Source organism: Peromyscus eremicus, chromosome 17 (genome assembly GCF_949786415.1).
Source record: "Peromyscus eremicus chromosome 17, PerEre_H2_v1, whole genome shotgun sequence".
Classification (NCBI taxonomy): Eukaryota; Metazoa; Chordata; class Mammalia; order Rodentia; family Cricetidae; genus Peromyscus; species Peromyscus eremicus.
In genome coordinates this window covers 42,967,246-43,039,334 of record NC_081433.1, presented here as the reverse complement: position 1 = coordinate 43,039,334, position 72,089 = coordinate 42,967,246, and the positions used below count along the sequence as shown (strand labels likewise).

At 36.1% G+C, this 72,089-nt stretch overlaps 1 long non-coding RNA gene across 1 annotated transcript; it reads right to left on the bottom strand.

Moving 5' to 3' along the window:
* Positions 1 to 13,943: 13,943 nt before the first annotated feature.
* Positions 13,944 to 43,157, bottom strand: LOC131894413 (uncharacterized). The gene is made up of 5 exons (XR_009374911.1): positions 42,672 to 43,157; positions 40,880 to 41,085; positions 36,142 to 36,315; positions 16,944 to 17,085; positions 13,944 to 14,328 (listed from the first exon to the last, which is right to left on the bottom strand). It is a non-coding gene; the product is annotated as an uncharacterized LOC131894413 (long non-coding RNA).
* Between the last annotated feature and the right edge of the window lie 28,932 nt (positions 43,158 to 72,089).

Sequence of the window (72,089 nt, the reverse complement as noted above, 5' to 3'; positions counted from 1 at the left end):
TTATAACTTAGCCTATGATTTCATCCAATAGCTCATCAAAATTAGTAGATACTTCCATTCATTAAATATAATTTGAAAATTGAGACTGACTTTTCAAACCCTTTTTGTTCAATTTGTTTACTTTTAGTAACTTAATTATATAAATATTATTCAAAATCAAATACAATGAATTATTAAATTATGTACTTTGAGAAAATAACAAAATTTGAATTAATTTTTAGTAATCATAGCATTTGACAATTTCAACAGCAAAACTCACCTCACCCCAATTTCATTATGTAGCCTTTGGACTTTAAAATATCGAGGGGTGGGGCTCTGTGAGCCTTAGTGTTTGTTTGTCGCCAAAGCACTGTAACTTAAAGTGTCTACTCTGTAATTCCATTATGATTACCATACTTAAAGGAAGCCTGATATCTACTTCAATAACACAATTCAGACTTTAACCTAGTCTACTATGTTTCTTTCCAGTAAATAAGAATACATTAAGATGAAAATCTTCATTTAGGGGACACCTGAAGAGGCTAGAAGGGACATTAAGTTCTTGCACCAACTGCAAGAAAATGCAAAAATCAAGATGGAATGCACATTTCATTATGTTAATTTCTTTAATCAGCAAAATATGAGAAGCTATGCATCTGTTGAATCAAAACATGTTTGCCAAGCTCTTTATATCCTTCAAATTTGGTGTGCTTGAAGAAAAATAAAAATCTGTGTTTGCTATCCTTACTTTTAGATTCTAACAGAATTGAACACGTTTGCACAAGTTCATTGTGCTATTTTGCTCAGTCTCCTTTTTATGAGCTTCCGATTTTAAAATTTGGATTCCAGAGAGTGACAATAAAACTTGATGCTAATCATGTAGATTGTGTCTTTTTTTTTTCATTTTTTTAAATAAATCATGTTTGATGAAAACTTGCAGTTGTCGTGTTAAGGACTGAATGAAATCTGCCAGATTTTGAAGATGTCATGATCTCTTCCTCCAAGCTGTTCATAGTCCAATTTCAATAATAACGAAATAATAAAAGCCTTGACAAATACAAAGGGAACATTAATGAGTAAGGGGTTCTACCTCTGTGATGATGTGGAAGAGAAGAATGTCTATTACTAGAGTAATTCTGTGTACCTGTAGATTTCTGGTTTAGGGTTCCATCTGCTTAGCTAACCATGACTGTTTTCTCCTAATTGTAAGAAAGTACAAGCAAATGCAAATAAATCTATGATGAATTTAATATGATGGAAATTAATGGGTGAATGGATTGATATGGGGTGGCATCCTAATTAGTGTGGTAGTGAATGCTGCTACAGTCTTACTGTAGGACAGACACTCTCCTGCATACATTATCAAAGTTTCACTTCTTACAATAACTCAGTGAAATGGTAATTTTCCCCATTTTACAAGTGAATAATTTGAGCTGTTTGAACTAGGTCTTGATTCTAGGGTCTACATTCACCCTGTTGCCATTCAGAGGGATGAATATAATGTAATTAAATTGCAAAAAGATATGGAATGTGTTCTGGATAATAGTCCCACTCCCCTGTAGGTTTTTCTCAAACATGTAGAAGTAAAATTTAGTCTTTTTTTAAAGTCTTAGTATTGGCTTAATGAAGTTAATTTCACATGGTAAAATATATTTTCACCTAATAATTATTAATATATGTTCCAATAAAGTTTCTTCCTGTCACTATATTTTAAAGAAATTTGTGGTATCAGTTCCATACACAGTGATACACTATAACAACATACAAAATCAATTTTTTTTCAGTATGTTTTTGTGGGTATTGTACTCTATGTCAAAGCAACATAGAAGGAATTAATACTTCAAAGGATATGCAGGGTAGTCCAACTCCTTAGCATAAATATGGCACAATGAAGTAAAATAGAACAACGCAAATTTGCCATCCTAAATAATGATAACATTTTGAAGTTTTTAATTGGAACAGAAAACATAAAACTCCATATTAATGGGATGGCACACAGTGTTTCAGTCCATTGTTCATATATATATTGTACTGTGTAAAGATTAAGTCACATTAAATATATCCTTTTCCTCAAACATTCATTATTTATGATTAAACTTTTAAAATCCTTTCTTTTAGCTTCTATATTAAACCTACTGTGTCACTGTACACTAGAAATCCCTGTTCTTAATATAAAACAGTATAAGTTTATCTAACTTTCCCCATCTCTCCCACACTCTACTCTTCTTAGTCACAGGTAACCACTACTCCACTTTAATCTTGAATGAGTTTTTTTTTTTTTTTTTAGATTCTGCCAGATTCTATTTATTCTTTTCTATTATACTATATTCTCTTCTATTGTAATGTATTGTATTGTATTCTGTTCTGTTCTGTTCTATTCTATTCTGATCTAGATTTACTTAACACAATGGTGTCCAGTTCATTTTAAGTTGTTGAAAATGACAGCATTTCTACAAATGATATTCTGTGACATATCTGAACATGTCTGGCCAGTTTCCCATTGTTATGGATGGCCACGGGAAACTATAAATAATATTGTAGAGTTTAAAAGCATCTATGGAATTAAAGCTGACAATGCTTTTCAGATTCACACATTTGTTTGAACAATACCCAGACTATTCTTCAAATAATTTATGAATATGAAAAAGGAAACTGTATCACAATCAATATTCAGTGTAAAAATAAAATTATCCAAACCAAATGTTAGACAGTCTTTTGTGTATCATTAAGTTTTAAAGAAATGAAATAATACCTAGAAAAATTAAGGAATGAAAATATTCAGCTATATTTTTTATTTGCAAGCATCTATTTAGTAAGGGGGCAGAAAATATTCATTATTATAATTTATTTTTAATTTGTCCCTTCCCTTAGCTTCCTCCAATCTCTTCAACATACACCTACTTCTTGTTTTCTACCAAATTATGGTCTCCTTTTCCTGAATAATTGATGTAAGTGAAAGAACTCAGAAAATATGTTTATTAAACAAATACACATTGAAAAGAATTGATCAGAGACAAAGTATCCCCATTTTTCAATTTAAAGTGTACTGAGTAATATGTGAGCCTAATAATGAATGCTAAATAAGATTTGTAAAGCATTTTAGTAAAATTTAAATTATGTTGTATATCTTAGAATGAATGAAAAGTTAACGTGAACCAAGCATACTATGTTGAGATAATACACAAGCAAAATTACTTATAAAATGTTGATAGGTAGAGATTAGAGAATAATTCATTACGTAATCAAATAAAGCTTGATTGGTAATAGTTCTTTCAGGTAAAATTGAGTTCCTGGCAAAGCATCTGAATGAATGCTTAAAAGTATCTCATATGACTATGTTTGTGGCAAGTTCTTAGTGAAGAGAAGTGGTTATAAATTTTAAAACATAAAATGGAATCACAGTAAAGAGAAGGGGCATACTGGCTTTTTAACTCAAAAAGGGTCAATTAAAATATAGAAAAATGTAATATTTGCTTAACTGCAGCAAACCCTGGAGTTACTCCTTTTTGATAGAGTAACCAATATTAATGAAAACTAAGATTGCTATTGCCATGTAACTGTGCTTTCTCGCTCCCATTTTTTCTTAGTAACAGAATCCTGATAACTCAAGTATTTCCTTTTCTGTTAAGAAGTTGGCCTAGTTCATTCCATGCCTCATCCTGTACTACAGCTAGTGAGAAGATCCAAGTAGATTCTCGCTAGTGAGAGGAACAGAGGGAAATTTGCTGCCTGTTTCCTTAAAGGTGGAGTTCTAGGAGGAGTCCTCAAATATCTGACCTGGGCAGACCTCTCTTACTTCCCCCTTCCGTCTTTCAAATATCTGGATCAGATATGGGTCGCTAGAAATTAGTACATATCCTCAAAACTGGAAGGTATTCTTGAGGATATATTAATATGACAGCCAAGGGTTAGTGTACCAGGAAGAGTGGGAAAGAGAGCTGAGTTGCTGACACCATAGGAATGCCTCTTTGGACCTGGTGTAGTCATTTGTAAAGTTGTTTTATTTGAGAAGGAAGAAAAAAGCCCTTATCCTACTCAATTCTTCATCATTTCTAATTTTGTTTACCATCATAACACATCATTTCTAACCCAAACATATAAAAAGTGTTCAATCATAAACTTGTTAAATTTTCATTTGTCTGAAGTTAAACTGTAATTATATCATGTACCTTTTCCTCCCACCAATCTCACCTACATAACCAGACCTGCTCTCCCTTATTCTATGCCAAAGAAACTGAACTCTTCCTTCAAATAATCATATAAAATTTCTTTTAGAAGACTCCAAATTGATGTGCAAATAAATATATTGTTCTTAAGTTTCTAAGGAGTGAAAAATTAATAGAGTGCCGCTCTGAAGATTATCTAGAGAATAATATACATACTTAACCAAGATTTCAAAATCACAACTGTTTAATGAAAAGAATAGAAAAGTGAAAAACAACATATCAATCATTGAGAAGCACAAAAGAGGGGTTAATACTTGCATTAAAGGTCATTCATTGATTCCGTTGGTTTTCTTGTGGTGTTCTTGGCCTGTGTGGTTCCTGCAATCCTTCCGCCCCACCTCTGCAGGATTCCCTGAGGTCCACCTAATGTTTGGCTGTGAGGTTCTGCATCTGTTTCCATCAGTTGTTGGGTGAAGTCTCTCTGATGAAAATTGGACTAGGCAACCATCTATGGGTATAGCCGAATACCACTGGGAATCATTTCATTGACTTTTATTTTTTGTTTGCCAGTCATGTTTGGTTCTATCCTAGGTCTCTGGGCTGTACAGCCTCTGGATCCTGGCCCACCAGGCAATGTCAGAGGTGGGCTGTCTCTCACGGCATGGGTCTCAAGCTGCACCAGTCATTGGTTGATCACTCCCATAATTTCTGCACCACTTTTACCCCAGCACATCTTGTAGGCAGGGAAAATATTACGTCAAAGGTTATGTGATTGGGGATCCCAATCCCTCCATTAGAAGTCTTTCGTGGTTATAGGAGATAGTCGGTTTAGACTCCAAAATTCCCATTGCTGTGGGATGGTCTGTATGTCAAATGTGTTGTTGATGGTCAATAAATAAATCACTGATTGGTCAGTGGCCAGGCAGGAAGTATAGGCGGGACTAACAGAGAGGAGAATTGAGAGAACAGGAAGCTGGGTGAGAGAGACACTGCCAGCCACCACCATGACAAGCCGCATGTGAAGATCCCGGTAAGCCACGAGCCATGTGGCAAGTTATAGATTTATGGAAATGGATTAATTTAAGCTGTAAGAACAGTTAGCAAGAAGCCTGCCACGGCCATACAGTTTGTAACCAATATAAGTTTCTGTGTTTACTTGGTCGGGTCTAAGCGGCTGTGGGACTGGCAGGTGAGAGAGATTTGCCCTGACTGTGGGCCAGGCAGGAAAACTCTAGCTACATCCCATTGCTAGAAATCTTAGCTGGTGGTCACCCTCATGGATTTCTGGGAGTTTCCATTGTGCTAGGTTTCTGGCTCATCTCAGAGATTCCATTGATTCTAGTGGTATCAATAGCGTGTGTTTTTTTATCCTTTCGATTTTGTGGAATACAGGTTTTTGAAGTATGACCTAATGATTCTTTGGATTTTCTCAAAGTCTGTTGCTATATCCCCCTTTTCCTTTCTGTATTGTATTTCTTGAGACTTGCTTTGTGACCAAGCATGTGGACAATTTTGGTGCATGTTCCACTGAGGTGCTGAGAAGACTTTTACAGTCTCAATTGAGAAGTCAGGTGCAATTCTAATAGGTGTATCTTTCTATGTTATTTGGCCTTTTTTTTTTAATTGCAGCTTTTAACATTTTTTGTTCTTTATGTTTAGTGGTTTGATTATTATGTGGCAAGGTGACTTTTTTTTTCTGGTCCAGTCTATTTGGTGTTCTGTAAGCTTTCTACCTTTAAAAGTATGTTCTTCCTTAGGTTGGGGAAATCTTCTTCTGTAATTTTGTTGAATATATTTTCTGGGCCTTTGAGCTGGGATTCTTCTCCTTCTTTTATTCCTATTATTTTTAAGTTTGGTCTTTTCCTAGTGTCCCAGATTTCCTGGATGTTTTGTGTTAGAAGTTTTTTCAATTTAACATTTTCTTTAACCAAATTAATTTATTTCTTCTATTGTATCATCAACACCTGATATTCTCTCTTCTGTCTCTTGTATTCTATTGGTGATGCATTTGTAGTTCCTGTGTGCTTACAATTTCCAGAATTCCATCAGTATGTGTTTCCTTATTGCTTCTATTTCCTTTGTCAGGTCTTGAACAGTTTCCTTCACCTGCCCCTTCCCCCGGCTTTCTTTAAGAGATTTATTGATTTCCTCCATTTTTTTTTGTCTTTTTTATTCTCCATTTTTTTTTTTGAGACAGGATTTCTCTGTATAGTTTTGGAGCCTCTCCTGGAACTCACTCTGTAGCCCAGGCTGGCCTCGAACTTACAGAGATTCTCACGCCTCTGCCTCTCGAGTGCTGGGATTAAAGGGTGGGCCACTACTGCCCGACCTTCCTCCATTTCTTTAAGGGAGTTTTTTGTTTCCTCTTTAAGGACTTCTATCATCTTCATAAACTTGGTTTTAAGATCATTTTCATGTGCTTCATCTGCATTGACATATTCAGATCTTGCTGTCATAGGGTAGCTGGGCTCTGGCAGTACCATATCGCCCTTTCTGTTGTTGAATGTGTTCTTACACTGATGTTAAGCATCTGGGTTTGGAATGATTATAGAGGTAGGTGTTTATTCTTGAGTTTGTTTTAGGATGGGTGTTTTGTTCCTTGGTTTTCTGTTTCCTCTCTGGTATTCTAGCCTAAGTAGGGTTTTGGTGACTAGTGAGTATTCAGGTCCAGCAGGGTGTCTCCACTGTTTTTGTTTTTGTTTTGTTGTTGTTGTTGTTTTGTTTTTCTTGCTGTGGGTTGGGATGCCATCATTGCCTCTGTGGTTCCATTTACCTGTGTAGCTTCTGGCATTCTGGTTACCTGCTGGGTCTCTGGGATTCCTAGTGTAGTGTGTCCTCTAGTAGAGCAGAGCTTTTCTGCTGAGGTTGTGGGCTAGAATACGGTCCTCAGGGGAAAGGGTGTAGCTGGTGGCTGTTTGACAAGCTTTAGGGAGCCCTAGCTGGCTGTGGGCAGTGTCTTACGTTGGGCCCCTAGAATAGGCCTGGCCTCAGGTGGGCCAGAATATGGAGCCAAAGGGGTAGGTACTCTCTGAAGTTATTTACCTCTGCCCTCCCACCTATTCACATATGCCTTCCATGGAAAATACTTTCTAGCATAACACTAAATGTTCTAAATTAGTTTAGTACCAACTCCAAATTTCAGAATCCAAAATTCACCTACATATCATGTCCATTACATATAAGTGGGATACAAGATTCAAATGCTTCATTCAAACAACTATCAAATTCAAGAGATACATGCTCATCCATATTCATTGTTGCTCTACTTATAATAGTTATGCAATGTAATCAACTTAAATGACCACCAACAGAAGAACAGATAATGAGAATTCACAATGGAATTTTATTAATTTGTAAAGATGAAATTATCAAATTTGCAGGTAAGTGGATAGAACTTGAAAAAACTATATTGCATGAGCTAACTCAGACCCAGAAAAAAAAATGCCAAATGTCTCTCTCACATGTAGATCCTATCCTGGATTTGGAGAGCTGTGTGTTTAACTTGGTGCATCTCTAAATCCAGGAAACTAGGAAGAGGGTATGGGATGGTTGCCTCAAGTGAGACTTACAGGAAGGGTAGTAGAACATAGGCAATGTGAAAGTAAAAGTGAGGAACATGGGGTACACATACACAAATAGGAATGGCCGTGGAGATAATGGGTTAATTAAATAAAGCATGTGTGGAAAAGAAAGAAGGAAACTTACCATGTGGTTAGATGTGGGAGCCCACAACTGACTCAGTTTCCCAGTTTGAATGTGAAGTCTATTCTGAGTCAATAGAGTTCAAGCTTGTTTGTTCCAAGGCTATGATAAAGTCCCGATTAGCTTGCAGAGTCTCCTTGAAGGGCTGTGAGAAAGTCCTTATTAGCCCACAAGAAGGAACACACTATCTAGCTAGATGCAGGCTGCTGATGCCAGCCAGAGGTACATTGAGATAGAAAATGAAACTGCCTGCCCCTTGATGCAAGGCAGGATAGATAGTGGTTGAATGCCTGTGCTGTGCATTGTTCTACCTCAGTCCTTCAAAACTATATTTAATATAGTTGTGAAATAAACTTGGGTCTGTCTGGCATTGACTGGCAGACCTCTCCGCTCTTTTCTGTCTTCTTCATTGTCTCTTCAACCTGCACCCCTCTACCCAGCTACTCAGCTGACTGTCAGCAGGCTCCGACAGTTAGACAATTAAAAAATACAATTTGCAAGTGAGGTATCTTATTTGGCTGGATAATGATATTTCTGGAACCCATGGATTATTAAACAAAAGTCTAAGCACTACATATAGGATATCTCTTTATGAATTACTGGTTATGGGAGATCCAGAGACTCCCAAAACAATATAGGATCTTAATATCATTCTGGTTGCCCAGCAAGATCTTATTGCTGAAGACACCACACACCTTGGTTGCAAGCTCAAAAGAAACCAACCTGGAACTAAACCTTAATCTTCCTACTTGCTTGCTAGCTTCACTGGAAGCTGTTGTGAAGTCCACAAAGGAACAAAGGCATCAGCAGTCTACTCTAGATCTGAGCTCTACAAACTATGATACCAACCTGCCTGGCAAGGTGTTCTTACTGTTGGCATGATAGACTGGATGGCAACCAATCACATTCTGCTTAGATTCAAGACCCAATCTCAACGAAAGATTTCAAGCCTGGTACTATAAAACTAACTAGTTTAAAACCTATGCATTGTGAGGTCACAAGCTGTGAGGGGAACCCACTGTTACTGTTATCTAAAAACTGCCGTTGATTATCTGCTTTCTAAACACTGATGTTTAAAGTCATGGACAAAACATGCATTCAGCCTTAAACAGAGAAATCTCTCTTTATAATGAACAGCAAATAATAGCAGAGACTCTTGGCAGCTCAAGGTGCTGAGAAAAAGAGATAGCTGAGTGCTCATCTCTAAACAGGGCATACTGAGAAAGGGGAAGAAAGAAGGAAAATAGCCAGAAGAGAGGGAGAATACGATAGAAATGTTATTTTCCAGGTATGACACGAAAATTGTAGTCATAAGCACATAGCAGCTGTGGCTGCTTTCACTGGGCTTGTATAAAACTAAAATTATTGATAGTCTGTCATGGATTTGGGAGTCCCTATGATTCCCTTTTGAACTATTGGCCACTGAGAGATTCTGAAGGATGAGCAGGCATTACCTACAGATGTGAGTACCACTAAGGAGCCCAGTCATTTTCACTGGCTAATTGTATATATATATATATATATATATATATATATATATATATATATATATGGTAACACAGTGTGCAACTCTGTGTGTAACAAAACAAAACAAAACAAAAATGCACGTGGAAGAGGGACCTGTAGGGAGGTTGTGAGTGATGCGAGGGAGAAAGAATGGGTGAGAGAGTATGTATGTATGTATGTATGTACATATAAAATTGTCATAGGAAAACAAAAAAAAAAAACAATAAAAACCAACCAACTAAACAGAACGCAGACACATATGGACAGAAATAATGTTGATACGTTTCATATGAAAGTCTTGAAAGAATTAAAAATTACATTTCATAACTTGTAACAGAACATTATATAATTGAACAAGATGCAAGGAAAACAGAGAAGTGAAATAAAATCTGAAACTATTTCAATTCCCCCAAATTTTCAAATTAAGAAATTATCAATATTTCTTGTAAAATGTGCCTTACTTGTGCTTTCAAATTTACTCTAACTTTTTGACATATAATTTCATACTTATATAGTCCAAAGTTAAATTATTTCATATTATTTATAGACTGATATTTATCTGAGTAGACATTATACAATGGTTTTTAACAAAGAATAAAGTTTTAATAAATTTGTGATTGAATAATTAATCTAGTTATTTGGATGACATAAAGACAAACAAAAGAAATAATCAGTCACTCACTGTACAGTTGTGACTCTTAGTAATACTTAGAATCTGACAGATTTCACCCAGTTGCATCATGTTTCTCTAAGTCTTTTGGGGCAACAAACTAAACACACGATTCAAGTTTTCCCTCATTTCTCTCTCTCTAATTTATTTAAATAATAGCTGTTTTTTTTAGTGGAAGTATTGTAATACAGAGTACACAGAAGAAAAGTACAAAATAACACTCAACAGCAAGACCACTAATTATTAAGATAATAGCTAAGGATATATTTTTGCTATTTACTTTTGGTTAGAACATGTGTCAAATCCATTAATCGGAACTTGGGGTATATATACACACACACACACACACACACACACATATATATATATATACACACACATACACACACACACATATATATATATATATATATATATATATATAGTGCCCAATAACCTTAAGAGAAAATACTTTTCATAATAAATATCATAGCTCAAACACAGGAATGTTATCTGCTGACTTTTATTATGACTTAATGGAAAAAGAACACCCAGCTAGGGAGGAAAAACTCAAAATGTGTTTCTCCAACTTTGCACCGACCACAGGCTATTTATTCTGTCAAGATTCAGAGGTAGAAAATGTCATTCACAGTTTTAATGCCTCTTTTGGGGACACTGATTCCATTCACGCGGCACCTACCCCATGACCTAATCACCTCTGAAAGATACTACCTCCCAGTAGTATCATCTTGGGGGGTAGGATATAAGTATAGAATTTGGGGGATGCAAGACTTAGAATATAGTAAATTTAAGTACATGTATAATATTTATACAATTTAAATAAGCATGACATTTTATACATTTTAATCAAATTTATTTTTTTAAAGAAGACAAAATTATCATTGTGTTTTGCAAGAGAAAAATAAATATTTTGCATTTATATAATTTTTTATGTTTTTTTTAGTTTCTCTGTATATTCTTTCAAGACAATAGACACTTCTAGAGATATAATTACATATTTTAAAAATAAAACTACACGGCACTTAAACATGTTTGATAAAAATGTTACAGAAATCTGAATTTGTAATATTTTTAGGAAATTTAATTTTTTGAGGTTACTTTCTTTAATCCTATGGTATTAAATGTGTGTTTTCAGACTCAGTGAAGGATTATTTTCTTTTTTGTTGTTGTAGATGTGTTCAGAGGGAGCAAACTGTGGTTTTGTATATACTTGCTCTTGAGCTGAGATGTAAGGCTTAAAATTTCACTTTCCTATACACAGAAGATTTGTGTGATCAAGAGCAATTTATCAATGTCTTGTTATAGACAAAAGGAGCCAGATGCAAGAAAACAATCTAAGTCAAAAGATGAGTGGATTTGGTTTCTTCCTGCCTAATTCCAACCCAGTCTTCTATAAGAGTGCAATGTGAATGATATATCTTATTTCTTAGATATTTCTATAAAATGTCATGGAAATTATTCCAATATGGAAAAGTTCCATAGAAATAATGCAATTGAGTAGTCTTGATATCTCAGAAAATTTATTTTGGGCAGGGTAGCTTTGTATTCCTTAATAGCCTACTTACAAATCCTGAAGTTATAGACTGTTCTCCTGTTTGCCAATTCCTAAAGACCAAACTCCTTGGCAATTTTTGGTTGCATCCATTAAACAATTGTCCTCATGAGAGATTGGATAAAGATATTATGATTCATAGGAGAGTGTATTCAAAGAGAATTTCTTGAATATGTATGACTCAATATTTATGAGGTATTTTATCAAATGTGTTTACATATATTCTAATGGTTTCTATATATTTAATATCATCCAAAGTATTCTTACTCTTCTTTTAAAATGAAAAAAAAAACATACACAGAAAGATCAAAAAAAGGAGGAAAATTATTAGTAGCAATAGAAAGAAAAACTACAGTAAAATTGTTTCTATCAGCACACATTGAAATATTATCAGTACTAGCTAATACATTTTCTCTCATATTTTCTGTTACGTAAGCATTTCTCCTATTTTGGGTTTTAGCATATAAGCATCTTTTTTGTCAAAAGAATTTTGTCATAGCAGAACCCTAAAAAAACAGTGAGATCAAAATTTGAGATTTTAAATTTTGAAAAGGAAAAAAGAGAGATTAGCAGAAGTTCACAATGAAACATTTCTCCTCATGAAAAGAAAAGAAAGTGAAACTGTAGAAGATTATGGGTCAGAAAGAGAATTGGGTGGGATTTAAATGTATGGCTCACTTGTAGGTTTGAGTGTGTCTAGAATAAAATACTTGGGCTTTGAGAGCTGGAATTATCTGTTATTTATGTTTTCTACTATTGGTAGAGAGCATCAGATCCTACTCTGTGCTAAAAAGGCAAAGGAAGGTGGGCTAGGGAAGAATGCCTGATATTTTGATTGAATGGGGACCCAGAACAGCCTCAGAGCATTTCTTTAATGCCATGAAAATGCATCTAAGAAACTCATATCGTGCTAAAGAAGCCCAGTCCTGCCTGGTACATACAGGACTTAGAAAGGTCACATGGTTGGAACTAACAACAATGTCTGTGTGACAATAGAGATGACATCGAAGTCTACACAGGACAATGTAAAGCTCAAGGAATACTTCTGTAGTCCAATTGTACCCATCAGAAAAACTGCACAGACTGCTGAATTTCAAGATCACCTTCAATTAAACAGGAGGGATATAATTCATAGGCATCCCTTTGGTGACTGCTCAACATTTATCACCTATAGCTAACTGCAAGACATAAGTCACCAATGTTCGGGTAAGTGGTGCTTTGAGGAAGCCATAATTCTGACATTTCTGATCATCCTCCATTATTTTCTGTGTTTAGGTATCTCAATAATACGTAAGTGTAAGGACAGACTCATGAAACATTGAAAATATTCTAGGGAAACCAAACGTTAAAAATGTGACATATTGTATGAAATTTTAAAGAAAAAATACAATTTTATATGAAAGCAAGCAAAATAGTTTTATAGCATAAAACATTTCAAAACAATAGAAGCGTTCAATACATATTTCAAAGCAATATTGCAGTATATTTTTGAATATATATGTGAATACAATGAGCAACATGAATTTCATTCTAAAAGTAAAACCAATAGAAGCTCATGATCCTTATTTTCAGTTGATAGTTTATACAGGTAGAAGGATTTCTCTTGCATTATAATCATTCATTATCAAATCTTCTTCATTAAACTTCCTCAGTGTTTCTCCACAGCTATCTACTTTGTCATCCCTTCTGCAACTATAAACATTGTTGAAGCTTCTGTTGTGAACAGACATTGTGCTAAGTGGAAAAGTAACCACTAATTATTTAGACACTGATGTCCAACATATGAAATATTTTATATAGAATTATGTAACAGAGTAGTCTGTCTGACACTGTATTTCTAGTTAAAAAAAAAAAAACAAAGGGAAAAATAACATATAAAAAGTTAAGGCTAAGAGGGTTTACTGGGAAAAGCCTTATGGGTTGAGATTGGAAATGTGATAAGATTATTAATATAGGAATTATATGTGTGTAGAATCTAAGAGTAAGAATAGGGACTGTCTAAAATTGGTGGCACCAAGGGGGTGAGACCGTCACATTACATATAGCTGGACTGGGAGAAAGGGTACAGCATTAAAATTGTTAAGTATATCACCAAATCAAAGGAAATCAATAGTTTCAATCATGATATTGACACAGTCTGCATTTAACAAAAAAAAAAAAAGTCTACTTGTGAAAAGCGTGGAGTGGAGAAGTCTGCCAAGAAGTCACAGCAACACAGGCTTGGTATGAAAAAGTCAATGAAGTAACAAGTGAGTGATGTCAGTGACCTCAGCTTAGAAAGCTTCCCACGTGTACACAAATACACAGGATAATGAATATAGGTGCACAGGTGTTTATTCTCAAGTGCTCATTAGCAATAAATGACCATACATTAAGTAGCATTCTTCAGACAACCTAGGCCAGAAATGCCTACAGAAGTATCATATCTTTTGGAAGCTTCTCTTTCATGATGCTTTTTAGGTTTCTATATCAGAGCTATGATGAAATTCATTCTATTTCAAACTGTCCTCGGTGTTTCTTGAAATGTCAGCAAGGTGTCACCTGTTTTGCTAATTGAAATGGCAGGACATTTCCTTCAAGCAACAGAAACCACTATGTAAGTACGTGGCATGCAGAATCCTTAGTGATGTGAAAGAGTGTGTCACAGTGTCAAGATCTTCAGGGTCACTGTAGAAGCACACACATCATGAATTCATAGGCGGAAGAATTTTCATATTATCTGCCTCAATACTCAGTGGTTATGGGCGACCAACCTGCAGAATGAATATGTAGGATGAATGCGGGGTCATTGTGTAGGTGAGATGAATTTAAGTAATTATCTTTTGAAATGAACATAGATTAAATGAAGAGATATAAAGTTGAACACATTGTTGAAAAACTGGTATGTCTCTAGTTAGGCCAGCAATTAGTAAGAGAAAATATTCATGAAAAGCTTGAATGTCTTTTTTGTTGCTATAGAAATGCATCATAACCATTATAGTCTGGAATGAATTGTGAATATGTACCAATGTGTTGATAACTACATTAAAGTGAGTAGAAATAATGTTAGGATTACAATAACATATATTTCCTATGCAGGACTGCCGGAGGAAAAAATTATGGCAATCCCTATTTTGGCAATAAATGCTTAGCTTTTTAAGACAATAAAGAAGACTACTGTCATCAACTTATATGTATAAAGTATTCATAGACATATGAAGCCTCGGGGACATCGTTGTATTGACCTCTTCTATCAGAAAAGACCTTGGCAACCATATACCATTTGATATCTTTACCATAAAAAAATGTAGATTTATGCCTGATGAATCAGCTCAGCCAGTAGAATGATTGTCTTGTGGGTACAAAGATCTCTGTTCAACCTTAAGAAAACATGTGAAAAAGTCAAGTATGGCAGCACATGCTTGAAATCCCAGCACTGGAAATGTGGAGACAGGAAGATACATGGGGCTCACAAGCCAGGAATCCTAGCTTACTTGGCAAGCTTCTGGCCAGTGAGAGGCATTGTCTCAAGAAAGAAAGTGGACGTCTTCTGTGCCTTGATATCTGAGGTCATCACCTGGCACACACACACACACACACACACACACACACCTAGTAACATATGCATTTAAGATTTTTTTCTGGACTCATTAAAACATATATTCATAATAAATACATAATCCTTTCTGTCAATTATACAACTTTCCCTAAATATGACCAAACTATTTTAAAAGAGTGTAATTTGAAAATAGTTTTATGAATGGAATATACAGGTATGCTTCAAACTTTTGCATTGAGTTCCTGTCTTGACTGCTCTCAATGATGGTCTGTAACCTATATGTTAAAGTAAACCCATTACTCCCCAAGTTGCTTTTGGTCATGGTATTTATCACAGCTACAGAAAGCAAATTGGAACCATGACCTAGAACCAATTCTGACTTCAGGTTATATTTTAAGGAACTTGATTTTATTGATTTCCAGCATTTCAATAGTAAGTATTGTTGTTTTGAACATATACAGTAGAATTTGATTCCTGGAAACAGTAATGTCCTCATAGATTAAATCACATCTGATCTTACTCCCAAAATATTGGCACATATGTGGTAATGCTTTAGGGTCTTCAAGATATGGGCCTTCTCCTACAGAGGTGCTGAATCTACCAATTGATAATCTTATCTTCACTGTTTACCTTCTTTAAGATTTATTTATTTGTATTTTCTGTTTATGGGTGTCTTGCCTGCATGTTTGTATGGTTCTGTGTGAATGCCTGGTGTTCCTGGACTCTAGAAGAAGGCATTGGAACCCAGGAACCAAAATTACTAATGGCTGTGAGCTGACATGCAGGTGCTAGGAATTAAACTCAGGTCCTCTATAAAAGCAAAACATGCTTTTAACTACTGAGCTAACTCTTCTTAACTTTATAAATGTGAATATTACAAAACATATCTATTTCATACTACTTTCATATGAAATCTTTCATTTGCTGTGATTGAAAAAAAAATCTGTGAGAAATAGTTGATGCATCAACCTAGAATCCTAGGGGACCTAGGGACCACATGCTTCAACTAGTTTTATTATACTATGGTTGTTCCAACATCTACCTGAATCCAAGGTTCTTGAAGTATTTTATTGTTTAAAATTTATTCTTTCATACTTTCACACCTCCATATATAATGTTCTTTAATCAAAGCCTCACTCCCAATTATCTTGTATCATTCTTTTCCCTGTCTCATCAAATTTCTTCTTCCTAAGTTTCACCCTCTGTGGGAACACAGTTCAAGAATGGAGCCTGTGAGGAGATTTCTGAGTGTTTGAGAGAAAACTCCAAGAAACCAAGACAATAGTCTTGTGACCTCAGTTTCTTAAAACACATGGAATTGTTCTTGGATTACGCTCTCACACCCTTCCCAGGGGTGCTCTCACGCCCCTCCCAGGGGTAGCAGGCATGAATGAGTTGACTTCTAATTATTCATTACATCTGGGGGTTGTTATTTGTTTATATGCCTCTGTAGAAAACCAGGTCTTTTTGCCATGTACATCTTGTCCTTGATATTGTACTTATTACTCATGTGACTCCTCTAAGCCTTGGAATATAAACTGTTTCATACTCTGAATAAAGTTGGCTATTGTACGAAACATAAGTTGGATTCATTTTCATCTCCATTATACCAGGTTTCACTGCCTCTAGATAGCCCTCATATTTTCACAACTTTCCTGTGTGCGTGTGCATGTGCATATGCGTGTGTGTGTGTGTGTGTGTGTGTGTATGTGTGTGTGTGTGTGTGTGTGTGCCCTGCTGTATTTAATTAAGATTGCTTGCATGAACATGGGTGAGTTAATATTTACTTGAATAAAAGCAGTGTGGCTACACCATTGAAAACTGACTCACCTCCTGTTACTTTTAATTTCTTCTCTGCAGGGAGAAGTGTTAGACCAATAAGTCCCTTCCCCATGTATGGGAGGATGTTGGTGGGCCTGGTCTTGTGTAGATCTTTTTCAAGAGCTGCTATCCTGTGAGTTGAAAGATGCACCTGCCACATCATGTCCAGGAGAAACATTTGGGCAACACTCCTTCCCATTCCCCAGGCCTTATATTTTTTCTTCACAGTCTTTCACAGTGTTACCTAAGTCTTGGGGGAGTGATACAGTGTCAGATTTAGATTTTTGCAGTTAACAGTCAGTTTATTTCGATACACTGGTCAATTATGAATCTTTGCATTAACCATCTCCATTGCAGACAGAATCGTCTCGGACCAAGGCTTCAGGTCCTGTTTGGCTTGTGTTACATTTGGGGCTGTTGTTGCAAAGTTCATAAAAATGGAAATTTTACTTTTTGTATAGATTTTATGAATGTTAAGGAAAAAAACATGAATGAATAAAGGATTAACAGGTGGGCTTATTCCAGGAGAAGTGTGGTGATATATTGTGTACCCTAATAAACTTATCTGGGGATCAGAGGACAGAGCCAGCCACTAGATTAGACATAGAGGCCAGGCAGTGGTGACACACACCTTTAATCCTAGCATTTGAGATCTCATGTCTTTGCTTGGGAAGCACACACGTCTTTAATTCCAGGAAGTGACATGGCTGGGTGGAGAATGATATATAAGGCGTGAGGAGACAGGAACTGAGCAGCAGTTCAACTGAGATGCTCAGGGGTGAGGACTCAGAGACTTTCAGTCTGAGGATCCATAGAAACAAGAACTTGCTATCTTTCAGCGGAGGATTTTGTAGAGGTAAGAAGTAGTGGTTTGCTCCCTGCCTCTCTGATCTTTCAGCTTTCACCCCAATATTTGGCTCTGGATTTTTTTATTATTAATAAGACCTTTTAAGATTCATGTTACAGAAAAGGATAACTACTAAAAAAATTGACTTCAGAAAAATAGGATAGTATGTTTAGAGTCTATTAAGTATTTCCAACTTGCCATTAGATTCTCTGTATCTACCTATTCTCATTTTCCTGGTTATATTAATTAGAAAAAACTTTGTAAGAGTACATTTCTTTCTTAATTTGAGTTCCCTGTGAGATAATGTATTTTTACCACTTTGTTCTTCATATTATCTAATTTAGTATCTTGTATAAAAATGAATATGCAGTAAAATTTTCTAAAGTATCTGTGTTCTAAGCCATGAGAGCTATAGAGAAACAGTGTATCTACTTTATTTTCTGTGAATGTTTGCTTTTTAAAATTTAAAATATCCGGTTCACACATCTCCTCCCTGAAAACATGTCTGTTCCATCCTGAGAAAGGCACATAAGGACTTCCATGTGTCTTGTGTAAACAAAGTGATTTCAAATTATATTTTTCCAGACACATTTGAACTTGTGAGTAATTATAAACATGTGTTAAAAATATCTTTGGATAAAGTCCTTGTAAGTACTTTACAACATCAACAGATCTCTGTGCCACACAGAAATACACACATTAGTAAGACATTGCAAGTTAGAACTCATTAAGATTTGTTTAAAGCAGAAGAGTTCACACAGCTCTGTGTGTAAATACACACATTAAATATGCAGCACAGGATGCCACTGTTAAACACTACTTACACATTAACAGAGCTTACTCTGAAAACGCAGGGGAGAATATCATATCAAAAAGACATTCACCAAAGGCATTCACTTAACCACAAAGAACATTGCAGTTTAGAGCAACAGCGACAACATTTTAGAGTCCATTGGTGTCTTGAGTGGTCACAGTCTTCTTTTCAGCTCAACTAGGTATCATCTGACCTCAAATGAGAACTTAGAAATTATCTCTACAAATTTTCATAACCTTGGAATGTGTTCTCTAATTGTCTCCCAAATCTATATTTATCATAACCTATCATATTTATATGACTTTAAAGTACTATTTAGTGTAGGAAAAATACTGTAGGAAAAAGTCTCTCTTCCCTCTAATCCTCTCCTACAGAATGGGGTAGCATATGCAGAGAGCACTCCTTCAGTTTAGAGTGCCAAAGACTTCATAATGATTCTGTTTATTTAACACATTCTCAAGTTGTTTTTTTTTTTAAAAAAAAGGAACTGAAACTTATTCAATCTTCAATCTATTATAAATAGAATTTTAAACCTCAAGATATGCTAAAAGAGGATTGGCACTGGATAGCCTTTGAGGGCTTGGTAACTAGCTGTGAAATTCCAAGGGCATCTGCAAGGTGACCAGTATTGCTCTTGGTGAGTAGGTGGCCAAAGGCATGTGATGAGCTCTCAGCTGTTCAGTTGATGGCTTCTAGCCAAGAGTCATTCACACTTCAATTCCAATTTCATTTACTTGGTGTTTCTTATAATTAGTATGGTATTCTTCTTTTATTTGCTTTATAACTCTAATACTTAAAATGTTAGAATGACATTTTTTTTAAAAATTGAGGATTTTTTTCTTTAAAACTTGAAGGTAATCTATAATATATTATAATAACGTAAGCTCTCTTTATGGAAGGAGGAGGTAATGAGGATTGGAAAATATGTATAGAGTGTTGAAATTGGAGTTTGGAGAGCACTGGAAATATTTTAAGAACACCAGATCAGTTGGAAAACATGTAAGTTATTGCAAGGAAAAGAACAATTTAGGAAAGACTAAGCAGGATAACAGGAAAATGCTGAGTTAGGATGGTGTGTATCACTATCTTTTATTGAGCTCCCTGATAGGAGCCAGAGAATACATATAACACGGAAACCATACTAGAATAATGGCCATGCTAACATTGTAGAATCGTTTCTTCTAATCATGATGTAACTAATATGTCTATAAACCTGTAGATGAATTAGGTCACTTTCTATCTACCTGAAAACGCCAGATTGAAAATAGGAAGCTCAATGTCAGGAGTTTCAGATGGCTTTCTCTTTGACTACAGAAAAACTTAAAACTCCACTTCAACTCTTGTCCTCCATGGGGCTCAAAAAGTGTTACAGGGCAGACATGGCATGTTTAGCTCCTCATCTCATTCTATGTTTACTTTGTCCTACAAAATGCCTTCTGCTTCATCCTACTTAGCATTCAGAATACAATTAATTTTCTTTTCTTTTTTTTTTTTTTTTTTTTTTTTTTTTTGGTTTTTTGAGACAGGGTTTCTCTGTGTAGCTTTACGCCTCTCCTGGAACTCACTTGGTAGCCCAGGCTGGCCTTGAACTCACAGAGATCCACCTGGCTCTGCCTCCCGAGTGCTGGGATTAAAGGCGTGCGCCACCACCGCCCGGCTCTTTTCTTTTTATATAGGAAAAAGTTTATTTGAACTTCTGATTTCAGAAGGAATATCCATAATATTGGGTGAGGCTTGGCAGCAGGCTGCCTGAGCAGGAAGTTGAGAGATTACATCATCAACTTGAAATGTGAAGCAGAGAGAGCAAACAGGAAGCGTGGAAAAGCTGTACAATCTGAAAGCCAATGCCCCAGTGATGTACTTCAGCTAGGCTTCACTTTCTAATGATTCTATAACCTCCCCAAATAGTGCCACCAAAAGGGGACCAAGGACTCAAATACACGTCTATGGAGGGCATTTCTCATTCAAAGCAACAGCTTTGTGCAATTGTATATAATGAAGTCAATGCTTTAGCCAGACCAAGCATATTACAACTATATTTACCTCAAACCAAACAACTAAGTAGCTATCTTTTTTTTTTTTAATTTTAATTTTTATTTTGCAATACAATTCAGTTCTACATATCAGCCACGGATTCCCTTGTTCTCCCCTCTCCGGCCCCCCTCACCATCCCCCCAGCCCACCCCCCATTTCCACCTCCTCCAGGGCAAAGCCTCCCCCGCAGACTGAGATCAACCTGGTAGACTCAGTCCAGGTAGGTCCAGTCCCCTCCTCCTAGGCCGAGCCAAGCGATCCTGCATAGGCCCCAGGTTTCAAACAGCCAACTCATGCAATGAGCACAGGACCCGGTCCCACTGCCTGGATGCCTCCCAAACAGATCAAGCCAATCAACTGTCTCACCCATTCAGAGGGCCTGATCCAGTTGGTGACCCCTCAGCCATTGGTTCATAGTTCATGTGTTTCCATCCTAAAAGAAATGGATAACTTTCTGGATAGGTACCACATACCTAAGTTAAATCAAGACCAAATAAAGTATTTAAATAGTCCAATAACCCCTAACAAAATAGAAACAGTCATTAAAAGTCTCCCAACCAAAAAAAGCCCAGAACCAGATGGTTTCAGCACAGAATTCTACCAGATCTTCAAAGAAGAGTTAATACCAATACTCTCTAAATTGTTCCACACAATAGAAACACAAGGAACATTACCAAACTCCTTCTATGAGGCTACAATTACCCTGATTCCTAAACCAAACAATGATACAGCAAAGAAAGAGAACTACAGACCGATCTCCCTCATGAACATTGATGCAAAAATACTCAATAAAATACTGGCAAACAGACTCCAAGAACACATCAAAACAATTATCCACCATGATCAAGTAGGATTCATTCGAGGGATGCAAGGGTGGTTCAACATATGAAAGTCTGTCAATGTAATACACCATATAAACAAACTCAAAGAAAAAAACCACATGATCATCTCACTAGATGCAGAAAAGGCATTTGACAAAATCCAACACCCCTTCATGATAAAGGTCAGGAATACAGGGAACATACCTAAACATAATATAGGCAATTTACAGCAAGCTAAGTATCTATCTTAAGAACTAGTTATTGGTGTATGAACAGCGGGAGAACTGAGATATATTAGGGCAGTGTACAGTACAACATGAACACAAATACATTATGAACTTTGTGCAAGTTAATCAACAGTGTACCACCCTGTATGTTATCATTAATATATGAGACATGAATATACACATATGGAACCAAAATATATGGAAACTTTTAATAACATTCTCTCATTTTTGTGTGATCTTAAAACTGCCATGAAATTGGTGAATTTTTAATGAAAAAATGATAAAATCCATTCACTGCTCAGGACTTTGGCAACACCAGCATTAACTTTGTTGTCGCAAATATACAATTGACATGTGTTGAATGAACTCTACTGAGTATTTTTCATATATTATCTCATTTAATATATACTAAATAGTCCATAGGTAATTATCATGATTCCTGGTGTTTTTCAAATAAAATTAATCAGAAAGGTACTAGGTAAATTGTCCTGAAAATGTAGGCCAGACTTCATGTGTAAGTCACACAACATTTTCCAGAATTGTACCTTCCTCTGGAAAGTAGTAAAGAAATTGGAGTAATCTAAAATGTATTTAGGGGTAGGAGATAAATTGCAAGTGTCAAACTGGCAGGAATGTTGGGTGATAGAGTACTTCCTCCCTTATTTTCTTTACTCATTGATACTTGGCTAGGCAACTGAAACACCAGAAACTATTCTTTTTTTTTTTCCTTAAGATTTATTTATTTATTGTGTATACAGTGTTCTGCCTGCATGTACACCTGGATGCCAGAAGAGCAAACCAGATCTCATTATAGATGATTGTAAACCACCATGTGGATGCTGGGCATTGAACTCAGGACCTCTGGAAGAATAGCCACTGCTCTTAACCTCCAAACCATTTCTCTAGCCTTGGAAACTATTCTTAAATAATCAGTGAGATGTCATATTCAAATGTCATAGTTTTCCTTTCAGGTATCTGAGAACCATTTGCTTGCTCCCTTCTCCATACTTCAGAAAGTCCCTATCTCTTATTGCTGTACAATATGTGACTATTGAGTAAATTAATGAAGGGAACAACCTACAAATTATCAGACCATGCTAGAGAAGTAATCATGTTACAAACTGAAGACAACCTTTTCCTTTGTTAAATTCCAGATGTAGTGAAAATATCCCTCCTTTCCTTTATCTTTAGTGCATTTAGAAGAATGTCCTTCATGTGCATACACTTAATTGAATAGATATATAGAGAGTAGACAGCCTTGTCTTCTTCCTGATTTTGGTGAGATTGCTTGAAGTTTCTCTCCATTTAACTTGATGCCTTTATTATGTTTAAGTATGTTCCTTGTATCCCTATTCCCTCCAACACTTTTATCATGAAGGGGTGGTGGATTACTACTGACATATGTGTGTAAAGTCAAAAAACATCAGAAAACGTAGAATGGTTATATAATAAAATGTCTACCTCTCATTTGGACTTTCTGTTAAAGATTGCATTTTGTTGGGTGTGGTATTTTCAGTTCTAATTCTGTTTTTAAAATCTCCTTGCAATTTTACACTGTGAGTTTTAAATAATGACATGAAAAATTACAACAATGACTAGATTTTATTAGAAATCATTGAAGACCAACTTATTAAAAAGCTTGATGACCTTGGGGGTTTTTGTATAATATGTAATTTAGAGTTCTGTGTGTCAAAGCCTTTGTAATTTCATAACTGGCTGCCATTTAAACAGGCATTGTTATCAATACTGCTTTCAGCATATGTAGTTAAACTATATTCTCTGTGAATCCTAGTTTGGGAGGTTTTCTTTCTGTGAGAAAGATAATTAGATTTATTGTTTAATTTAGACTTATTTAAGGTTCATCTGAAAGTCTAGACTATCTTTTATAATGTCAAAGATACATATTTTTTGACAAATAACTATTTGTTTAATTGTTCTCATAGCAAGACTCTTCTTGCTAATGTACATAACTTGTTTCAATATGGACACATAATGCTTTGTTCTTCTCTGTTTGATGAATTTGCAGTGATCATAGATAGTAATTTTGTTAGGATTTCACAAAACCTCTGTAAACACAGAAGAAGAAGAACCATGCATAATAGCATTAGCCCAACAGAAGAATGGCAAGCCAAGGAACTGAATGGGGAAAATCTGGTTTGAAGATTAGTAAATCTCATTAATGAACTCAACAAATGAATACTGGGGTCCTAGTTCTAAAACATGGGTTCATGAGTTGTGTGAATATAGAACAAAATGAATGGCTGCAATAATTGTTTTTGCCCTTAAGAATTTTTGTTTACAACTGGGAAGGGAACTAGATGTCTGGACATAAGTAAGTCATAAGATACATTCTGGAGTCTTATACCTTGGGCCACATCAGTGGCATTCATGCATTTCCTGTGAAGCCAGATTCCTTTGGTTTTACCGTAAGATATTCAGGATCTTCCATTATATTTTTATAGAATATATCTGTCTACCATTTGTCTTAGTTATTTTTCTATTCCTGTGAAGATGCACAGTGACCAAGGCAAGTTATAAAATAAAGCATTTTATTTGGGGTCACAGTTTCAGAGTCCATGACCATTATGGTGGGAAGCAGGTGGCATTCAGGCATCACACTGGAACAGTAACTGAAATCTAGCCTTTGGTCCACAAGCTGGAGGCAGAGAGAGAGGAGGGGAGGGAGGGGGAAAGAGGGAGGGAGGAAGGGAGAGAACTGGGTATGGGACTGACTGAGTTTTTGGAACTTCAAAGCTCATCCTCAACGACACATTTTCTCCAACAAAGCCACACCTCTCAGTCCTTCCCAAACAGTTCCCAAAACTTGGAACCAATTATTCACACATATGAGCCTAAGGGGGCTACAGTGGTTTGAATAAGAATAGCCCCCATAGGTTCATATAGTTGAATGTTTAATCACCAGGGAGTAGAACTCTATGATAGAATTAGGACGTTGGGCCTTGTTGGAAGAAATGTGTCACTGGGGTTAGGCTTTGAGGTTTCAAAAGCCTATGCCAGGCCCAGTCTCTCTGTCCACAAATCTGTAAGACTCTTAGCTACTTCTCCAGCACCATGTCTACCTGTGTGCTTCCATTCTCCCAGCCACGATGACAATGGACTTACCTCTGAAATAAATTATTTTATGTTAGAAGAGTTATAAAGCCCCCAATTAATGGATTTCTTTCCATAAGAGTAGCCTTTGTTATGGTGTCTCTTCACAGCAATAGAATAGTGAGGAAGACGGGGTCCACTCTCATTCAAACCACCACAGTATTCATTTGGTATTTCACCCCAACTCCCATTTCATTCAAGATTCTATATTCCTTAGTGACTGGTTACTGCTTCACTTCCAAGCAATGTTTGATTTCAACTTTCAGTTTTGATTTCTTTCATCTATGACATGCTTTATCTTGTAAGAATTTCTATGTGAATTCTCCTCTCATTTCATTTAGGGGAAGAGGTGTATTGTATATATAATTAACCAAAAAAAAGTCACCAAAATATTCTATTCTTATATGCTATAGTGATGAAAAATTTTAAAAAAGAAAGAAAGAAGAAAGCAGAAAGAAAATAAAATATAAGTACAAATTTCCAAACTTTAATTAATGATCAGCCCATATCTGCTTGGAGTCTGACTATAATAACATCTGATGTTCTATCGATATCCAGAATCTAATGATAACCAATCTCCAGAAAGAGACTTGGGCTATCCAATTTACTAATTAACACATGGTGAGATGTCCACTTAGTGTCAAGATATGGAAACCACACAAATGTTACATTGTATCAGACCATCACCTGTTATAAAAGAACTCTTACTTTTTCCCATACTGGGGGGGAGGGTCATCTCTCTCTCTCTCTCTCTCTCTCTCTCTCTCTCTCTCTCTCTGTCTCTCTCTGTCTCTCTCTCTCTCTGTCTCTCTGTCTCTGTCTCTCTCTCTTTCTCCTGCCTCTCTGACTTTTCTTCTTTTGTATTTTCTGTAATAAGTCTTCGGTCCAGTCTGGTATGGAAAACACTTTACCCCTGTACTTGTAGCCTGTCCCTGTCATTCCTAGCAGGATGTATGCAACAAGCAAAATCTTTCTTATTTTTATTCTAACCTACGCTTCTAAATATTTATTTTTTAGCTCCCTAAGGAAGCATGAAATAATTTAATCATTTAAAAAGATAATCTCCCATATCTACAAAAGTCAGTTGCAGTTGTTTCTGGTATTTATATCCTATAACATTGTGGTTGACAAAGCATCTGTGAATACTGAGAATTGTTTCCTAGGGGAAAAATAGGGTTGTGTTACTGTGAGCCTCTAGAGGGTCACAGCCTTCTGTTGATCAATCAATATATACCTTGTTTTATGAGTGTTTTGACTTGAAGATACCATATTTAATATGTAGTTGAGTCTGACCTTGAGTCATAAGTAAAAACACTGGAATATAAACTTTAATGATGTTTAACAATATATTTTCTCTGTAAGGAACATCACAACCTTCTTGTTCTTAGAAACACTAGCCAACAAATCAATCTGTGCTTAGGGGGCACAGAAACCACAGAACTCCTAGGAAAAATCATGCATGAAATACTCGTAGTGTTTAAAGCATGTCACTTGACAAAGGATGTGCATTTAAAGTGTGAGCTAAAATAGGTGACAGTTTGTCTCCTTTTTGACCTCAGCTGAAAATGTACCTGTCAAAAAAGTCAAATATCTCACCACTCTGCATTTGTGTGAAAGAATGTGAAAGTTCAGCTGATTTGGCTGTCACAAATAAATATTAACAAGTGATTGAATTTGTAAATACAGAATCCACAAGTAACAAGCAGTCTCCGCTCTCTTCTAGGTTAAATATAAGCAAACTCTTACACATGGGTTTAAAAACTTCTTTTTATTTTGCCTAAGAATGCAGTGTTCATATTGGAGTGTTCACATGCACATTTTGACTTCTGAAATAGTGATCATAACTAATTCTATATTGAATTCTCATGTATCTGCTCATGTGGCAAGTACTTCATGTTAACTTCATGTAATTCTAATGAGGTCACATGGATCGTGGAAGGAAAGTTATAGGAAAGAACTCCTTAAGTGGAAGCAAAGCTCAGGATAATGTCTTCCTGTGACAGATGATAGAGTAAGTACTTGTCAGGAATGATCCCAGTGCAGTTACAAGCAATGTGTATTAGGAGTTGACAGTTATAAATGACCCAGTAAAGCCACACATGGTTATTCACTTTTAAACCCAGGAATTCTGACTATAATGCTCAACCAAATGTGGATAGTGTATATTCTTTGGAAAAATGGGAAAAAAAAAACTAAGAACTTTCAAAAACAGAATTGTCTCTAAAATGTCTTTATAATATACTAGCTCAACTTCCAAGAAAATCCAAGCCTATCTCCTGGAAGCAGCACTTTTAAAAGCCCCCGTTTGCGTATTCCTTTTCCATGTTCTCAGTATATCCATACTGCATGATGTTGTTCGCACTGTGGGGGAAGGAGTGAAAGTGAAGCGTTCATTGGTCTGGGAGAAAAATGAGTGAAAACTTTCAACTGTATCTTGGCTAGAATTTTCCTACGAAATGGTAAGTGCAGTCCTGGCTTTAGGTTCCTTCACAATCCTGGGACGTTCAATAGTTAAAGGCATCATTGATGCTTTTAAAGCCTGGCCTTTGAAAGGATCACTCAAAGAAGAACATTTTACATAGATCAACAAGATTTAGTCAAATAGTTAAGAACATCCCACTCTGAAAAAAAATCACTTTTTTGAAAACAAAACAAAGCAAAAGAAAAAAAACCAGAATATTGTAGGCTAACTTTCTCTGACCTCCATGGTGTCATCATCCCTGGTCTCAGCACACCCACTCAGCTCTTGTCTCATTATGCACTGCCAATTTCATCTGCACACCATTACTACTTCCTTTAAAGAGAGTCATTATACTAGACACTATGCTATCAGGTGGACTATTGGAAACCATCTACGTCCATTAACAAATCTATGAAAAGAGGGTGAGAAGGGCAGTTAACGTAATTAACAAGTTGCTTTTCCACCACAAAATAAAAGTAATAATCACCACATGGTGTTACTACCTTGAAAGCCACTTTAAAGCAGAAGCTTTAAGTGGGCTGTGTCTAAAGTGCTTAGAGGCAGAGAGAAAAAAATGAAACATTGAGAGGATAAGATGTGAATATCCTCCTCAAAAGAATGCCCTCTATGCACCTCTTAGCTTGTAGTGGATTTCTTCCAGATTGCTAAAATGTTGGATTCAACACAATAAACAGAGATAAGGTCTCAAAGCGGAGAATGGAAAAGAAAAGTAAATATTTGAAACCCATAGAAAAAAGTTAAAACTCATACAAGATATTTTCTTGCTCTTCATATTGGCAAATACTCTAACTCATCCCTATGTTGGTACCAGTTTCATTATTTGCCATTCTTGTCCTCCCCACATGTGTTATGGGTCATTCCCTTTGACATTCTAATCACAGTTTTCAAACAGAAATCTTAGAAGTTGAAGTTAATAGTGTTTATGCTTTCCAATGCCTAATATTCTCTCTTTTCTTCATTCCACTTTTTATTAAGATGATATTCTGATGGCAGGATTTTTGTTCATTGTCAATATTTTCCCCTTGGAAAAAAATCCATCTATTAGCTTACAAAATTGGCCGGTCTCAGGGAACAACTGCATTTGGATTGAAGATTCTTCAGTGTATTTACCAGTAGACATTAAAGGAAAGCCCAATATGAAGTCTATAAAGTTCTCGTCAGTAACCAAGCAGGTACAGGATCCTCCTGATAGCGCCTATCTGGGAGACTAAATTAGCATGATAACCACACAAGTGAAATATAACTACAAACCAAGTCATGTGCTCGGTCATGTGCTCGGTCATGTGCAATGGAGCAAGGCACACAAGTGTATGAGCACCAAGGCTTCATTGGAAAACCCTGGGGTTTACAGTGGATTTTTCTGAGGAAGTTCACATGGAGTTGGAATTGAAGCACAGGAAGAGCAGGAATACATGGCATGTCCCAAAAGATGCTACAGAAAGGCCCTGTGGAAGAGAGGAAGGAGGAAGTTGGAGGAGACCAGATGTGAGAACAGTGCTTAATGAAGCATGGAGGCAGCAGAAACATGCAAAATCAAAACTGTGAGGGCCTCAGGACTCCTATGGGTCGTGTTTCTTATCCTGTATCCTGAAGCAATTCCAAAACAAAGAATTATAAGCTAGGAATTCTTGTGCGATATTTGTACACTTTGTGAAGATGTATCGCTGTGATTGGTGTGATAAAAAGCTAAACAGCCAATAGCTAGGCAGGAGGTATAAGTGGGACTTCCCAGCAGAGAGAGAACTGTGGGAGGAAGAAAAGCAGAGTCACCAACCAGACAGAGAGGAGACAGGAAGTGTAGGATGGAAGAGAGGTAATGCCATGTGGCAGAAGTAGATTAACATAATTAGATGAATTTAAGTTATAAGAGCTAGTTGAGACAAGCCTAGGCTAAAGGCCAAACTCATAATTGATAATAAATCTCTGTGTCATTATTTGTGGGTTGGTGGCCCAGATGAAAAAGTATACCACAAGGAATGGATGAAAGGAGTGGATGCTTTGAATAGTCTGTACTCTCCAATTCAATTAACTTTTAAACCAGAAAAATAAAAAAAAAAATTCCAAATTTCAGTCTAAGGGGATAATTTTGCCCTGTTTTGGATATCATAATTAACACACTGAATGAATCATTTAATGTTTATTTTGTCCCTAAACGAAACATTGTTCTGTCATGCATTCTTCAACATACTGTATTTCATGTATATAGGTAAATTACATAATTAATCAGATATCTCCTCTCTATATGCGATAAAGAATGCTTTATTTATATAGTTGAGATATTATATGACTTTGACGAAGCAGAATTTTATGATAATTTGATGTCTAAAGAGTATTTTCTTACAACAATGTAACAATGAGTTGTTAGATGTCATACAATAATAAATTTCCAAAAGTGCTTGTGAGCTGCAGAGTTGTAGGTATCTTTGTTTTCATTTATACGGTAGTTCCTGTCACTTTCACGAGTAAAAAGGAACCATGCAATTTGCTTGGATTTCTGTTTTCTTAGGTCAGCTGACCTACTGTGCTGCCTTGGTCATTCCTTCTATGATACATATTTGAGGAGTTTTCCTAGTATCATTAATTCTGAATACTTAAATAAATACCTACTCTATCTTGAAACTCTCCTTGAACAGCTATATTTCATTTTCAAACAACTTGTCCTTTGGAGTGGATTCAAAATTAGGTTCCCAACTATGAGCCATAGTGTGGCATATACAAAATTTGTAAAAATAACATCAGTAGGAAATAATATCTTAATAGCAAAATAAGACCTATGGTATCTTCTTTATAATTTTATATTTCTTTCAGTAGCAGGGGTTTTTTTTTGGTAAGATCCCATTGCTGAAGATCCTGCACACTTTAGTAACATTATAAAAAATCTCAAGCTGATACTGACATGGAAGCTTCCTTTTTGATGGCTTTTAAAGTTCTGGAAGGTACCTTGCAGGATTTTGGAGAAGAAAAGTTATTAACAGTATAACCCAGCTGTGAACACTGTTAGTTACAGTGATATTCTACAAGAAAAATAATCCCATTGGTGCAAAGTGGCTTTCTGATTGGATTCAAGGCCAATCTATAGGCGAGAACTCTTGTCTGGTACTGTAAACCTGACAAAGAATCTTTGCAGATGTTATAGGTGCTAGAAGAGAACATACTATTATTGGCTTCCTACATGGGGATAATATTACACTGCATTCCATACACTTAATAACTACTGATGAGTGAATTCCCCATCACTCATTAGAAAAATCTGTTTTTGCATTGGGCAGTAGTTAACAAAGAGAACTATTCAAAGTGCATTACGCAACTGTGGAGAGCTCAGCCCTATATTGGAAATTATGCCCCAAAGGCTTGGAGAACATCACAAAAGAAGGGTGGGAAAGATTCTGTGTGCCAGAGACTAGGGGGGAGAGCTGGAAACAGTGTCTTCCAGACGCCACAGGACTGAGGGTGTCACAAACTCACTGCAGCTGTGGTTCCTGCACAAGATTGAGGACTTCAAATCTTGCTCATGGAAAGGGAAAGGCTCATTGAAGGTCCACCCTTTTCATAGGAAGTATTGACAGTTAAAAGGAGCTGAAGGAAGATATATTACTTTCTTTAGTTCATCAGTAACCACTGACAAACTGTCCATACTACAGTGAAAAACCTTCTACTCACTCTCATACAGGCTGCCCATTGAAGCTTAGTGGGTCATACACAAAAAGACATGGAGAAAAGAATGAGGCTTATAAGGAAGAAAGGTTTCAGGGAAAGGAGGAAGCAGAACAAGACAGATAATAAGGCTTGAAAAAGTCTAAAAATGCATTATATTCATGCCCGAAACTGTCAAAAAGAAACTACGGTCTGTAAGTGTTTCCTCAAACACCACGAGTTAGCCTTTCATTCTCTTGATACTTTCTCTTGATGTATAAATGTATGTAATTTTTGAAGTTCAATTTATTGTGAGTTTGTGTGTGTGTGTGTGTGTGTGTGTGTGTGTGTGTGTGTTTTCGTACTTTTGGTGCTAAAAATCATGAAACCATTTTTCACATAAAATATCTATGTTGATTTTTATTGAATTTATTTACTTTTTAGAATCAGATTTAAAATAAATTTCTTTTCCTTCAGTTTTGCAAGGTTGACATTAAAACTAAAGTCTTGACCTGGGATTTATAATGTATCCTTTGATTCCCATGGTTATCTTTATGTGTATATTTGAATCAGAAACCTAATATAATATTCCATTTATTATTTATTCCATTAATTATTTATTCATTGGTTAATGATAAAATCACAATTAGCATTGGGTCAAGTGCTATAGTTACAAAAGAGAAAAGGTAAAGTTTCTAGTTTTGTGGACCTCCGTAACAAGCAAGGAAGAAGAGCATTCCCAGGGTAACCACTAGAATGTGACCCCACATTAAGATTAGGTTCAAAATATTACTCGAGTATGGACTGCAAACTATTTGGCAGACTGTGATTAAACAGTTTTAGTTTTGTAGCTCAGAAAGAGAATTAGCTATCTTTACAAATTTCTATAAATAGTATAACAGTGACCTAATCAAGTTTTATAAAACAGTGGTCTTTGCTTTCTCTTGGATAACAGCAGTTAATTTTAATTTCCATTACACCCACTGTGCTTTACGCTTCTTTTCATTTCAGAATGAATCCCAATTTCCTGAAAATATCCCAAGGACTGGCCTAAATCCTCTATGATGAATCATCTCTGTAGACACAATATTTGGTACCTGATCATCGGGGTATATTATACTCAATAGTGACATAAAATGACATGCGAAAATTTTTTTAAACTATGTCATATCACTTAAAAGTATTTCAATATCCTTGTTAAAAATATGTACTGTTGAAACAGCTGTGATCTACTTTTGTTTTTTTCCAATTCTAGCAAGTATTTTATTTGCAATAAAGAAATTGAAGGGCTATGAAAGTTGTGTGGAGCCATCTGCTTCTGAAATTACTCTCACACAGAGGTTTACTCCTCAGCGGTTTTCAGCTACTTATGATTGTAGAAATGAATTGTACTTTCATGTCTTCAGTTAACTAGGAGGCCCTAATTCTACTCTATCATCCTATAACAAGTGCACTGGCACCCTATTTTAAATGGAGAAGGCATAGCAAGTACCGAGGACTTGCACTTGATAATGAAGGCCATCACAGAGCTGTATCTGTCTAAACAACTATTAACAACTCTATATACCTGATAAGAAGCATATGGAGAAACGTGACATATGATCCCATTTATAAAAACACAACTTAAAAATTTAATGTAGTTAAGAGCAGGTGGGATTTTTATAAATAATGAGGAAGACTGGCTTTCATCAACATTCCAGCTAGGATTGAGCCTTGTGCTGCCATCCCTTAATTTTCCTCAGCCTCCTAGAAAGAAGATCACCCAACAACAGCCTTTACTTTCTGTATGTATTCCCACAATCATTTCTGACCCATTTTCATTAACATAAGTAGTTGATACGCAAAGCTGAATATTTCTATCAGGCTAATTACGGAAGCATAATTGTTTTAACAGGAAAAACGTCTGGTTAAAATACAACTACTTCTATTTGGTACTGGATAACCAATTAGTGTCCTCTTCTCTAGGAAAAACTGTTTCTCCCCATATTCTCAAAAACAAAAATAAAGTCAAAAACTACAGCTCTTTCTGAATCAATGCCTACTTTTATTTGCATCTACAAGATAATTTCCTACAAAATTTACCGTCAGTCTTTTAGGTGGTCATTAAATTATCAGCCTGAACCTGGTCTGTTTCTAGGGTTCTATGTGCTGTGTTTCTGGGCTGCTTCTAAAGCTCTGACACAGCTCAATATGCTGTTTCACGTGGGGACCAGAGTTTCAGGCTCAATAACAGACTTGTGTTAAGACTGAGTCTACACAGAACACTGTGAGATATCAATCTTCATTCCTTAGTAATGAAAATCTGGGTTAGACGTAAGTACAATGACATATCGGTTCTTATAGAAAATATAAAAATTGGCACTATAGGAGAAAAACAAAGTATATGACACTGGTTCTAAAGGAAATATTTGTGATATCTGTAATACTCTGGATGGTTTTAGAAATCTTTGGCAAATGTGGTTCATTTGTCAACTGAATGTTTCTAAAACAGAGAGTTTAAATTTATAAATATGTACATTTCTGTGTTCTGGGAGATTTATCTGTTTAATTCAAACACTGTACATTCAATTGGTATTTATATGATCCATGAAGAAATTAGTAATAATAAATCAGTGTCCTTTAAAAGATAATGAAATGCTCTTAAAGCACTGGTAAATGTGTATTTGATATAGCTTGATAATATTTATTATATCACAATGCATTTGACTGTATCAAATAATTCACAACTTGTCCTATGGACCATATGTTAAAATTAAAATACTATAAATAATCATTATTTCATTCATTCAATTAATTCAGACAATATTGATTCATAGAGATGCATTTAACAGAATATTATGACCAAATCCAATGTTCCTTCTATGTCAGGTAGATTCATTTAAACTTCACAGCAAAAAGGCAATAAATAAATTAACAAACAACAAATGCATAAGCCTGAATAATTTATAGAAACAGCTATGAAAGAAATAAATTAATTATTGTCCAAATGAAAGTAATAGAGTCCACAAGACTAAGTAAAACAGTTTTAGGATAGATAATAATGGATCTATATTCTTGTGTTTAGGGTCTTGGGTTTTCACAATTTTGACAGAAGAAAAAAAACATCCTTTCCTATGGGACATGGCAGTGATTTAGAGCATAAATAAAATGGTCCTTACAGAGGAACACTATAATGAAAACTTTGAAATTAATAAACCTTTTTGATTAGTGAGAAAATTATTATATCTTATGGTGTAAGCAATGTCCACTTACAATACCTTAACATCATTTAAAATTTGTTATGATGTGATTTTGTGCTACAAAATAGTTATTATATCTGTTGTATTAATTCTCTGTATTCCTTCAAATAATTTTATACATGAAATAAACCAATGTTCCACACAGTTGGAAACTAAATGAATGTTGGAAGCCAATGATACGAAAATATAATTCAACTATTATATAAAGCATATACTTAAGTTTATAGATTACATGTTATATTAAGAAATACCTGCTTTTAGTTTCTTTAGTTGTTATTTTATTCAGAAAAAATATAATACACACGAAGGTAATAAATAACATCATTAGCATTTGAATATATTTTCAAAATAATATATGAATAGATGGTAAATAGATATGACTGGTAAACACATCCTTTATCACGATGGTTTAATAGAAGTGACTAGTGAACACAGTAACTAGGAGCTGTGACAGTTAGTGCTGCTTGTCATCTTCAGGGAATCTGAATTAAACTAAGTGACACATCTGCATTTGTCTGTAAGGGAATTTCCTGGGAACTTTGACTGAGGAGCCAGAGCCTCATGCAAACCGGACAATACCTTCCTTAGGTGGCCCAGATGCAAGGAGGTCCACTGCAAAAGCTGTTACTTTTTTTGCCTGCTTGCTTCTATTCATTGCTGGTGATTATGTCTGTCCTATGGCTGCTACTGCTGCAGCCATCCTTTCCTGACATCTCAAGGTTCTTTGGCTTTTAAACGTAGATGAAGACTCGTAGCTCTCCAGGAATCTCCCTAGGTCTTCATTGCAAGCTTGAGGTTCCAGAGGCCTCTGGCCTCATGGACTGAAATGAATAACACCCAGGATCATGACTCTCCAGTGTCCAGACAGCCAGTGTTAGAATCTTCTCTTGAATTGTCTAAGACTAATCTAATTAATGCTTTCTAGAACATATACTCATTCTACTAGTTCTGTTCCTCTAGCAAATTCTGACTAATGCCAGGGCTTTATGTACTGCATTTTAAGTTCTACTATATCTTATGTTACAACACTTGTGTGGTTGGAAGAAGAGCCAAATGACAAGGCAGTTGCCTAGTGCACCTGAAGCCCTGGGCTTTGGTCTCACGCATTTGCTGAGTTTTATCTGAAATAATTGCAATAGCAGATAGTATATGAAAATATATTGGGTTTTTATTTTTGTGTTTATTTTATGTAAATTTCATTTATGGTACACGAATTTTATTTTTGTCCTTTATTACTCTAATGAAATTAATAGTAATATATAACAAAAAAAGACATTGTACAGATGAGCTTGATGAAATAAAATTACAGTATACACTGAGACATAATTCCATATGAATGGGTTAGAAGACATTTTGGACATCCATTTTATTCAAATTAATCTATAGTTTTTATATAATCTTGGCCAAAATCCCAATTGAATTTTAAGTAGCAACAGAAAAATGATTCAAAAGCTCACGGGGAATTCCAAAACAATAAATCCATCAGATCTCCCAGAAGAATGATATAGATGAATCACAGTTCCTGATTCTAAAATACATTAACACCTATAATTAGTTAATCTAGCATAAACCAAGAAACGGAGCAAACCACCGTGCGTCAAAGCCATTGACAAAGACTCCTCCCAAACAAAACAGCCTACAAGTACCATGTGACTCAGCAGCTTAATTATACTAAACTTGTAAGGGTGCAGGGAGCTAGTGGAGTTCTGAGTGAATGAATGTGCATTACTTGACATAGGTACAGCTATGTCAAAAACCAATACCTAGGACATATGGCAGTGGCACGTCCCTTCTCAGTTGAGGTTCAGAGGTATAACAAAGCCTTCCTTGGGACTGAGTGTGAACGTTGACAGCGTGAGCAGAGGGAGTCCACCATAGCCTTCTTCCACAGAATGTTTTATGGCCTGAAGACTAGCCTTATAGAGATTGTTCCTACTGAGATTACTCAAGCTCCTGCTTCCTTGTTTTAGCTCTACACTAACCCCACCTCCTCGCTTACCTGTGTGTAATAACCTTGGTCCTTGTTTACCTTTATATAATAAACACTCAAGCTTCTGGGGAGTTATGGATTCTTCTTCTGAGACCCTAGACCCTCACATTCCAGCTCTTCTGTGCCCCATGTGTTTTCCATTTCTTCATTCACTCAACACTCCAGTTAGGTAATGTCCTTGATCTGAACAGAACATGGCACAGGGGAAAAATGAAAGCACCACTTATCAAACACTTCCTATAAGCAGAGCTAGAGAGAACAGTAGAATACATTGTACAAGGTGTACATCACCTTGTTAACTAAGGCAAATGCCCATAAGTTAACAAAACTACCGTCTAGTATCTATGATGAATTTTGATACAAAATCCTGAGTGAAACACTTACAATTTGAATTTTAAAACATACAAATTTATATCAGGATCAAGCGATATTTATTTCTGCGTGCAATGTAAACTAGTAACTGTGATATACTACAGCAGATAGAAACAAAACATCCATGATCATTTTAATTGATGGTGAGAAAAATGGACAAATTACAACATCTTTTTCTTGATAAAAGCATTTTGCGGATATGATATACAAGGAATACTTTTCAAAATGATAAAGATCATCAAAGGCAAATTCCCAATGAACATTGTAATCAATGAGGAGAAAATAGGTTTTCCTCAAAGATTTAATTTGTAGCAAAATTCTCATTTTCCCCATTTCTGTTTACCATATACTGTACAAATGACATGATCTTCAATATAGAAAAATCTGAAGATCTTAATAAGACTTGTAAACAAAAGTTTCTGTGTCCCACCAGCAATTCCCAAATACCCAGTAGCTACTTCCCAAATAATTGACTCAGAGGCTTAACATTATTTACAAATGCTCAGCTGGTAGCTCAGGCTTATTACTCACTAGCTCTTACACTTAGATTAACCCATAATTCTTATCTATGTTTAGCCAAGCGGCTTGGTATTGTAACCAGAAGTTTCTCCAGTCCTGCCTTGCCCAGCAGTACAGATTAAAAATAAATAAGTAAATAAAGTGGTCCAACAAGCCACATATAAAATAATTACATGAAGGCTTATATTAATTACAAACTATATGGCCCGTGGCTTCAGCTTCTTGCTATCTAGCTCTTTCATCTTAAATTAACTCATTCCTATTAATCTATGTGTTGCCACATGGCAATGGCGTTACCAGCCTGCTGGCATCTTATTGCTCCTTTGGTGGCAGCTGGAGTCTCTCCTGACTCCTCCTTTCTTCTTTCTGTATCTCTGCATGGATTTCCCACCTGCCTGTAAGCTTTCTTTCCATAGGCCAAAACAGCTTTATGTATTATCCAATGGGAGCCACATATATTCACAGCCTATAGAAAGACATCCCACAGCATGATATCTTTTCTCAAATATGACATTATCATCTTGTTTCCTCTGCATCTTGCTGGTGACTCCTGACTCTGCCCATTCTCTTCCCAGAATTTTCCTAGTCTGGTTGCCCTGACTATATTTCCTGCCTGGCTACTAGCCAATCAACATTTTATTAAACCAATTAGAAGGACAAATCTTTACAGTATACAAAAGCATTATTCCACAGCAAGACTTTTCAGCTATAAATAAATTGATTGAACAAAAGTGCAGGATATGATGTCAATATGGAGAAAGTTTCTAATATTTTAATACATGACAGATTGTCTAGCACAAAAATATGTCAAGAAAATAATCCTCTTTACAATTGAATAAAAAATAAAATAACAACAAATTTCAGCAAGGATGTGATTATTCTCAGAAAACTGTTTAGTCAATGATGAAAGAAACTGAAGATGAAAAACAAATAAATTGAATCCTAGTCCATGCCGAAATTTCAAAAGAATAAATTTGCTAAAATATCCATGCTACATATTTCATTCAATTTCTGCCAAAAGTCTAGTGGTGTTTTATTTTTATATATAATATTTTAATTTATTCTTTAAGACTCTCATAGAGGTACACAACATATTTGTTCATATCCAATCCCCATTCCTTTCTTTCAACTCCTCCTTCCCCTCACCCAACAATAATCATCCAACTTCCTTTTCTCCTCTTATTCTTTATCTTGGTCAGATTTTATCATCTACTTGCTACAATCTGCCATCATCTGGAAGGAAGAAACCTTACTTGAATAATCATCTTGGTTAGGTTTTATCATCTACTTGCTACAATCTGCCATCATCTGGAAAGAAGAAACCTTAGTTCAGATCAGATTAACCTGTGAGCCTGTCTATGAGATGTTGTCAGTACCATTCATATACAGAAGTTCCTAAGGTCGATAAGAAAGCAAGTGAGGAAGCTAGAGAGCAGGAAAACAATCACATCCCTTCATGGTTTCGGCTTTAGTTATTGCTTGAATTCTTGCCTTGGGTTCCTTTAAGTATGGACTATAATGCGTAAGGCATAATTTTTTTTTCCTCCATTAAGGTGCTTTTGGTCAGAGTGTTTCATTACAACAATAGAATGAAACTGAAACTAGAAGTTTTGGATTGTTACTATCATAAACCTCCCCGTTTTGTTTTAGGGAGGATTGTGGAAGTGTTTGGAATTTTGGTCACAGAAAGCCATTGAGTATTGAGATCTTAACATTATGGTGTGGGAGCTTGTAAGATAAGAATGCTGAGAGAAACCCAGACAATTGTGGCCTGTATTGGGAAATATAAGATGGAAGCAGACAGTATCAGGACTATTTGTGCGATATTTGGAATTAATAATCTGTGGAAATATGAGTTGGAGAAATGTTTTAGTTATTTATACCCTATACTGCTCTTGCAGAATAACTGAGTTCAATTTCCAACATCCACATCATGGTGCTCACCACCCATCCGTAACTACAGCTCCATGGAATCCAATGTCCTCTTCTGTCTCCTGTCATAACCAGCACTCTTGTGCACAAAAAGCCCTTCACTTCCACATACACACACTCACATAATTCTAATAGACAAATCTGTGCAAGTAAAAAAAAAACCTATGCTTCAATTATACAATAGATGTTAGTCAGCCAAGGCTGTAGAATCAGCTGTGAATGATTAATCAGAGACCAGCGTCACTGAGTTGGAAAATCTGGGGGACTGTTTCTTCAGAGTCAGCACACAGAAGTTGTGGTCCAGGTATATAAGTTTGCTTGTCGAGCTGGAAACAGGACTTGGCAATGGATTAAAATCACCCACCTGGCATTAGTTTTGGTGATCCCATGAGACCATTGTCCATTCAAAGCAGGGTCTTGACAGGCCCAGTCTTGTGTAGATGTTGAGTTGTTAATCATTGCTGCTCTAAATTCAAGAGTGCAACAGCCATGTTATGCCTGGATGTTATACTTCCACATTAATTCCCTCTTCTCTTCTGGCTCTTACATTCTTCCTTCTCCTTAATCCATGAAATTCTCAGAGCCTTGGTATATGCGAAATAGATGTGCTGGGGGATGTCTTCTTGTACATGGTGAATATATGTTGTTCTCATTAGTTAATAAATAAGCTGCTTTGGTCAATGGCAAGGCAGCTTAGAGGCAGGTGGGAAACCCAAGGAGATAGAGGAAAAGAGAAAGGCAGAGTGGGGAGACACCAGACTGCCATCCTAGGAACAACAAGTAATGGGATGCAGGTAAAGCCACAGAACACGTGGTGATACATAGATTAATGGTTATGGGTTGAGTTAAACTATAAGGGCTACCTAGCAAGAGCCTGACATAGGCCATACAGTTTGTAAATAATATTAAGCCTCTGAATGATTATTTTATATTTGGCCTCAGGACTGCCAGGCCGGGTGGGACCAGAGACAGTTGGAACTGTGGAGCAGGCAGGACCAGAGAGACCTTTCAACTACGTAGATGCCCCACTTAATGCTGAGCATTCAACAGTCACTTAGTCTTAGAAACCTGTCCATTTATCAGTCTTTATACTTATTATAGCCTATTGCAAAAAATGAAGCTTCTCTGGAGAATCAGTATTCCTAGGAACAAGCTCCTTATAACTTAATCTTCAATCCCAAGTTCAGTCATAAACACATGTATTCAAGAGCAACAATAAATGGACTCAATAGACACACACACACATGCACGCACACACTCACACACCATTGATAATTAAAGAAGAAAAAAGTCATGAAATCTGAGGGGGAGTTGGGGATGTGAATTTCCTTCTAAAGAGAGGGCCTCAAATATAATCAGAAAGTGATTATCCCTATAACAGACTTGCCTTTACCACACCTTTACCGCAACATTCCTGCCTGACCAATTGATAATGTTGCAGCCAAGATTCACAGCTAAGGCTTTTGATTTAGAAAAGAGGAAAATACTGAAATATTTGACAACATGGATGAACTTTGAGGATATCATAATTATAAAATACCTGCAGAAACACAAATAATGTGTCCTTCTCTTATGTAGGCACCTGAAATTGCCAGATACATAGAATAAAAAAATGAATGGTAGTTGCTGATCCTGAAAATAAGTTGAAACAAAATGATGTATGCATAATGCAGCTAGATTAAAGACAACACTTGCTAAAGCAAAATCTTCTAGTTCTCAGGAAAATGAGAGAGGAAGATAAACTTTCTAAGATCACATTCAACTCCACATTTGTGTTACATTTTAGGTTATTTTTGTGGTAGATTCCTAGTTAGAGTCATTATTAAAATTTGCTCATCCATCAGTGTGACAATGTAACAAAGCATGTTCACAATAGATATAAATGCATTTAGTGAAGAAAGATAAAATCTGAATCCAGAATTACCTTTATTATAATCTTGGTATCACATGAAGAAAAGCTTTTCCTTAAATACTACCAACATTGATTTTAACTCTTTTCTGGGAAAATTAAATACCATGAAATTCATGAGCTGAATGTCCCACTCAAGAACTGCTGCCAGAGAACATTGTTTTCCATGTCTTTTGCTTATTCTTGGAACATCTTGTCACCTTGCTCCTCAACCCCATTCCCTTGTGAAAAAAGAGGAAACATGGAGAAAAAGAAGGTTAGTGAGCAGCTTCAGCTCTGATCCACATTACAAGAAGTCACCCAAATGACCTCAGTTGGGGATGAGTTTCCTTGTGGTATCCTAGAGTTGTAGGCATCAACTGTGAACAAGCCTCCACAAGAGTAGCAGTTGATTCATGTAATTGATTTGTTTTCCCTCTACAGAAAATGTCAATCTCTTTATGTACAATTGTATCATAGGGAGAGTTAAGTTTAGACAATTTGAACAAGATGTAATTATCAATTGTGGGTTCCTTTTGGGTCTGTGGGCATTATCGTGTAATGACTGCTCCTTTTCATTGGATTATTTGGAAACAATACAGTTACCTTTCCTCTCAGCGAGCTGCAAATTGTGTTCCCACACGATATGATTGTAATTAAGAAAAAAAAACCTAGATGCTCCCATTATCATTTGTATGTTTTAATAAAGAATAACTTAAAACTAATTCTACAGGGAACAATGGAGCAACATGACTTAAATGCGCTACAAAAATATCTTTTTTGATAGCCTTTATTAATATTTTTATAGACCTTTTAAGTTTAAGTGACTTTTAACGCAACAGGCTGCTACGAGGTCTGTCTCTGTGTGCCTGTACACTCCCCGCAGCACACCACAATATCATACATTTCAGTCTTTATCACAGCGGAATCAATAAAGTAACAGACCGCAATGCATTAGCATCATGAAGGAAATGTAATAAATGACTTTATAACTGCAGTAAAAGTTGCATGAGCTCCAGCAGCTGTACTGGAGATGTTGCCACAGTACCGCTTTACGACCTAATGGTCCTCAATGGGCTGATAATATTATGTGTGTGTGTATGCTAGCAATTTCCAAGGCCTGGATTTCAATTCAATAAATAATTGAAAGCACTTTTAGACTTTTCCATAAAATGTTTAATAAGAGATCAAACCCTCCCTCCCCGAAGTAGAAAAATTAAATAGTTTTTACGGGAGTATTTTATAGTGAAATTCTAACTACTAGCTGTGGGGAAAGCGCTGTTTTTAAACACAGCCATTGAAAGAATGCTTCCAAGAACGTGTATTGCTTTGAATTTGATTAACAATTCTTTACACTAAGATTTTTCTTTTTGGCCTAAGTTCCTGACTTAAATTTTGAAGACTGTGTATAAGATCAAGGGTTACTGATATCAGAATGTAGAATGTGCCACAGTCATTTAACAGTGTGGACATGAGCTTTGAATATAAAAGGATAGCAATGCTGTAATGAATTAGAATTTTTAAAATGCTAGAGGAGGTATTCCCATTCTGTATATATACAGCTTAACATGGTTTCTATATATATTCAAAAAAAGAATATGAAAATTATTTTCTATGCCATTCATAGAACAGATGATATATGAAATAATTATTCTCTACATGCATGAAAAATTCATAAAATATACATTTTTGTAGATTGGGATTTTATTTAAAATAAAAAAACAAACCACCTTAAATTATAATAGAAATTTCTGTTAATACATATTCTTTAAGAAAAAATAACAGCACAGAGGAATGACTTATTAGCTGTTCTTAGTTTGTTAAATACCGTATTTCTTCTTTGGCTGTTGGAGGCCTGCAGGGAATTAGTAAACACACCACATTGATTGGATTGAGGTTCCTCATCAATATCGCAAACATTGTCAATTACTCCATATGGCACATGTTCTCACTTAATCAAATTTACATCATTAGTAGGCTGTCATCTAAACATGATATGAGAGGACAAAAATGTTATAAAATAGTGGACTCTTTTTAAGGCATGTCAAAATGTCTCATTCAACAGATGTTTTTATGAAATGCGTTGTAACACAGACGTGAAGAGATGGTTTGTTGAATAGCATGTATGCAGCTCAGGGGAAAAAAAAGACAGCGGTTCCTAATCTGTCATAGTATCTCTTACTGCTCAGCTTCTATTCTTTTTCCTTTTTATTCCTCTTCCCTTGTCTAATGTCTCACTGAGATTTGAAAGTCTGGAAAATTTAATTATGTTTCCCAGTGCACTCACTTTCTTGAGCATTTCTTGACTAAGAGATCTTTTGTGTAAAATTTCAATGTCATCATATATATCATATACAATTTGTACAGAAATAACAATAACATTTTTAGAAAACAAACTATATGCTTCTCCCAACACTGTGTGTTTGAAGGAAAGCCGAAAAGCTGGACATAAGTCTTTTTTTTTCTTTCATTTTTGAATGCTTTGATATTTCCAATACAGAATGTACAGGTACCTGAAGGGGCAAAAACACAATGTTTGGAAGTAGCGAAGAGAATTAGATATGGGAATTAGAAGGAGAAAGTGCTACTCTTTATCCCCTGGAGATGAAATGAAAGAAGAGGAAACACCGGCAAAGGGGCTTCCTCTTCCTTCCATAGAAGCATGAATTCCCCTTTAGTATGATTTTTCTTTCTCTGTAGTTAGGGAAAGGTAGCACTTATTTAGTGGTATTGTCATTATTTTAATTGTATTCCTGCGATGATAAATGATATAGAAAATCTTCTTTAATGAGGAATCCCTTAATGCTTTTTTAAATTGAGGGATTTTTCTTCTCGAATTGAAGAGTTCTTTGTATATTATGGATTACAAAATGTTGTCAGAGTTGAGTGGTTGTTGAAAATACTCCTTCCCTGAATGCAAACCTTCCTTTTGTTTTCTTGATAGAGTCTTTCAAAGAGCAGACATTCTTAATTTCCATGAAACCCATTTCATGAATTCTTTAAAAAAGACCTCCTTGGCCTTTGAGTTTACAGAGAACTTAATGAATTAAATAACTCAACCAAGAAAAATGCTACACATATTTTCTTTATAATCACATGTATTATTTAAAATTTTAAATTTATTTTTATATATGATAAGGCGAAAGTTACAATTACTTCTTTCCTTTCTCCTTCCTTCCCATCCTTCCTCCCTTCCTTTACCTCCTTCCTTCCTTTCTTTCTTTCCTCCCCTTCTTTCTTCCTTCTTTCCTCTTCCTTCCTTCCTTTCCTTCTTTCCATCTTCACTTCCTTCTTTCCATCCTCCCTTCTTTCTCCTTCCTTCCTTTCTCTTTCCTCCCTCCCTCCCTCCCTTCCTGTCTCCCTCCCTCCCTCCCTCCCTCCTTCCTTCTCTCTGTCACATTCTTGCTTTCTTTGTTGCAAATTTTAAGACCAGGATCTTTCATCTCTCCGTGTAGCTCAGACTGACCACAGACTTGTTATTCTCCAATTTTTCTGTGACCACAAACCATGCGAGGCACCGCTTTTAAGTTTAAACTTGAAGGTACTTAAAATGTATCTTTAAGTAAATTGTATCTGAAACATTGTCTTAACTACTTATGAAACTATTTCTGACAATGTGAACTAGTCCTAACTTAAATCTTCATATGTTAACTTGGCCTCTTCTTAAATTTCAGAGGAAAGCAGCCCTTTTCTTAATTCCACCAACGTTTTATTTAATTTTTTTTTCTTCACTGTAAAGAGACTGTGGTTTGTTTTTCCTTATATATAGCAGCATAGACAATAAAACTGATCACCTTTGCTCTAAGACCAATGTTGGTTGCATATCACATGTGTTGGCTTTGCTTACATTGCACTTCGAGCCAGAAAGATTTCCTTATTCTCTTTCGCATTCTTCTTAGAACAACAGATTATGTAGACAAACATTTTCATCTTTTGAACTTTGGGAATATTTTTACCTGTTTTTTTTTTTTCAGTTAATTCAATTCTGTTGTGTGAAGAGAACAGAGAGAGAGTGGAAGTTTTTGTTCTTTTAATTGCTGTTCAAGTTTATTTTGCAACTTGATATTTCTATCCGCTCTTTGATTGTATCATTGTGCTTGGTAATTGTATTCTACATTATGATCTTAAAGTTCAGTAATAAGGCTCAGAGTACCATTTATAGCTCTAGCTCCTTTCAGGAATCTGATAATAAGTAGACACTTAAAATATGTAAGTTAAAATATGTCTTTATCATTTTAATATCACTAGATTTTGTTTTATATGACTATTATATTGCATATCTATAATATTGACATTTTATCCTTTTGGGATATCCATTATTCTAGTAAAATTTCACTCATTTGTCCTAGAATATTTGTATAATATCAATGTATCCTTCCTAATTCTCTTCTATCCATATGCACATTGCAGAGATAAACACATGTCATATATATGTATATATAATGTAAAGTAACATATATATATATATAGAAATATTAAAGGATATGTGAGACTAGACAGGAAATATACATAAGTTATAGTATATAATAGGCTACATAAGCAATTCCATATGAAAATGCCAGTATAGACAATACCAGTGATATATTAAAGCTTTTAAAACATATATGGTAAATTATTACACACATATACATAGATAAACCTATGAACACATATACTTAGCAGTATGCTAGTAGACTTTCCTTTTGTTCAATTCTAGAAATCTCTTTTAATTAATTTGTTTCTTTGTTGGTGTTTCAAAACACTGAACAAATCCAATTTGAGTAAAATCTTAGTTAGGTTTTCTATTTCTGAGAAAAAAACACTATGGCCAAAAACAACTTGGAGAGAGAATTTTTATTTCACCTTCTAGTATCCGGGTAGGAACTCAATGAAGGAGTGGCCATGGAAGAATGCTGCTTCCTTGGTTGTTCCCTATGAGATCATGAGATTGCCTTCAATTGCTTTCTTATGCAGGTCAGACCCACTTGCCAGGGAGTGGCACCATTCACAGTGAGCTGTGCCCTCCCACATCAGTCTTTAATAAAGAAAACATCAACAGGCATGCTTACAGGCCAGTCTTATGGAAATGTTTTATGAATTGAGGTTCATCTTCCCATACAACTCAAGGTTTTGTGTCAATTTGACAAAAAAACAACCAGCACAGAGAAGGAAGTATTCATTTGGATTACATCCAGATTGTCATCATTCATCACTCAAAGAAATCAGGACAGGACCTAGAGGCAGGAACCTGGAGGCAGGAACTGAAACAGAGACCACAGAAGAATGCTACTTAATAGGTTACTGTAGTTTGCTCGTCTACCTTTGTTATACAGCTCAGGCCAGCCTGCCCTGGGATGTTCTTAGCAGGCTAGGTAATCCTTCTCCATCAGCAATCAAGGAAACATCTGTGAGGCCACCCTGCTACAGGCAGTTTATTAGTTGAGTTTTCTTCACAAGTGTGTCTAGTTGACAACCAATGTTAGCCACTAGAGGCTTTAATTTGAACCTTGTTTGTTTGTGTCTGTTACTCTGGAGGTCAATATTTTGCTTTTGTGTTCTTATTTTTCCCAGACTGTTATCTCATACAATCTTCTATGGCTTGGCTGATGTCATGTTCTTGCTTTTTTTCAGTACACCAGCTCTCAGACGTGGACAAATATTCTCTGTCTGTAAGTTTACAGATAAGGGATTTTTCTCCATTTGGCATTCACAGTATCCAGACAATTTTCTCTACTTTCCTTTAACAGCTGGATACAATGAACTTCTTTGGTTCAGTTGAAGTGATGTTTTTTTCAAATACTTCTTCAGCCTAAACGGAACCAGAGAAGCTTATTTCTATAAGATCATTGCTCTCTTTCAGATTAGAACATAGTTTTGATCTATGAAGCCTTAGTATGTGGGTAAACTGTTAGAAAACAAAGAAACCAAGACAGTTTGTAGGATATGGATTCAAAGACATCTATAGCTCCTTGAATTCAAAGCCTTTTCTTCCATATTTTTAACAGTTGATTTACCATCCCCATGACAAATTCCAAGCATTATTACAAAACAGAGTAGCAGTTCTGCACAATTCTAGAATGGAGTCATTTTTCTTGAAACAAACCACTTAAACCACAACGTCAGAATTTCCCTCTGGCAAAAATAAAATAGTAATAGCTAGCATTATGCCATTCTATTTGTCAGAGATACGTTTCAAATGCACATGTAGCTTAATTCACTTCGCTCAAAGCAGCCATAAGCATTAATAGTAATCCCCCTTACAGACTGAAAAATAAAATACAGATGCTTTAAGAGTTTATTCTAAATTACAGTTCAAACTGCTGGGACTAAAAATGTAGACTTGGACATTCTCTTCCCAATACTTAAATACTGTCATCTACTGTCCTGCAAAGATATGCTCACTAGCTGAACAACAGTGAAAAGGCAGACACTTCCACCATTTACTTTTCACTGGGCCCAAGTATCGCTTTCATTTTAAATATAAACTTTCTAAAGTTACACATTTTTCTATAACCAATATTCTTATTTATTCTTGGAAAAGTCCATACATATTTATAATGTATCTTGATCATATCCGTTCACTGCTATCTCTCCCCAAGTTCCTCATCAGTGCCCCCTCTCCTTTCTAACTCCGTAGAGGGCTATACATTTTTTAGTAAAACTTTACTTCCAAATTTCAGGACAGCTCTATAAACAGATACAGATAGTAAATTCAGCATGTAATTGGCCTACCAACTTCCTCAGCTTGGTGAACGACACACATTTCAGGTCTGAGTATAAAAAGAGCAATTTGCTTGTGAAAATCCAGAATTTTCTCTTGGAGTACAGTGGTCTTGGGTGTTGTCGCGACAAGTTTTAGCTGCAGATGCCAATACCCATAGTGATAATCTCGTACTTACAGAATGACATCTCTGTGGATTATTATACATTTTACTTATCTTATTATACTAAAAGGCCTCAGCCTATGCACAGAATTTGTTCATAATTTTTACTCATACAGTATGAATATAGGATTCATTATGTAACAGACATGAATCCAAAGATATTTACCAGAACAACATGCTGTTTTGGAATATGATCCTGAAATCAATGGTTTTCCTAATATAGGCATACTAACATAGAGATAGTTCATCTTTGGTTTTCTTCCAGCCAGGGCTTCTCTGGAACATAGTCTGTAGACCAGGCTGGGCTGGAATTAAAGGCATGTTTCATCATTGCCCCACTTGGGTATAGAGTCTGTGGACATAGACCTAATAGCAGAGTGGACTAAGAGCTCTCTGAAGCAGGGCTAACTCAAATAGAATCGAGCATGAGATAAATTAGGAAAGTCACTTTTCACATAGAAAAAAAGTGATTGGCAGCAGGAAGAGCAATTATCTCATTCAGTGAAACCTGCTCTCCCTAAGAAGATAAAAAAAAATAATAAATGGGGGAAATATTTGTGATAAATGTGATAGCATTAGCTTTATGTTTAGGCTTGACTCTTATTTAGAAATTTTTTCATGGGAAGCAAATGTATATATCAGTTACCCTGGATGAGTAACACACATACTTAGATGAATAGCTATGCAAGTTTTATATGATACAAATAACATAAATACATGTGTAATACTTTAAGAATTTTAGAAAGCTGGATGTGGTGGATAAGAGTTGTAATCCCAGCATTTGGGAGGCTGATAATCACAAAACGCTCATAGTCAGCCTCAGCTACATAGTAAGTTTGAGACCAGCCTGAGTAATAGACTGAGAAACTCTTTGAAAAAACAAACAAAATCCCCTGAGACAATTACAACAACAGATGTCACTGAACTTTAGAGTGTTTTCTTTATTATTATTTTTTAATTTTAGAATTTCACTATATTTATTCTTTGATTGTTTTATACATATGTACAATATATTCTGATTATTATTATTATTGCCGGGCACCTTTTCTTATTGACCTCTAGCCCCTGTCAATCTCCTTTTCTTCTTTCCATGCTCTTTTTCAGTATTCATGCGCTTTTGCTTTGTTTGGGGGCCCCAATGTGTTTAATGAGAGCCGTCTGAACATGGGTTTGGAACTCTCCATTGGAGTCCAGAGGCTCACCAGAGTGAAAACTTTACACATGCAAAGTACAAGATGGAATTATGTATGATGTGCCGCTTAGGGACAGTGACAAAACCAGTTGTCTAATATGTTCAGAATGAAAAGTTTATAGACGGAACTCAGAGACAAGCCACAGCTTCCTCTTACTGAGATTTTAGGTATTATTTTGCAAGTGAGGATGTTTTTAGCAAGGACGTCTTTTACATCTAGGGTACAGAATTGAGGGGTCTTGTGTTTACGAAAAAAAACCACGGAAAAATAAATGTTCACTCAGGTAAACTCATCTATATAAACCTTGCAGGAGAAAATCGACAGTGTCTTACACCAGGAAGTAAGCTGTTATATAGTAGCTGTGGACACTGAAAGACCTGGTCAGATGTGGCTTTTACTTTTGCAGTTTGAGCTAATGGGACTACTTGATCTGGAATGAGAGAGAAGACTGGATCCAAGGTACTTAGCCTATTTAAATCCTATTTAAATGGTGGTGCCACGGCCTCTTACTCAAGCAGAGAAAAGTGTAAGTGAGACACATTCATTTGTTTTATTCTTAAAAATTACATAGTGAAGGAAAGACATAGAATGAAGAGATATACCGTGAACTTGGAAAATTTGAACTGTCTTGTACTTCTGCATAATAATGTCAGGGAGGTAGTTTCGCATTTGAGTAGATATTATTGAAAAATTGGGCATTGAGATCATATATATTATGATTATTGACTTCCAAGTTTCTATTTCTGAGTCACTGACACAGAAATTGTTGAACTAGCCTTTCTTCTGGGGATTGTAACCTAAGGCAAAGACATACAAGAGGCTCTTTGATTAATTCTCACAGAAATTTCACATTAATTTATGCACTCATTCATTCATTAAATATGCATTGAAATGATATTTTTAAATGTTCAATTCTTAGAGATATATACTGGAAGTAATAGCAGGGACAGAAGATAGAATTCAGAGCCCCAGAATACTCTGAAATTTATAGCTCCTAAATCGGGGAGTAGATTAGGAAGGAGAAGCCACTGCTTCCAGGGAAAACTGGAGGAGAGCAGAAACTATAATGGGAAGAGGTGATTCCTGTTTCAAGTGCTCCTCTGACAGAGGCCATGGAGGTGCTTGAGAAAAACAGGCTGGGTGTGATGGTCCTGATGCAGATCTGCCTGCCAAGGAAGCTCCAAGAGGAGAGGGTGTGGGCACTCCTATTTCTGTTTTGCTTTCTTGAATTGAAGAATGTTATCATTAACAAGAATGGAAGCTGGCTTCAGCAGAAACTCTGATAAGCAATGTGGCCAAATTTCTATTTCTTAAATGGTACCAAGTGGGACCTAAGTGAACGCTGGCTAGAATATCTCAACAAGAGTAGGAAAAGTTAGCTATGTGGGAGATAAACCTTAGGAGCAAATTCTTTATCTGGGAAGAAAGATCCATAAATATTGTAGCAGTGTTCAAATGGGAGCAAAGGATATTAATCCGACATTATTCCAAGGAAAACAAAGCATGTGATTGAAGAAGCTGTGGAAATACACAATAAAAATATCAGTAGTAGAACAAGAGAACTTAGGCTTAGCATGATAAACTTCTGATGAGAAGAGAAACCATGAAAGAATCTGGATAAGAGCAGGAACCAGGACAAGACAATCCAATGGTGCTATATAGTCTTAATGGATTATTTTAAATTCAGCTCTGTATCAAAGCCTGTCAGCATGAATCCTAATTTCCTCCAATTTTAGCTGGCCATATGGGTAATGGGACAGAAGAGAAAACTGTCCCTAACCAGAGAGTTCGTTGGGGGGTGGGGGAGGGGAAGGTAAACCTGATACAGGGAGAGAGAAGTACGACTAAAAAGTGGGAATGGGTTAAGAAGAAAAGGAAGTTAAGGAGAGAGACACTAACAATGGAAAAGGGGGTCTGACTCTATCAGAAAAATTCTAGTGAAAAAAATTAGATGTTCACTCCCTGACTTAATGGGAAACATCAGAGGCACTTCCTGGAAAATCATAGCCTGAAATTGTGATTGTTTTGTCTCGCAGAGGTTTTGGTATCTCATAAAATTTAGTTACTGATAAATATATGAGTAGAGTGTTTTCTTGCTGAGTTACAATGGAAGGAAATGTTTTTCTGGGATATGTTCAAGTAATTAGAGTCCAAGGTTGTATTCCAGGAATGACAAAGTATATAATTCTGTGAATGATGGGGGTGGTCCGAGCACTTATCTAGTTCCTAGTTGAGGAATCAGAGCCAGTGGTTCCGTTCATTACTAAAATAAAGAGATTAGGGATGTAGTGGTAAATAGTACAACTTTTGTTTTTTCTCTTGTTTTAGTTTTCTACAATTAGGACTTCTGATAAATGGAGCTTGGAAAGAAAACCAATCTACCACCAACAGAACCACGCATCCCTGAGACAGGTCACAAGGAAGAAGCCCTGCAGGGAAATCCAGGTTGACTCAGACCCAGGAAAGAAATGTAGAGACCCATTCAAAATATGCTTTTAATGACAGAGTTCATGAGTTGCCCATGGCCCAGGAAGAATGTGCAGAGATGTGCATAAGACCGGGAATGGATCAGAAGAGAGTCCACACAGCGACAGAGGAACGAGAATAGAAGCCTTGAGACACTACTTTGGACACACTATTTCTAACGGCGAAGGAAAGACTAGAAATCATAGATTTTGTACTTAGAGCTGTTAAAGGAGAGCTGGGAAAATCAACTTTATTTCGAGTTTTTTCCCCTTGAGATCCAGCATGGCCTCTTTATTTTAAATGCAAAGGCCAGAGCTATCAATGCTAAAAATCATCTTACCGAGAGCTAGAGTTGCTTACAAGAAGGCTATTGGTGGCATAAAGGAAAGAGAATACTTGCTTAACTCTCCTCATTTTACTGTTAATGTTAACACTACAATAGGCATATATTTTCCTCCAAATAAGACTAACAAATAGGACTTTAGTCCTTAAAACTAATTCCCAAACAATGTTCTCTCTTAGGCAAGACTCAATGAAACTTTACAGCCCATCTTCCCTGGTTAGTAAACTTTGTAATAGACTTTGAAACCATGTTTTTCTTGCTCAATCATTGTTTGCAGTTGCAAGTCACTCAAATCCTGTCAATCAGCATTAGGTTCAATCAACTTTTCATTTATTGTAGACTAAAATATACAGTAACTTCTATGTACATCATTCTTCAAGATGCTTTAGTCATTTAAATTCTAGAACATATATAATTTCACATAGATGAAAGCTGACAGGTTTACTGTTTTCCTCATCTTACATAAACTTAAATATTCTCTTAATCAAATTCTTAAAACAGTTGAAGTCTTTCTGGAAGGAATATATATATATATATATATATATATATATATATATAAAGGTTTTGAAGCTCCCAAGTATTTTTTGTTGCATGTTATATGATTTTTCTTCAACATCTCTGTCTCCTTCCCCTTCCTTTATTTCATTTAAACATGCTAAATACATGAGAACATCAATCACACAAATCCCAGTCTTAGATCAAGGACCATGTGGTAATAGATATGGGACTGGATTTGGAGAAGAATTATAGTTTGCCAGCCTCTGGCTTGGAGTGATGACTGGTACTAGTTTCATAATGAACATCATCATAAAGATCAACTCCCCTCTCATTTTATTTTATCATTCATTGTTCTTTATTTGTCTTTGCACAACACAGAAATGGTCAATATTGAAAACAGTGCTCACAATTGTTTTGCTGAGTGTATTGATAAGACTGTGTTTCATAAATTCTGATTTAAAATTTTAAACATTTTACTTTATTGATTGATTAATGCAACAATACCTGTAACTATTTTATATACATGTTTTCAATGAGAATAGTGCTTTCTAAAATGTAAATATATATGTATATATACATATATATATAGTGTGTGTATGAAATTTTATTGATTACTTAAAATTAAAAATATGGATTTCCAAATGTATAAACATACAAAGTTAGATGGATCCTCATAGTACACAAGTGCTCATGATTACAATGGATTGGATCATTTTATTCACTAAACATTGATTTATGTATTACAGATATTTATGTCAGCATTGATTTTTTTCCCACATGGCTTAATTTACAAACACAAAACATCAACTTGAAATTAAATAATGACTAAATAAGCTTATTTTTTATCTTCACTAAATTCTTCATGTAGATGAAGTTAATCGGATTAAATAGTCTGCAACTTTCCATTGGTCTCCAGGTTTAATTTCTACTTTCTTTCCATCTTTTTTTAATGTTTTTATCTTTTTAATGTCATTAAAATGTCTTTCAAAATTGGACATTCCTTTTAAAGCTTAAGGCAATCACAGAGCACTAAATCATTTTAAGTAACCAAATTCATTGAAAACGTAGTAAAATCTCTAACATTCACAATGAAGCAAAGTCTATCTACACATAAAATAGTTTATGAAACAATTATAACAAGTTAAAAGTTACACATAAATTATATTATACATTCTTTTTAGGGTTTAGAGACAACTTTATCATCACCCTTCCTTAAATTATACCCGTCCTAAAATTATGTCACTAAAACTCTGCTCATGGCATTCTTAAATTTAATTTCACTGAATTGTTTTCTAAATTTGGCAAATATCATTTCCATATAATTTTAACTGTTAACAAGTAAAACTTTATTAATTTTAAAGCCACAGTCACACATTTCATAAAATACTTCACCAACATATTACTATGTTCTTCTGTCTAGATAGTATATGATCCAAAATTCTTTATTAATCCAATTTGGATAAACCTAATTGTATATCATTTTCATTCATAATTTATCAATGGTGACTAGTAAAAGTACTTAAAATGTAATTCTGTTCCATGATCTAGTTAGGCTATCAGTCCCATATCCATCTGAAACTTCTCTGTAGATTAATGAATCTTCATTCTCATTGTGCATCATTAACACTCTACTGGCTTGCATTTCTTGACCTGTCCGTGACCTTCACACTTAGAAAAAAGTATTTGTTATTGGGGAAGAAAGCCAGACAAGTCAGATACAAACTCACTCTGATCATGTACAGACGCTGATATAGAGCTTGGTCAGAACAGGAAAATCATAATCAGGAAAACAACCTAGAAGAGGAAAGATAGTATAGTTGTGTTCATTTGGTAGATTTCTATTTGCTATCAATTTGCAGAGTGCCAAGTTTGCGCCACATATCTATATGTGAATAGAACAAAGATAATTGGCCTTTGGGAGTTTATGAACAAATAATATATGGAAAAAGACAGGAGAGATGAAGCTTTATTTTAGGTGAAAATAACACTGAGTTTTCATGATAAATAACACCGCAGAGGGAGACTGGGCAAAGACAGAGACTCCAAGCAGTGGATGTCAAGTGCAGAGGGCTTATTATAGAATGGGCAGGTATGCCATTCTCTGTGACTTAACTAAAATGGGCAAGAAGAATATAAGACAAGATGATGCATAAGCAAAAGCAAGACGATTTAGGGTTTTGTGAAGCAGGGCACAGACTGGATTTCAGAGTAAGCTATGACACTGTTCGGGAACTTTCAAACAGGCCAGTGCTCTGTTTTGCAATTCAAAAAGATCACTCTGCCTGCTTTGAGTAGAATAGAAACAAATGCTCTCTGCATGAATGCACATGTCAGCTTCTTCTGGAATGCTAGTAGCACTTACTTACTTCATGATCTTTTTTTTTTTTTTTTTTTTTTTTTTTTTTGGGGGGGGTTTTCGAGACAGGGTTTCTCTGTGTAGCTTTGCGCCTTTCCTGGAACTCACTTGGTAGTCCAGGCTGGCCTCGAACTCACAGAGATCCGCCTGGCTCTGCCTCCCGAGTGCTGGGATTAAAGGCGTGCGCCACCACCGCCCGGCTAACTTCATGATCTTTTAAAGGAATCCTTACACATAAACACATCCTAAAGAGGGCCCAGCACAAATTAAGTGCTACGTAAGTTGCCTGTTAGTTAACTAATGGTAGGGAGTCAAGTGAGAGAAGACCTCACAATGTTTCTGCATTCATACTAAAGGTCATGGTACTTGACATTAATGTGGAAGCAGATGATGTAGAAATGCAGCAAAGATTTGAAATGAGGACTGAGGTAGGAATGGATGACAAAAATCTCCTTGTGGATTCCATTGAGGTAATCCAGCAGGTAACAGAATCAAAAATTCAGACTTTAAAATTTTTCTTCTTTTAAACCCCTCTACATGTGCTGATATCATCAACAGGATGTATAATACTTAGAAATGAGCATGTTTAGAAGATAGAAGATGGGGAAAATAAACACCTTTTCAAGTTTATCAGTTTTTATAACCACATTAAATGATGTGGCCGTGACATTGAATATGAAGGTAAATGAACTTATGACAGGAACTGTCAAAGGTTAGAACAAAGACTTAGGGTCCATCCATAGTCAAGGCAAAGCAAAGAAGGAGAAAAACAAACAAACAAACAACAACAACAACAAAAACAGTGATGTTGACCCTGAATCAGGCCATTAGGAAAATAAAAGTAAAAATCATTTCATAAAAACCATGTTCTCCAGAAAGGCAAAGTGGTCAGTTTCACTGATTTTTGAATGAGAAGTCTAGAGAAGAAAGGGCTAGAGCTGGTAAAAGAAGTCATTCTTGACTGTCACAAAATGGTTTCAGTGTAAGTGCAGAATTAAGTTCAAATTGCTCCTCTTTGCTAATAGGCCGCTACCTCTGTCTTCATTGTACTTGAAGTAACAAGAGTATTTGACACAGTTGAAGATCTGACTTGCTGTATTTTCTCTGAAATTTTTATGTCTGTTAGTGCTATCATGATAAATTCTTCAATTTGATTTGTAATTTTATATATGAATACCATATTTACATCATGTCCACCCCTCCCTGTCCAACCTCTTCTGTATCTTTCGTACTCCCCCTCAAATTACTAACCTCTTCACACACACACACACACACACACACACACACACACACACACACACAGACAAATACATACAGACACACACAGATGCATACACACAGACACATACACACACAGAGACACATACAGACACACACACACACACACACACACACACACACACACACACACACTCTGCTGGGTCCATTTAGCATTACTCATATGTTTTTGTGTTTAGTTGGGATTGGATAACCTGTCAGAGGGGTCATCCTTAAAGAAGAATATTTCTCTCTCAACAGCCATATTCAGCTCTTCACCTAGGGTTCATGCCCTGAAAAATTTATATTGTATTCCAGAGATATTTGCTCAGCTATAATGCTAATTTCTGTTTACGGGTCTTAATTACCTGTCCCATCACCTATGATTAATTACTTATTTTCTACATTTTCTGGACAGTCTGCTTCCAAAACTGACACTGCTGAGTGAGAGTCATGGTTGAAATATTTTAGAAATGGCCCCCGTTCACATTAGTGTCCTCAGTCTCCTGTAAGAGAGCAGAATATTTTCCATTTTGAAAAAGGACATGGGGTTTTCCACTTAGTTTGTATGTTTCTTTTTAATATATAGAACTATTTCCGAAAATATTTCAATATTTCCCTTTAAAATAAATCGAAATTTGCTTAAGATTCCAGGACTCTGCCTTGAAAATGAAATAAAATTCACTTTCCTTTGGTATTACTTTTCTCCTCCATTCTTTCCTCCTGGGATCCTCTGAATTCTAAAATCTCTTTCAACCAATCAGACTCCTAGGTCATCCCTTGTTCTCTGTTACCCTTGGCTCTACAGCAAGGCTACGCTGTCTGTTAATCAGCATTAACTGACACAACTGGTTAGATTTTCTTTGGTTCTTGTATTTACTGAGTGGCTAGTAGGAATGACCCAAAATAATCACATAGACGCACTGTCATCCAAAAGCACGCAGTCAGCATGTCTGTGCTTTTGCTATGCGATGTTCATATGTGTCTATTTGAAAATCCAAGCCCAGATATGTTTTATAACTTTGAGGGTGAACACATGTGATATCCTTGGGTCCAGAAGTTGCCAGTACAATTTCAGAATTCAAGTTACTTTCTACCATTTTTCTTCAATTTTTTATTATTTTCTCTATTGAGGACTAAGAACTATTTTTAAAAAATGTACTTCTCAGACGTTGGTAAAGACACTTAAATGTAGTCTGATTTTCTTCGGATCGCCAGCCCCCAAATAATGACACAGAGACTTATTATTAATTATGAAAGCGTGACCTTGGCATAGGCTTGTCCCACTAGCTCTTGTAACTTAAATTAACCAGTTTCTGTGAAGTTACATTCTGCCACGTGGCTCTTTGTCTGTCCTCCATTCTGTATGTCCAATTTTCTCCATGTCTTGCTGGTGAAATCCTCATGTCTAGATCCATCCCCTGATTTCTCTGTCTGAAAGACCTACCTATCTTCTTCCTGCCTAGCTATTGGCTATTCAACTCTTTATTAAACCAGTCAGAAGGCTCCTTGTCAAAGTCTCACCTTCACAGTGTACAAAAAGATTATCCCACAACACTTTAACGGGGGAAATTATCAGGTTTTCTGATAAGAAAATCTGATTCAGTACATCTCAAACTGCATTTTAGAATTTATATCTTAATTAGTTCTCTGTAAGAAAGTTACATATTATGCAATGACCAATTTTTATAAATTATCTCTTTTAGGACACAAGGGCATCAATCCCACGGATATTTTCAAACTTACTATGATTTCTAAAAAGAAAAAAAGACTATGATGATGGAAAACAGGGTAGCATGACTTGAATAAACTATACTTAGAATTTGTATCTTATTTCTTTTCTTGGCTAGAAGTAAGTGGTATGAGATTCTACTGACCCTGTACAGTAGCAATGAACTCCGGCTTCCTCAGCCTTACACTCATAGTTGCAGATAACTGATGCTTTACAGTGTACTGTGTGGCTAAGCTACATGCTTGGTAGCTAGGTCTACTTAGCATATTTTTAACTTATGTTGTTCTCAGCTGCTGATGTGGTTAAATGTAATGTCAGATAGAAAAACAGATACAATATTTTCTCTGGGGATAAGTAATGGGACTCTACTTATTACTTTTCCTCCTGCTCCTCTTTTTTTTGATTCCCAGAGACTAAATAAGAGCAAGAGTCAGCAAGACTAACCTAAAAAATTAGGTACATGTTTTGTTTTGATTCTGAGACATTAAGGATCACTTCCATGTGCTGTTCATGCTAGGAAAATGCTGTACTGGGGAGCTACATTCTAAGCCACATATTTTAATTTGTTATGAATGTGTCTTATGGAACATAAAGAAGATTGGGTGGCTGAATAATCCATCTATTAGTCTCAGTTGTTACCTCTAATTTTCAACATAAATTGTTGTGCAACAATGTATTTCTCCAAGTTTCCAATTAATGCTTTGCTTTATATAAGCAACCATTTTCAGATTGGACAACAAATGTCTACTCTGTGGTTCTTGTCTTGGGTCTGATTATCATTTCTTTCTTCCCTCTCTTCTTTACATTGCTTTGGAAATATACTTCAACAATACATCTATTATTGTGTGTCTCTGTTTGTGTCTCTGTCTGTCTCTGTCTCTTCTATATCTCTCTGTCTCTCTCTGTTTGTTTCTGTCTCTCTCTGTTTCTCCTCCCTCTTAGAAATCCTAGTTCTTATAATCCCTTTGAAATCTGTTCTTTCAAACAGTTGGACCTCTGTGTATGAAGGTAACTGTGAATGGAATGAATTCTACACCTATTGGTGCTTCTGGGCCATCAGTTCCCTCATTCTCTTTTTTAAACTTTCACTATCAGAATGGACTTCATTACTACCCATAGATCCTTCAATCTTTACCATTCTGGACTTTCCCCTCTCATTTTTCTGGGTGGCAGCTCTAATGGGACTGATGCCTGCAATGATTGTTGTGCTTTTTCTATCCACAGTTTGACCTCTTTTCAGAATTAGATATGTGTGGCCATTTTAACCTGTAATACATTCCTATAGTTCTGCCACTTGGGGCTATTTCTTATGTACTATTTTAAATATAGCTTGACACTTTGTGCTGACTAGTTTTATGTCAGCTTGACATAAGCTAGAATTATCCGAAAGGAGGGAGGCTCAATTAAGAAAATGTCTCCGAAGATTGTACTGTAGGAAAGCCTGCAGAACATTTTCTTAATGAGAGATTGATTGATGGGGGAGGGCTCAGCCCATTTTTATTGGTACTATCCAGGACTGCTGGTCCCTGTTCCAATAAGAAAATAGGCTAAGCAATGCATGATGAGCAAGCTAATATGAAGCACCCTTTCATACCCTCTGTATCAGCTCCTGTCTTCAGGTTCTTGCCCTGACTTCCTTAAATGATGGACTGTGATGTGGAAATACATGCTAAATAAACCATTTCTTTCATTTCTAACTTGCTTTAGGTCAGGGTGTTTACCACAGCAATAGAAAACCTCACTAAGATAGACTTATAGCGAGAAAAAGGAAAGAAAGAAAGAAAAACAACACTAAGATAGACATAGTGAAAAAAAAGTCAATTAATTGATTAGAGTCTATGGTACTAGCAAGGGGTCAAATAAATGCAAGCCTTAGATTTTTAAGTACAAAATCTTACCCACTGCATTTTAAATCCACCTTGCCATAAATTTAAGGAGAATTCAGTTCAGTATTACATATCGAGAGCACCTGTGACTAGGAGATAATATGAGGAGATAATATGATAATTCTAGAAGTTGAAAAATGGCATTTGGATGTTGGGCACAGTATTTTAGAAGAAAAACCTCTATAGCATCTTCATAGAACTACCATTGGTCCTCCCATGAGATGCTTATTTCTTTCCCAAATTTTGACCAGAGACATGAATCACCTACTTTTGTTGAAGGGATAAAAGACGTATATGGTAGTAGCTATGAAAACTAATTTTCCCATGGGTAAACCATATCTTCTTGAAAATCTCTCCTCTTTTACCAGGCGGTGCTCCCTTTGGCGTGTGGATGTGAGAGAGTGAGTTCTTAGTATGCTATCTATATAGGTACATACTTGATTCCTTGACCCTTGGCACTGAAAAGCTAAATTCCAGGTAAATGTTACAAATAACAATTTCCTTTCTATGTCCCTGATTTTCAGCAGTGTTGTCTTTCCAGAAACGAGCACCTTCCCCACCAAACCATTTTCTTTGGGCAAATGGGAAATCAGCAAAGGTAGACTCTGTTTAGGCTCATCCTTTGTATATTTCTTAAGTCTGGGAAAGGTCATACGTGTTGTGTAACTTAAAATTAGGACAGAACTGACAACAGCAGATCAGAATAGTTCTAAAGGAGAATAAGGGACATAAGATTCAAGGTTCTACTATACATCCTCCCAGATCAACATTACCAAGAAAAAAAATGATGTGAAATAGTTCTTTTAAAAGGAGAGGAAAATCAACTGAATATTGTGTTCATTTTAGGAAGGAATTTTGGGGTTCAGGGCAAGCCATGTTTGTTCACAACTGGATAAATCCCCCAGGATGGCAGTATCCTAGTGAATCTTTCTCTCTTCCAAATTATCAAACTATCAGGATTCTGAATGTTCCAGAAAAACATTCTTCATTTTTAAATGAATACAGGAATACAATTTGACAGGGGAAAAAAAGCACTTATATTGGGGGATTATTGACTCCACATGTGTGTTGTTTTTTGAAATTTTGCTGTGTGTGTGTGTGTGTGTGTGTGTGTGTGTGTGTGTGTGTGTGTTTGCCACAACACTGTGTGGAATCCGGAAGATAACCTGTGTGAGTCTGTTCTTTCCTTCTACCATATGGGTCTTAAGTAATCAAACTTAGGATGGCAGATTTGGTGGCTTTACCCACTGAGCCATCTTTGGAGCCTTGATTATGTGACTTCTAAATTGTGGAGGAAAACTAAATCTTATATAAAGAACAACCATTTAAAGTCCCCACATTTTGTGTTATGTTCACCTTTTCATTCCATATGAAAATCAAACTTTCACTGTGATCTTTCTTACCCTCGGCTGGATAGAGCAAACTATTAGTTGCTTCTTTCTGTCATTTCTTTTTCTACTGCTTTAAATACGACAATTTACAAAGTGTGTATTAGCTTTAGAATATGTTAACATGCATTTAAAGTATAGACATCACACATGGCCATAGCGAAGCTGCACTCTGCCCAGAAATCTTGCAAATCTTCAATTTCCTAGAGCAAGTGAGGCCTTCTCACTCTCTGCGTTTTCACATGGTTCACTGGAGCACCATCCTAAAGTTAAGAGCTTTGTTACTTTTAGGAGATCCCAATGCTAAATAAATAAGATGAAGGAGAGCAGTTACTGGACCATTAAAAACTTCCCCAACCCGTCAAAGTGTAGAGATAGTGTCTGCTGTCTGCTCAGACACAATTGAGACATCTATATCACACTTTGACTGCTCCCCAAACCAGAGACTCTCAAAGAAGAGGCGATGGAAAGATCGTAGAGCCAGAGATTGGGGAGCACTAGAGGCAAAGAGTGTCTCCTGGATATGACAGGACCACCACACCGATGATCCCAGAACACTTGCGGTTGTCTGCACAAGACTTGCACAACATCAATTCAGCATGTCAACATTCCAACAGATAAGTGTGGGAGGCATTCATCAGTCCCACCCCCACCTCCTGCTGCGGAGACATTATGAACAGTTGATGGCTTCTGTCAGAGGAAGAGCATGTTTGCTATAAGGATGTGGCCCCAGGTAAGTGGGCCGTGCTCCCGTAGGTGGCCCCACATCTATGAGTATATAGGTAGTACAAACTGAACTGAATGGATTATGAAAAACAAAGGAAAATAAAATTTGTAAGGGATAGGGACTCAGCGGTGGATCTGGGAGAGTTAGAGGGTGGGGTTGGGAATGCAAATGATCAAAATATGATGTATGCATATATAAAATTCTCAAAGGGCAAATAGAAAACATTTAATAACAACAACAACAATTATAATAATAAATAAATAACAATCATAATATACAACCTAGTGAAAAGAGAGGTCTTGAATGAGGCGAGTAGTTATTGACACTCATGAAAGTACTCCGAGGCACATTTAGGCAATACTGGGTTGATTTGACCATCTTGTTGGTTTATAGGCCAATCACACTTTCCTGGATACTCTGAGTCTGCCTATGCTCATGCTTCCCTATTCTTAAAGTGAATTAAAACTTAGAAATGAATTAAAAACAGAGCATTGGAGGGAATCACCAAATGATTTGTTTCTAAGGAATACTGGGTAACTTGGATGTCATTTCTAAGAACATATTTTATTTTCAATTTGGCCTAGAGAGTCAGTATGAAAAATGGTATCATTACAATAGCAATTTCAAGTGACTAATAAGAATTGTGAAGCCCCTCTTCCAAGTGTCCATCTAGTCTTTATATGTAATTATTTTCAGCATAAACTAAATATATGTTACTTTTCAAAAGGAAGAAACAGAAAGCACTAGATATAATATTTTCATACTATATTGTTACTTCTAAAATAATACAAATTCGGCAAGTTGCCTCATTCAAAACTACAATTTTTCTTCATATAATATTGCTAATCGCATAATCAGCTTCAAAATGCGAAAGCAAATATTACAAGCATCATTTAAATGAAATAGTACAACCAAAATGGTTTGCTTTTTTAATTTCTGAAGATTCAAATTATCTTTCTTTCATGCCACAGAAAATGTTAATTAATCAATTAGAAAGAGATACTTGCTCCTGTGCTGAGTTGGGGCTTCCTTATTGCCCTGGTGAATACAGCTTTCTAACATACCACCAGGGAGTACATTCCACTTTGTGATAATTTGGATTATTAAGTATTTAAAAGTAAAAGCTCAGCTGGAATTGCACTTTTAATACAAACAGTATTCTATCATGTTGCCAGCTTCGTAAGGAGAGTCACTCTTTCTTCTAGTTACTAGTCACTCCTAGGTTGTTTTTTTTTCCAGTTCTCATAACTATTAGAGGTAATAAGAATTTTAGATAGTAGCGATAGCAATCAGAAAAGAAGCTGTTTATACACACAGAGGGGAGAAAGAGAGGGAGGAGAGAGAGAGAGAGAGAGAGAGAGAGAGAGAGAGAGAGAGAGAGAGAGAGAGATGATTTGTATGAGTTGAGAAGGAAAAGCCTGCAGCTCCATGTTGCTTTTACCTTGGGTATATCTTATCCTTCCCTCTGTTGTTCAGCCTTACTGTGGTTTAGGAGTGCGGAAGACGAGTGGTAAATAGAGATACTCATCAGCAAGATAAGAGTCCATTCAAATTAGAGGTTTGCTTTGCTCTATTTATTATTATATTACTCTTCTAGAGATTCTTTAAGGGCAAAGTCTAGTGATAGAAGCAGCGAGCAATGATGGGAAATTTGTCTTCTCCTTCACTGTTCTTACCATCTTTTAATGTAAATATATAGGTTGAACACAGTCTCTATAGGAAAGGGACACTGGCTTTCCCGTCTAATTCTGTATCAAGAAGGTCTTCATCATAAGGTGCTCTCTGGCCTGTGTAACTTGGTACCCACTTCCAGGTTCTTATCAACAATATACACTGGTAATCTCTGTATCCTTGAACCCATCACTACCAAATACATATTCTCTCACTTAAACCTGGCCAAGTGCGAGCCTTGGCTGTATGTTTTCTTTTACATTATCTGTAAATTAACAGGAAAGCATCGAATGGGTTATTATTTTTGGTATCTTCTTGTGTTCTGCAGAAAAAAAAATAAGTCACGATATAGCAAGGAAAAAGAAAACTCTACATGTACCATCTCAATATTTAAAGATTGGAAACAGTTATGTAGGATAGATAACTAGATTTGGAATGTTGTTAAAACAATTTTTAACTCTTCATGTCAGCTGAGGTCTTGTGTTTACATATGAATGTTCTTATAAGCTTCAGTGACTCTTCACATGCATCCTGTGAGGTAGAGATTGATCAGTACTATTCTCATTTCTGTAGAGGGCAAGCCAAATCTAGGGCTTTGGGCAGTTGTCAAGGTCATACTGATGGTGGGTTACAAAACCTCAGGTCTTCTGCTTCAGAAAAAAAAATGTTATTTTTATTAACCATACCTGCCACTTCACCTTCTATGTTTGTGAGGATAATTGGAAACAATTGGGATTACTATTAATACCTGTATTGGTACAGAGGTCAGAATTGTAATTTTCTCCACCATTAAAACCAACCATTATACTACATTTAGCCTTGCTGAGTTATTTTTAGGTTCAATAATTTTAAGCAAACAAGTAACCTAAAAAATATACTAGGCATTTCTGGTTGACTCTTGATCTTACCAGAGGCAGCAGTTTGGCAGGTATGCGACAGTCTCGATGAGTCTGTCTTAGTAAATTATAAGGCCAATTAAAGCTCCTCGATATATTTTGACTAGTTCTGTACTGATGGCAGCTATAAATCATAACTGGCTAGTGGTGGATTTTACTGTTGTGCCTATGGTTGATAACTGTAAATTTAATCTCATATGAATGAGAAAACTGATTATACTCTCCAAGTCATAGCTATTTACTCAAGTATAATATCTGAGAAAGACCACAAAGACCTGATCCAAGAGATTCTTAATGACCTTAGCTTCATTCAATAAGATATTTCTTTAAAGTCTTCAAGAAAATGTACACACTGCTCTCTCTGATCTTCTCTAGACTGGGACAAACAGAGCACTGTCCACCATAAGTGTTCAAAAACATTCAGGAGTGGATTTATTGACCATTTTGTTAATGGCTATAGTGAAAATGGACACTAAATAAGGCAGAGATCCCAATAAACAAATTACCTCAACTGTGAACTCCCAATATCCAAATTACCTAAACTTTAGCATCAGTGGTAGCTGAGAAATGGTCTTGACTCAGTATTCCACATTTTTTATTCATTTTACATACTAATCAGAGACACACACACCCCCATTCCTCCTCCTGCTCTCCCTCAGCCTCCCCACTCTGATCCACTCCCATCTTCTACTCTGAAAGGGTAAGGCCTCCCATGGGGAGCAGCAAAGCCTGGTACATTCAATTGAGACAGGACCAAGCCCCTCCCTCTGCATCAAGACTGGAGCAAGATGTCCCACCATAGATATTCCACTTTGGATAAAATAGATTAGGATATTTTGAGAGATAACGAATTATAGCAACAAAAGAGAAAATCTTTACATTGACATTTTATTTTAGAATAAATCATATCATAACAGGTGAATTTGTTTTAAAGATTGTGTTACTCTGAATGGTGTACCGGCACTCTGAAGCTCACAGCCTGCCTGTGAATACTTCCTGCCATCCTTCAAAAGTCTTGTTCGTGGTCATTTAGATTTAACATTTTATTTCCTTTGTATTTTTATGAAGTTACATGGATACATTGTAAAGATGTATCTCTCAAAGTATAGCATATCCAAGTCACCTGCCAGTCTTTTTAAAATATTGAAAAGCAAAACTATCATCTGTTCTGTCGATAGATACATGAGCTCATGATGACCACCTTCATGTTACAAATGAAATAGAGACTGAGGTATTATATCTAAGTTTGGCAAACATATATTTTATTACTTACTTTATTAATTTATTTTCCTGCCTTCTCACATTTTCCACTTCCTCCCACCTCTCTTTAATTCTTCCCCCCCCCCAAACTTGCCTCTTTCCCTGCTCATCTAGTCCTCCATCTTTCTCTTCAGAAAAGGACAGGCCTCCCATGTGTATCAGACAGCCATGGCATATCAAGTTGCAGTATGACTAGGCACTCCCTCTCCTATTAAGGCTGGAAAAGGCAACCCAGTAGGAGAAAGGGGTTCCAAAAGCAGGTAACAGAGTTAGAGACAGCCCCTGCTCCCACTGTTAGCTGTCCCACAAGAAGACCAAGCTAGACAACTGTCACATATATGCAGATGGGCTATGGTCAGACCCATATAAGCTCTCTGGTTGGCAGTTCCATCTCTGTGAGCCCCTACCAGCCCAGGTTAGTTGATTCCTGGTTTGGGTTTTCTTCTTGGTTCCTTGGCCACTCTGGCCCCCACATCCTTCCTCCCCCTTTTTCCTTGGATTCTCTGAGGTTTACCTAATGTTTGGCTGTGGGTCTCTGCATCTGTTTCTATCAGTTGCTGTGTGAAGCCTCTCTGATGACAATTAGTCTAGGCCACAATCTATGGGTATAGCAGAATATCATCAGGAATCATTTCATTGACTTTTTTTCTTTTTTGCCAATCATGTTTGGTTCTATCCTAGGTCTCTGGGCTGTCCAGCATCTGATTCCTGGCCTCCAGGCAGTATTGGGGGTGGGTTTCCTCTAACGATATGGGTCTTAAGCTGGACCAGTCATTGGTTGGCTCTTCTCATTTTTGTGCCACCTTTAACCCAGTACAACTTGTAGGCAAGGCAAATTGTAGGTCAAAGGTTACATGGCTGTGTTACCGTCCCAATCCGTGCACTGGAAGTCTTGCCTGGTTACAGGAGATGACCAGTTCAGGCTTCATATTCCCGTATGCTTTGAGTCTTAGCTGGGGTCACCCTCATAGATTCCTGGGATTTTCTATTGCACTAGGTATCTAGCTCGTCCCAGAGATGCCCCAGATTCTAGTTATTTTTCTCAGTACTCTCTCCCTCCATTCTAAACATCTCAGCATTTAGAGGTTAGGCTCACAACTGAAAAAATATAGCAGATATATTCTAAGGATAGTATTAATAAACAAGAATGCGTTCAGAAAAGTACGGGGGTTTTAGTTGGGCTGTATGAGTGACAATCTGTGCTACTGATATCCTACTTGTATTAGATTATGAAAACAAATATCATGTAGAATGCAGACCCCTATTACAAATATTTCAAATGATACTTATTTTATATAAATTGTTGTGTCAAAATGTTTATAAATTTCTTATTAAGAATTTTGTTGAAAAATGAAATCATTGAATCTTGAATATAATATGTGGAGAACACTGTGTTATCTTACATGTCCTTAGGTTAAGCAATGCTTTGGAACTTTCCTGGATGTAAAACACTATTGTTTTAAGTTGTTGGGCCTTCTAATTTGCCTTCAATATTTGACCATATTGACTGCATTTCTAAATCATAGACTATATTTGAAGTCTAGGTAATTATGACAAAATTAGGTGCAACAACCACAACAACAACAACAAAATGTTGATGTTACTCAGTAAATTCTGCCTACTTGGCCCCACAAGAAGTAGCATCTTGATTATGTCAGTCCTGCTGCTTAAGTGCCATTCTGGGACTATTGTAGTGAGCTGTGACAAATTGGACAATTCATATTTTTCCATCACGCCTGAATCTACTATTGTTGTGTGAACATTGATGGCATTATCTTAGTGCAACCACCTGGCTCACCACAATTCAGAGCTGCTGTTACAGCAAAGACAGCAAGAAGGCTGGCTGGTGAACAGGACTTTGAAGCAGATGGCAAAGGAAGCAAGGGGTGATAATTATGAAGGTGACTATCCACAGGGCACATTATCTCTCACCAAGCATTGCTATTAGTAGTGCATTCTGCTTCTGGGGATCATCTCTCTGTGGATGCTTGGTACACATAATTCCACCAGGCTATTTCATATTTTGCCAAGCCGTGCTCCCATGCTTCTCCATGCCCTTCCAGATAAAAGAATATTTGTCAAATGACCAAGCCTAGCGTGACATGTTGCATGGGGAGATGCTAAACAATGGAATATAGAAAAGGGAATGCTTTTGAAAGAAAACTTTTGCAAATATGCCAAGTGTACAAGACATGGCATGGAGTCAGATAAATCTTCTTTAACACTAGATAATTTACTAATTGCTATTTGAAATTTAGAAACTCAGTTAACTTGAGTTTCTCACAGTTACGGTGCTGGATAATGATACATTGAGCTTCCTTATGAAATACAGGGATAGGGAATACATTCTTTTGTTTAATAGGCAGATTTATCATATGAAATAAACCTTCACATACACACACACACATACACACACACACACACACACACACTGCAACAAAGAGCATACAAGTCCTGCCTGAAGTTTAGTAGACTATCCTGAACATCTTGGGAAAGAATATACTATTCTAAAGAATACCCAATGAGCAAGCAAACTAGAAAGATTTATGGAGCTATTGGCAATCGTACCTGGAAGTAAAATATGCTGTTCATCAAATCTATATCCTTTACAGACAATTTCAACACTGAAATTATTTTGTTGTTGAAATTCAGTGGGAGGTGAACACCTGGCTGATGGAAATATTTTGCTTACTGAAGAATTTAAGCCCTTGCTATTATTCTAGGACACTGGAACTTGTAGATTTGAATGATGAAAGACATCTTGAGAGACTAATTTCCTTGCCTTGTACGATTAAAAGTTTTCTGATCCTTCAAAGACCAAAGCTAAATACACAATATATTGATCAACATGATAGACTTTACCCCAAAAGGCCTTTTGGGAGATATTCTGCTAGATTCTTTCTAAGAAAAAGCTTCTGGGTAGAAACATTAGCACATGGTGGAATGCTGAAACGTCTTCATCTAGTTTTGTTGTGTGATTTTGAGTTAGAGATCACGCAAGTGAATGAAGTGTGATTTAATAGATGTCTTTATAACCTTATCTATAGTTAATTAAGACTTCTGAATTAAAAATAGGTATCACCTGGCATTATATGAAACAAAACAACACGTTAAGATGAGAGGAACAGAAAATCTCTATGAACAAGTATTGGTTAAATGCTGCTCATCTTAAAGTAATGAAAAACATGCATCACATTAGTGGAATGTTTAGTACTTTACTCGTATGGGCATATAATCCTTAGAGCAACATTCAGAAGTAAGTTGTTTTAATCTCCTCTTTAGGCAGCTGGATTCTGGGAAGATTAAAATGCAACCTCCACAGATTAAAAAGACTTTGACATAGATTCATAGATGGATGATGGAAGTGTTTTTCCCAGACTGGCAAACACTCAGTGATATAAACATAGTAGATTACTGTGATGTTTTAAGGGGCACTATAAAGAGTACAAATTGTCCTCCTAATGTATATAATATCACCCTTCTTTGCCAAATGAGTATATATGCTATTGACACAATACCTAGATTTAAATAATGCATTTTTTTAAAAACCTTTTATAATTCCATTTTTCCTTAGGTGTAGTGTTTTTCCGCAGGAATGAGAAAATGCATAACAGTGATAATTAAATTTGTCAGGTTGAATTCTGAGGAGGATACATTTACGTGAGGGTAGTGAGACAATTACATGAGTCCTACTTCATAGCTCTAGTCTTTCAACCTTCTGTTGTACAATAAGATATAAAGACGTAGGTGCTAGCATTTATGGTGAATCTTGAAGAGACCTCAAAGATGCAGGTCCCAGGCTGGTATGCTAGTTTAAACAAAGAGGTAGTCTTTGATGAACTATCTTCACTTAGCTGCACTATCCAGCATATACTACTTGTATCTAAACCAGACTTCATTTTATAGAATTCACCTTCCTATATAAGCCGGTTTTTATCTTAGGGAGAGGGAGGAGTGGTCCGACATAAACTGCCAGATACAATTTTAATAGATAACAGAAGAAAGGTAAGACTATGTTAAAATTACGATTAATTATATTTAGAGAAATGGAAGCAAGAACAGCAATGGTGATCTCTTTTATATTTTTCACTCAAGTCATCTTTCTCCTTTTCCATAGATATTTCTGTCTGAATGAAAAGAGTTTAGTAACAATCTTATCACTATCATAAAATTAAACCCCAACCCACGGTCAGACTTTTTAAAAGTAAAAGGTACACAAATGGGAAGGATAAAAACAGACCATTGTTGCCTTTGGCAGATCTAAATCAAGTCTATCCTAGGTTTAATTGTAGGGAGACTGGAGAGAAAGGGGAAGGAAAGAAAGATGTGGATGAGATGAAATGTGAAACAGAGAATTATTGGACTGTTTTAGAGCATACGATTTCTGTTGCACAGTGCCTCTCACTTTCGTGAGTCATGCATTCAATAAAGGTTAGCTGATGATAATGTTGCTCAGTATAGTTTCTGTTACAATTATAGTGAAGATGGCAATTATGATCTGAGGACGCCCTATATGAGCCCTATTGGAAAGGGAGATGATGTAAAACCAAACTCTAAAAGGAATTTCAGAGTTCTGCCAGTCCTTGCTGTAACTATGCATCAGGGTCAGGTAGGAATAGGTAAGGCTGTTCGATATCATTTCTTTTCCCAGAAAACCATATGGGGTACAGGTAAGCTTTAAATAGACCATGACTCTAGTTGATGTTCAGACATTTGATTACTGCTAGAACTCTGAATTTCAGGCTTTTATGGCTAAAATATGGTTTTCCCCCCTCAGTGCTTAACAATATTACATACTCAAGCAGCAGAATGCACCGTTGCGTCTATTCTTCTCTGGTGTCTCTTAAATTAAGGCTGAACAAAGAACAGTAAAGCAGAGAATCCAAGCGAATTCATATGAAAAAGCACTCTAGGATATTTGAGGAGCCCTGTGACACAGCAGTTTCTTGCAAATGGCTTCACAAAAAAAGGGTGAGAAGCCCAGTGAGAAAGGAATGGACTGGTTGACACCCAAACAAACTAAACAAAACAGACAACAAATGTTGCCACTATGTCAAAGTCAAGGAAACCCAGGGATGATAAGTGAACGAAGGCAAAAAATTCAAATAAAATGTTTTCTCTCCAAGATAAAACTCTAGATAAAGAAAGCCAATGATTTTGTTTGAATACAGCTTAATTGATGGTTCACAGCAAGGGAGTCCGACTGTCTTTCAGTTTTCCTAAATGATTCTTTCTATTGTGATCTGAAAACAAAAGAAGAAAGGACTAGTTGTGTGTGCTCAGTGGTACCTGGCATTGAAGAACAGTGATGCCTTTGAGAACAATAAGTGTTTTCAGGATGAATGACTGCCTAGAACTCAATTTTCAAGGTAAAAAAAAGTAGTCAGAAAATTGTATATAGGATGCCCTAGCACACAAAATTTCAGTGGTCTGCCATCCTGGGGACTAACTTGAATAGAATCAGAACTATTTTAAACGTTTGACTTTGCTCTTGTTGACAGTCTGCTGCCCATCTTACTTTGTTTGGATTTAAATGGAGAAGAAATATTCTGCTTATAAATTATCATGCTGGCGTGAGATATTTAAGTGTTGTTGAATATTATTTTGAGAGGTGTTACATTTGTTTATGCTGTGGAACATTTGTTTAACAATGCAAAGATGTGTTGCATTCTTTTATGTTGCATTTGTTTAACTCTGTGAAGCTGTGTTACAGTGCCTGTCTAAAACACCTGATGGTCTAATAAATACTTGAATGGCCAATAGCAAGGCAGGAGAAATGATAGGTGGGGCTGGCAGGCAGACAGAATAAATAGAAGGAGAGATCTGGGAGGAAAAAAAGAAAGAGCAAGAGAACAAGGAAAGGAGGATGCTAGGAGCCAGCTACCCAGACACACAGCCAGCCATGGAATAAGAAGAAAAGAAAAGATATACAGAAACAGAAAAAGAGAAAAGCCCAGAGGCAAAAGGTAGATGGGATAATTTAAAGTTAAGAAAAGCTGGCAAGAAACAAGCCAAGCTAAGGCTGGGCATTTATAAGTAAGAATAAGCCTCTCTGTGTGATTTATTAGGGATCTGGGTGGCAGACCCCAAAAGAGTCACAGAGTAAAAACAACCAGTAACAATGACATTTCCAACTGGGCAATGTATTATTTGGAGAAAGTGAACCAAAGGATTTGGAAATTTTGAGTAGTACTTGGTAGAAATCAAATCATCTTTCATTTTGTTTTCCCAAATTTTTATTTGCTGGCTTTTAAGTTTTCAAGACATACACATATCTTTAAAAAAGAGAAGATAATGCTTAAGATCAAACCTGTTCATTTAAAGTATTTTAAAGTAACCTGTTCGGTTTGGGAAACAAGAAAAATTTAATTTTAACTATCTTACTTTCAAATATTAATTCTTTTCATAATCTATAAATCTACAATCCAACAACCATTCCCAATACTTAATTTGGGTTTCTTATTTTTTATTTTTCATCATTATTTATGTTATACATTTCTCACAAAGGAGAATGGGCAAGTTTCAAGCACACACACACACACACACACACACACATACACACACACACACACACACATACACACAGAGAGAGAGAGAGAGAGAGAGAGAGAGAGAGAGAGAGAGAGAGAGAGAGAGTTCCATTTTTATGTATATGAACACATTTTAAAGAACACACAAAAAATCAGGTCTAAAGAACTAGAATTATTGTG